The 60,948-nt window shown below is 36.2% G+C and overlaps 1 protein-coding gene, 1 long non-coding RNA gene and 1 pseudogene across 2 annotated transcripts; 2 read left to right on the forward strand and 1 right to left on the reverse strand.

The window, feature by feature from the left end:
* Nucleotides 1-35,885: 35,885 nt before the first annotated feature.
* Nucleotides 35,886-44,590, reverse strand: LOC131662143 (putative disease resistance protein At4g19050). Its single transcript, XM_058931842.1, has 11 exons — nt 44,494-44,590; nt 41,188-44,223; nt 40,383-40,880; nt 38,189-38,912; nt 37,724-37,851; nt 37,556-37,630; nt 37,387-37,473; nt 37,176-37,307; nt 36,922-37,039; nt 36,694-36,831; nt 35,886-36,614 (listed from the first exon to the last, which is right to left on the reverse strand). Exons 2-11 carry the CDS (start codon nt 44,221-44,223, stop codon nt 35,923-35,925), a joined length of 5,628 nt encoding a protein of 1,875 aa, XP_058787825.1. The 5' UTR covers nt 44,494-44,590; the 3' UTR covers nt 35,886-35,922.
* Nucleotides 44,591-45,620: 1,030 nt separating this feature from the next.
* On the forward strand, nt 45,621-54,269 carry LOC131658503 (uncharacterized; annotated as a pseudogene).
* Nucleotides 46,924-49,600, forward strand: LOC131656308 (uncharacterized). Its single transcript, XR_009300057.1, has 5 exons — nt 46,924-47,245; nt 48,632-48,736; nt 48,816-48,936; nt 49,185-49,277; nt 49,358-49,600. It is a non-coding gene; the product is annotated as an uncharacterized LOC131656308 (long non-coding RNA).
* Nucleotides 54,270-60,948: the final 6,679 nt, after the last annotated feature.

The raw sequence follows: 60,948 nt of genomic DNA on the forward strand, positions 1-60,948 counted from the left end.
TGCTGTGTAAAGTCAAATAAATAAACAGCTGATTGTTTTAAAACGTCAGATAGGCAAAGACTTGACTTAAACATAAAATTTCTCTCTTCTCCTCGTTTAAAAATATGCGAGTCTTTTCAATTGGCTACTGATTTAAAAAAAGGTTAAATGAATTATTATTGGTGGTTGATTAGTTTTTTTTTTCAATAAGCAATTGATTAAAGGAAGTGCACTAGGGGTGCAACCCTTATAAAAAATGATCCTAAAAAACGGATCAAAGGCCAACTAAGGGAGCCTTATACCAATCATAAAAACCGCAAATAGCTGAATCTTGGCTTGCATACAACCACCTCCAAGAAGAAAAAATTACATTGTTATAAACCCACTCAAAACTATAATCCTTATTTTCAAACACCATAGTGTTTCTCATACACCAAAGACTCTAGGTAGTTGCTATCCAAACTGATAAAAGCTTATCTTTGATGCTAGTTCTCTTAACCTTTAGAAGAATGGAACCAAAATCCTTGAACTCAGCTAAGGATAACCACGAAACTGCTCCCAGCCACTCAAAAACTTTGCGCCAGATTAAGGATGCCACCGAACAATCGAAAAATAAATGATTAATCGACTCCGTATGGTCATCGCAAAACAAACAGGCTGGCGAAGGAAGGTTATTTACACCCCTGCGAGTCAGCTGCTCTTTCACCGGAAGTTTCCCTGTTAGGAGTCTCCAAGAAAAAACCTGCAAGCGGATAGGAATTTTCAGAGACCACACTGCTTTTAGCCAACTTATGATGTTAGGAGGCCAGGCTGATTCTTTCGCGACCTCCACTTGCTGAGAGACCAAAGACACCGTAAAAACACCGCTGACATTCAAATTCCAAACGAACTCGTCTTCAAACTCAGTGACCAACTCAACCTGCTGCAGCAAGGACTGCAAGTCCCTCCACTGGTGTTGCACAGTGACCCTGCCGTGAGAAGCCGCTGACAAGTCCTCCTCAGCTACCGGCTGAACCGAAACCAGACCCTGCAGTAAATCTGAAAAAACATAAAACAGCAATTGATTGTTCCAATGGTGATCTTCTCCCTTAGCTTGGAAAAATTCAGCAACCGAGGATAGTTTGTTGGTTGATACATCATACAAATTTGGAAAAGAGGCCCGAATTGTTTGATTTCCCAACCAATTACTATCCCAAAAAAGAGTGTTTATGCCATTTCTCACCCTACTATGAACAAAACTAGTGAAGCCTTCCTCCAAACCTCCTATGCTCACATTGTTAGACATAACATCTCTCCACCATAAAGAATCGATATTTGAAAGAATATCTCCGGATTTCGCTTGCACCTTGAGTTTTGATTTAATGTATCTTAGATCAATGAATCGCCTCCAAATAGCTTCCTTCTCCGTAAGAATGCGCCATTTCCATTTGAGAAGAAGCGCTTTGTTCATGTCGCTCACATCCCTAATCCCTAAACCTCCTTTATCCTTAGGCTTGCACACAATCTCCCATCTAACCCAATGTATGCTCCTTTTATTTGCGTCACCACTCCACAAAAAGTTACTTTGTATCTCTCTTATATCTTGAATGATTTTCCTCGGAGCTTTAAAAAAGGATAAGGAGAAAGTTGGAATAGCGTTAAGAACCGAGTTAATAAGAGTTAACCTTCCCCCGATAGATATGTTCCTCCCTTTCCAAGAAGATAATCTCTTCTTGATGTTGAGAATTAGATCCTTCCAAGTCTTTTTTCTTTTAGGATTGGCCCCCACCAAGATGCCAAGGAATTTGAATGGGAAAACTCCTTTCTTGCAAGATAGAAACGAAGTTTCCGAGTGCATAATCCAATCGCTCACATTGACTCCTAAGACATTGCTTTTATTGAAGTTGATTTTTAGCCCCGACACGAGTCCAAAAGCTCTCAAAATCACTTTCCAACTCCAAAGGTTATCACAAGATGGCTCCCCTAGAATGATCGTATCGTCCGCGAATTGAAGAATGTCAACTACTTCATCCTCCGCTACTCCGAATCTAAAAGGATTAAAATCCCCCACTTCCATCGATTTTTTAACAATAGAAGTTAAACCTTCCATTACCATAACGAAAAGGAAAGGCGACAACGGATCTCCTTGACGTAAACCTCTTTGAGCCGAAAATTCTTTAGTTGCGCTTCCGTTAACCAAAATGGATGAATGGCACGAGAACACACAAGCTTCCATCCAAGACATCCATTTCTTGCCAAAACCCGTCCTCTTCAAAATGAACCTAAGGTAGTTCCATGATACGGAGTCGTAGGCTTTCTCAAAGTCGACCTTAAGCATCATACAACTACTCTTCTTTCTCTTCGACCAATCTACTATCTCATTGACCAAGAGCACTCCGTCCATCATGTTTCTATTTGGAACGAACGCGGTTTGATTAGGAGAAATCAAATTGCCAATCACTCCTTTTAATCTATTTGCCAAAAGCTTGGCCAAAATCTTGTAAATACTCCCAACCAAACAAATGGGACGGTATTCATAAAGCTCCTGAGGATTTTTGTTCTTCGGAATCAAAGTTAGGAAAGAAGACGTGATGGCTTTCACGAGCTTCCCTTTGGAATGAAAATCATTGCACAAATCCATCAAATCTCCTTTAACAAGTAACCAAAACTTCTTGAAAAACTCTAGCGAGAAACCATCCGGTCTCGGGCTTTTGTTTCCGTCACACGACCAAATAGCCTCCTTAACTTCGTCTTCCGAAAACAGCCTTTCAACCTCCAAAGAATCATGTGGCAGCAGCGATCTAAAAGAAGTACCGGAGAACTCCGGCCTACAAAAGACGTCCTCCGAGAAAAAAGCACTAAAGTGATCAAAAACAAAACCCTTTATCTCAGAAACGTCTTCTATACTCCCTCTGTTGGTTCTAATAGTGCACAAGTTGTTTCTCCTCCTTCTCTCCCTTATGGAATTGTGAAAGAAACGAGTATTTCTGTCTCCTTCGGATAGCCAAAGTTGTCTCGATTTGATACGGAGAAGTCTTTCTTTTTTGTTAAGAATAAACCAAAAATCCGCCAAAGATTTAGATCTTTTAGCCACCTCCTCTTCCGGTGCTTTACCTGCAAAATGAACAAACACGTTATCTAAGAAATTCATTTCCTCCCCGGCCTTCTTTATGTTGAGATCAATCCACCCGTACACCTCCTTGTTCCACCAAACAAGTCTTTTCTTTAAAATTCTCATCTTATCCACCAAGCAAAAATCACCTCTCCCTTTTATGTCCATGTTGTTCCACTCCTTTATAACAAAAGAATTAATATCCACATTTTCAAACCAAGAGTTGTTGAATCTAAAGGGTTTTGGGCCCCAATTTTGTCTATTGTGTTTCAACCAAATCAAAGCGTGATACGAAACGTCTCTAATTCCAATGAATTGGCCTTCCACCTTCCAATCATCGATAAAATCTTCCGAAAGAAGGAATCTATCAATTCGGCTCATTGCTTGACCATTACTATTGAACCAAGTAAATTTTCCTCCAATAGTTGGAAGATCCACCAAGTCCATACCTTCTATGAAAGCGTTAAAAACCGACATCTCCCTTTTACAACTCCTACCAGATTTACCAACTCTTTCTTCCAAAGAAGAGATAGAGTTGAAGTCACCTCCAATACACCAAGCTCCCTTGTCATTTTTCAACTTGAACTCTATCAACCTCTTCCAAGATTCCATCCTCCGATTAATATCACATGAAGCGTAAACGTTGACAAAGTAAATCAACTTTCCGTTCTTTTCAACACAAGGCCTAGGTAGCCTTGACCTTTAAAGCTAAAAACCAGATTGAAAAAATCCTTCTTCCACATAGTCAACAAACCACCTGATGCCCCATCCGCTTTCGAATAGGACCAATCCACCAAAGAGTCTCCCCACAGCTCGCAAACTAATCCTCTGTCCATACAACCCAGTTTAGTCTCCTGAATAAAACTAATATCTGCCTCCCCTTTTTTGATGAAATTGCCCACTCTTTTTCTTTTGGCACTATTGCCCCCTCCTCTCATGTTTAATGAAAAAACAATCATTTAACAACCATACTGTTTTTCCCCATTGACTACATCTCCTCTTTTTTCTCTCTTGACTCTAACTCCCCTAACTTGCTAACAGGATCAAAGTCTGAAGCCACGTTTGAAATACCCAACCTAATCATAGAATTCCATATACCTGTTGAAGCTTTATTCATAACACCAGTCACTATCCTTGAGTTGCAGTTTCTAATATCAGTGTTATTCAGAGACTCACTAGATAGAGATAATGGCCTAGGAAGAAAATTGGTTTTAGAGAAAGAATTAGAACCTGGGATGGAACCTCTAAGTGAGGATCGAAGCTCCTGCCTAGCTGGTTCGAATACCTCCGCCGGATAAACAAAATCTTCCACCACCGCTCCAAGATTGAGGACCTCTCTCATCTTTTTATGGACCTGTCTAGAGTTCTTCTCTTTACCCATCTTCTCCACGACCCCTGTCTCCAAAGAATTCTCACAAGTGAGATAGAATCAACAAGGGGCTTCTTCATGTTGTTGCGTTCCGACGAAACTTTTATTGGACTATGAAACCCGCAACACTGAGCTTCTAAGGTATTAGATGCTGGACCGATAACCTCTAAAAAGGTAGTTTTAGAGAATTGTTTAGAAAGAAGGTAGTTTTAGAGAATTGTTTAGAAAGAAGGCTATGTCATTGATTTCTTAGATGATGATTTACAAAGTACCAATTGCCTATTTATAGGCTCAAGTCTCCAAATTTTCAATGGTGGTGAATGATTCTACACTACTTTAGTTCTTTCCAGATGTTTCATGATAGATTAGTATCATGATAGTTATAGGTTCTTCTATAATTTCCATACACTTATAGTTTTAGGTTCTTCTGCCATTTTCATACACATTATAGTTCTAGACACTTCTACCACTTTCATACACATTATATTTAAAAAATATTCTAGAAATTTGTAGCAATTTCAACAATTATCAATGTTATACCAGAAGAAAATAGTCCAAGAAAGTTCAACATAATTTACTTTATATTTTTCTTAAAGAAAAGGAATAAAAAGGTAATAACAAGGGTGTTTCAATTAGATTGACAACCAAAAATATCACCTATGAAGAATTAGGATGAAGTTTATCAATAAAAATGGATTAAGAAAGATGCAAATGAATTTTGAGGATTAGACCGAAATACAATGTAAAAGAACCTTCTGCCTCATATAAAAACCTTATCAAGTAAAACCCAATTGAATAAAACCTTGACGAATGGAACAAGAGTGCAGAGATAAGACAATGATTTAAACGAAAATAACCAAATTAATAAAAGAAGAGATAACCCATTTGACTTTCTTTTCCCACTCAACCCAGAGTTGACGGTTATCTTTCCTCTTTTCCCACTCAACCCAGAGTTGACGATCACCTTTTATCCTTTCCTACTCAACCCAGAGTTGACGGTTACCATTTGCCTTTTCCCACTCAACCCAGAGTTGACGGTCATCTTTTGTCTTCCCCACTCAACCTAGAGTTGACGGTTATCTTTTCTTTTTCCCACTCAACCCAGAGTTGACGGTTATCTCTTCTTTTTTTCCCACTCAACCCAGAGTTGACAGTTATCTTTTCTCATTTCCCACTTAACCCAGAGTTGACGGTTATCTCTTGTCTTTTTCCACTCAACCCATAGTTGACGGTTATCTCGTCTGTTCTCACTCAACCCAGAGTTGACGGTCACCTTTTATCCCTTCCCACTCAACCCAGAGTTGACGGTTATCTTTTCTTTTTCCCACTCAACCCAGAGTTGACGTCGTCTCTTGGCTTTCCCTCAACCCAGAGTTGACGGTTATTTCTAATTGTTCATCCCTCTTTCTCTTAACCCAGAGTTGATGTCTATCTCTTGTTTTCAACCCAGAGTTGATTTTTTTTCCTTCTTTCTCAACCTAGAGTTGATGCCTATATCTTGTCCCACTAATACTGATTTCCCTTTCCGTTCTCAACCCAGAGTTGATGTTCACTTCTTATCCAGCCCCGAGTTGACTTCCCTTTGTTCTTCGACCCAGAGTCGACCCATTTTTCTTTTTCAACCCGGAGTTGATATGTATTTCATTTCCTAGAGTTACTTTGATCAATCCAGAATTGATACAATCTTTCCCAGTGAAGTTAACACCATTTCTTCCCTAGTGGAACCTATCTCATCTCTCTTCAGGCAAATTTCCAGGTTCTCTTGGTATTTAATCTTCTTCTACCTTGAATGATCGAAAGGCTAACACCAATCTCTCCCTCAGGTTTAAGATGATTAAATAGGGGCAGCTGTTGCACCCCAAAATTTGCCCATCTAATTTTATTTCTAACTGGCTTATTGCTTCCATATTCATGCATTCGTTAGACCATTAACATTCATATATTCACTAATCAATAATCTGGCTGAGGATCGAGGGCCTTGAAATATTAGGGTTTTAAGTGTTCTTTACCTGAGTTTATTGAGTTTAATCAATCAGGAGTGAAATTAAGGTCTCATGCCCAAGTTCCATCATCGAGAGAATTGTCTTAAGGGATTATTTATGCTATCAGATCAAAGTATTGACTAAGGTATAATTCATAGAACCTTTGTGATTAAGGGTTCACTGAAGAAGCAAACGGATTAGAAAATCTTTCAGAGATAATCAAAGTGAATTAAAGTTCAAGGCATTCGCGTGTTGTCAAGAGTTGATTGAGGGGTTCACTCTATATTGCAATGTGAGGAGATATGTGGGAAATTAAGTTGGAGCATGAAAGGAAAGTCCGAATTCTTATCTTGATCATATTGTATAAACTATAAGTCGTCACATGATACTTAAAGTTTGGTTCAAAGATTACAAATAAAAAGCTTCAACAAGCATCCACTATATCATCCAAATTCCCTAAAATCCATTACAAATATCATCACACTTCCATTCCAATATTCATCACAAAATCCAAATACTTCACAAAATCCATTCATTACAAATTTCCAAACTTCATTACAAAAAAATTCTTATATCACATTTATTACAAATCCCTAAATAACTAAACCAAATCGATGCAAAAACAATCTCCATGCTTCCACCTTTACATCAACATCTACCATGTTGCCCTGTTGCTTCTAATCCTAAACCGTTTCTCTTCATTTCTTCATCTTCAAGCCATTTCCACTTCTTCTTCTTGTATAATCTCATCAACATGTCATGCCACTTCTTTGTTTTAGATGTCATAGCTTCTTGCTTCAAACCTTCACAAAAAACCATGCCCTGCATTCATACATACATCTATACAGCTCAATAAAACAGTCCCTGCAGGTAGTAGATGAGTTAATATCACATAATATATTAAGCCGATACCATACTTCAATTCAAATCAAAACAGTCCCTGCAATATACTCCAAACAGCATATCAATACAACATCCCTAAACCACATACAAGTCAGCCCTGAGGCAGCCAATTGACATTCTAACCATCCATCCACAAAATCACTTTCAGCACATATCCATACCATTTTCAAACAGCCAGACCTACATCCAAAACAAAATAAAAATAATTATAACTCTACACATCCAAACAGCTCACTTTCAACCTATTGCTAACAGGTCCTAACCTCTAACTGATTCTGAAACCATATAACTAACTCTAACATAAAACTAACAGCATAACTGTTATAACAATCATTTCCTAACTTCCCTAACATTCATAACTAACTTTTGTAACCCCTTTCTAACAACCTAGGCAATCTCCTAACAGCATAACAGTTTGTAACTAACTTCTCAACAGATTCCTAACAGAATTCTAAGTGAATCATAACAGAAAAATTGAGAAGAGTAACTAACCTGGAAACTCTATATAACTGGACTTTCACCCAGCTTCAAGGCTCTCCACGATTCTTCCAATTTCTCAGCTTCTTCACCATTTTCAATTACCATCAACAGAACCCCAATTCACCTTCTTCAATCTTCATCTACACACCATCTTCTCCTCCACGATTCTTCCAATTTCTCAGCTTCTTCACCATTTTCAATTACCTTCAACAGAACCCCAATTCACCTTCTTCAATCTTCATCTACACACCATCTTCTCCTCCACGATTCTTCCAATTTCTCAGCTTCTTCACCATTTTCAATTACCTTCAACAGAACCCCAATTCACCTTCTTCAATCTTCATCTACACACCATCTTCTCCTCCACCATTCTTCATCATCTACAAGCATCAATCCACACTTATTCTGCAAGAACAGAAACCAGACTAATCTTCATCACCAATTCAACGACTCCATCTCCATCGGATCTTCATCTTCTTCACTATAACACCAGCGCAGCAAGAACAACATCTTCACGGATTCTTCGTAATCTTCCAATCTCGCAACAACAACACAAAAAAGGAAAAATCTCAGAAAGTGAACAAGAAGGAGAAGAAAAAGATTTGTTGCAGAAATTAAAGGAATTGAAGGCTAGTACCTGAACTTCGGAGTTACGTTCTATCCTCATCTCCAAATCCGAGTGTAATACGGTGAACTGACTTTTTATTAATCGGAATGTCGCGGTAAGCAAGAGTCGCCACCGACTTTTATTTTATCCAAACAATATTCGGAAAGGCAAAAAGAAACAGAAAAAAACCTTTTAAGAAATCTAAGTTCGGGGGGTAATTTATGCAAAGGGAAGGTGTAAGGCACCCTTTGCATCCATGGTTTTCCATGGGCTCTTAATTGCTTTGCTTGCTCGTTTGTTTAGAAAAAGTAGATGAAAGAGATAGGGACTTTAGCTCGCAAATGAGCGTTGCCCTTTTGAAAAATTATGAGAAAGAATATAATAAAAAGGTTTGAGCATTGCAAGGCAATTAGGGGCAATTACCTTAAACTCAGATGATAGGTCTCTTTTTGCCTTTCAGAATGAAAGGGTCTATCCTTGCCATAAGAGGGCAGGAAGCCTTTCGTTTGGAGGTTGAAGGGTCATCGAAGCATCCTTTGCCATAAGACTGTCCCATGCCATAGAAGGGCAGGTAGTCTAAGGTAAGGATCAGAATAAGCCTTTTCGTAGGCAGCCAGAAGATACCTCAGCCTTTTTCCGTAGGCAACATCCGAGGGTCGAGGTCATTTGTGTATCGAAGGCAGCATCATTAGGGTCGTGACCTTTTTATCTAGGCAACATGGCTGAGGTATCCTCGAATTCGAGGGACGAGGCTTATTCTGCAAAACACAAAGGCAACAGGCAACAGGCAACAGGCAGCAAGGCAACAGAGAGGTTACCCCAAAAGGGTGCGTGTGTGCAACAATCATGTGATTATGTTCAGAAAATTATCTTATAATTAATTATCTACGTTGATTTAAGGCTTGCACTCCCTAAGATTACTAACCACGCAGTATATAAAGCAATAAAGGGAAGGGGGAAAATGAAACCAGCGGAGGAGAGGGGATTTGTAACCAGCGGATCCCTTAATAGGGTTTGATACAAGTAATAATAATAATAAAAAAGAAGAAAAGATTTAGGGTTACCAATGACGTAGCTTTGGCATTTGACAAACCCTGAAAGAAAGAAAAAATGGCAAACAAAAGAGGGTGAGTGCATTATCGGTTCGGGGACAATTAGGGTTAACTTTAATAAAATAAAAGATAAATAAATTAATAATGAATAATAAATAATACTTAGCTTTGATTTGGATTTGATCTGATATGGTTAATAGGGCGCCTTTAAGGTTAACCCTGAAAAGAGACAAGGCAGAAGAAGATGAAGGCGGAACAAACCCTAATTCTAGAAATAAATCAAGTAGAATCTAAGTTAAATTAAACAGAGTACTTAACTTTGGCTTTTGAATCAGGCGCGTATTCGGAGGGCATTTGAAAAAGCAATCCTGAAAAAGGCACAGAAGAAGAAGATTTTTAGTGTATGGCAAACCCTAATTAGGATTCAAATCGAGTATAATGGTAAATCGATTTAAATAATTATTGGTCTGGCGACCTAATTAATTAAATCGGGACAAAAGATTGAATCGAGTGTAAGAAATGATTTTTAGGAATTTTTGGAATGGAAATAAAATATATATGAATTTTTAAAGAATTTTAGATGAATACAACCAATTTTAATGAATAATATAAATAAAATAAATAAATAAGATAAACATATAAAATATGATTTTTATTATTTATGAGAAGAAAAAGAAATTTAATAAAAATTTTTGTAAAAAGAAAATCTAAAGAACGAATTGTATATAGATGTATAATTAAATAAAAAACAAGCTTATGTAATAATAAATAAAAAAATTTGAAAGAAACTTAGCTGATGCTTGAGTGTGGGCAGGCATGTGATCCATGGTATGCACCCTCCAGTCTTGTGCGTGAGATCTATGATGATGGCCATCCCATGGTTGTAATCCTGAGTGCCCATGGTAATGACGCCAAGTCTGATGCACAGGATCTTCAATTGCATTTTATTGAAAAAAAATATGACAAAGCCCAGGGATCGAACCCTGAACCTATAGATTACCAAACGAATACCTCGCCACCCAACCAAACGTCATTAGCTGCTTATTGAATGCGCATCATAAAATATATAAGGAAAAAAACAAACATTGGTTAAACACGCGCGCGAGATTCAAATTCTCCAATGATGCGCTGACACGCCATCATCTCTTACCTCAGGACCTGCAAATTCTGGATAGCATCAGCTACGAATTAGCTACGATTAAATTCGTAGCCAACAACCTACAAACCGTCAAAATCTTCATGCACGCATAAAAATTAAAACCGATACCATATTCCAGTCCGTCTTGTCCATGCGAAGTCACTGATACCTATATTTCTTCCTAATTCGGTCTAAATCAAAGAACCCTAATTCAAGATCCAAAACCCTAATAATGGCAGAACACTAATCTTGTACCAAAAACTCAATTAAATTATCCAGGAACATCATACAGGTTATCATGATCATGAATATATAAACCAAAAACGATTATGATGCATGTATGATCGAAATCGAAATAAAAAAAAAAGGCAAACCGTAGGGGTTTTGTGAGCGCGTTCACGGATGTTTTGAGACTGAGTAGAGATCGATACACGTTCAGCAATTCTCCAGGAATGTGTCTATGCCTTCTGAATTCTTTGAATCGATCCCTAAGTACAAAAACGAATTTGAGTTTTTCTCTTCAATTTGGAGGCACTCGGTTAGGGTTCTGGTGCTGCCAAAAACGTCCCCTAGGAGTCTGGAATGATTATGTATATATAGTAGAAGGTTTTAGGTTAGTTATCTTTGAAGAAGATCTAGTCAAATCTTTGATTCCAATCTTGAAATTTGATTGAGAAAAATCTTGTTAGAACTTCTAATTTTGGCCAAATCAATGCTTTCTCTTGCCAATCTTCTCTTTGCACGAAATTATATCAAATATATGTTAATTAAGGGATTGATATTGATTGGAAATCATAGTGAATCAAATCTCCTTATATTTTCCATTATTTATTTGATTTAAATCATCCTTTAAATGAAAATAAATCAAATAAAAATCAAATGTCCATGATAAATTCGTGGCATTCAGATTTGAGACTCTTGGGTGCTTGGGAAACAAGTTTGGACCATAAAAAGTTGGGCCTCATTGCAAAAATATTCAAGTTCTTTCACATTTTTCCCTCCAAAATAGCTCAACTTTGACAAGGCCTATTTCTCTCAATTTTTGAGGTATGGAAGTGTTCTAGGACTTTTTAGAAACCTTAGGGAGTCCTCTAACCAGTGTCTTTGGTCTCATATCAAAATTATTTTCCATTCTCATTTTATGACCTTTTGAAAAACATGTCTTTTTGTTGACTTTTGAAAAGGACCTGTAATGTATGAGGCCATAATTCTTAAACCATTGACCTGTGAGCTTTGATTCTTGGATCATTGGATAGAGGAATGAATTCTCTTCAAAATGAGCTTTGGTGGGAATTTTTCTGATGAAATATGAATATTTGGTGAATTTTCAAAGTTTGGTTGACTTTTTCAGTTCATGCCCAAAATAGTAACTCTTGACTTTTGACTTCTCTGATCTTTCCTTGCATCATCATGATCAACCCTTGATCAAAGATGATTTTAGGGTTATGAGAATGTTGTTGACCAAATATCTTGAGTTTTGACTGTATAATGACTGTTTTGCCCTTGGGAGTCGACTGTTGACCTAATCAGGATTTGAGGGACTAAATTTGCTCTGTTTGACTTGAAACTTTATATGGAGATACTTTGGGATGTTAGTGACCCTATGGAACCACCTTGAGCCATTGATTCAATGATTTTCCTCTGAATTATTCAACCCTAGTTTAGAACTTCTGTGTGGGAGACTGTGTTTTGGAGCTTTGTCTTTTGATTTGGTTTTGTGTATGAAAAATAGCATGGGCAAATTTTGGGGTATGACAGCTGCCCCTGTTCAATTATCTTAAACCTGAAGATGTAGAGTGGTTTGCGCGCCAGTCGGTATCTGAAGGTGGAAGATGATTGAACATAAGAATACCAAGAAATTTGCCCTATTTGAAGTAGGGACTTTTGTCGGAGATGGGCTTGTGGATGCCATCTGGTAGTTGAATTTTGAGAAGATGTTGTTTGCGCGTTGACCGTGTCATTACCGTTCGTGGTAGATGAATTAGATCCTTGGGAATTGATCGTGTCAGTATCGTTCGTGATACTTGAATTAGATCTTGGAAAGATGATCGTGTCTTCATCGTTCGTGATGATAGAATTAGATCTGAGGAGATAATTGTGTCTTCATCGTCCGTGATGATAGAATTAGATTCTCTTGTCGTGTCAGCAGCGTTCGTAGTGACTGAATTAGACTGGGAAGGCCAGTGATCGTGTCCACACCGTTCGTGATGATAGACTTAGACCTCTGAAATTTGATCGTGTCAGTACCGTTCGTAGTATCTGAATTAGATCTTCTGTCGTGTCAGTACCGTTCGTAGTAGCTGAATTAGATCTTCTGTCGTGTCAGTACCGTTCGTAGTAGCTGAATTAGACTGAGAAGGTCAGTGACCGTGTCTACACCGTTCGTGATGATAGAATTAGATCTCTGAGAGTTGACCGTGTCAGTACCATTCGTAGTAGCTGAATTAGATCTTGGAAATGATCGTGTCAGTACCGTTCGTGGTGACCGAATTAGATCTTGGAAATGATCGTGTCATTACCGTTCGTGGTAGATGAATTAGATCTTGGAAATGATCGTGTCAGTACCGTTCGTGGTGACCGAATTAGATCTTGGAAAGTTGGAGTTTTCGTTCGTTTGTTTGTACCTGTATTCTGCAAAAGGTAAAGTTAAATTTATGCAATGTCATGATGCATGGGTTATGTAATGAATCCCTCAAAATAAATGAGAGCTTTTGCATGTTATGTATGAGTTCATTATGAGGTAATGTATGCAATGTATGAACATGTTTATGACATATGATATGTGAATATGATTTATGTAGATCTTTATGTCCTTGTAATTGTACTGTCTGATCTTGTCTTGAAAATGCTCAGCTGGAAATTTATGATTTCTGCTTGGAGATGATCAATGACTTGATGTTCCCTGATTGGTGATAAAGATATTGATAAATCGTGTTGGAGGAGAGCGACAGTGTTGAAGATGTAAACTCTGTTTGAAGATATCTTCTTAATGATTACTCTGTGAGGATATGATCTTGTGAACCCGGCTTTGTGGGGAGACATGGGTGAAAGTTGCCCCCAGTATTATAGTAACTACTACTTGATTTAGGACACGTCACTTAAAATGTCAAACTGGACTTGTATAGATTTGCCCCCAGTTAGCAGGAACTTTGGAAAGATTCGCCTTGCGAGGCCTTTATAAGATGTGCACTTTAGGAGACATGCCCCTAGTAATCATATGCCCAATATGATGTCCTATGTTGGTTGAGAAGTAGCTTCAGATTTTCTTGGATGCGTGCCCCTGATTATTTTGGCATCCTTGAGAGGTTCTCGGAATCTTGACTTGATTGCCCCAGATTGTTTGGACAAATAGTTTGAAACCCACTTGAGGTGTATGCCTTTGATTGTTTGGCTTTTGAGAGATTCTTATAATCTTGACTGGATTGCCCCAGATTGGTTGAGCAAAGCATGCCATGCCCCTTGTATACGTAGGATACATTGCTTCTCGGCGTAATCTTGTCTGTCGGGATAACTTTCAGTCATTAGTTGTACCCTGTGCAAGTTCTTTCTGATGCTAACATTTGAAATTATGTAGCAGAATATGTTTAATAATGAATTCATGAGATGCAATGCATACGTTTGTCTTGAGTTTTTGAAAAACGTTAAAACAGGAGATGTAAAGGCGTGATATTTGTAAAAACATGATATTTGTAACAATGTGATGTTTGTAAAAACGTGATATCAACTCGGCATTTGTGGTAAACCTTAAGGAGTCAGGATACCTTTGTCGTGACAGTATGCTTTCGAACTAACCATGCTTCAGTTAGGACTTTCAAGGGTTGTAACGTGGCTTGGTTCACGGTTTAAGAAACAAAGGATAAAGGCTCAAAATTTGTTTATACCCACCCTTCTTCGTGATGATCTTCAGTCCTAAACTCAGTTAATTCAACTTATGCATTCAGGTTCCAAAAGACTTTTGGATTTGCACCTTTGATAATGATGATGGTTCATAAGCAGAGAGAACTTTTTGAGATGGCAGTCACTTCTTCCTTGTGGTAGTCGCAACTTTGAGTTGTTCAAGAATTTATTGACTTCTTTTTTTCATCTTTTTGATATCCCTAACTTTTGCCTGAACTGTCTCTTTGGAGCTTACAGTCAGCGGGACGCCTTGATTTTTGCCTAAGTCTTCTTTTTGATTTTTTGACTTAGCAGACTTCTCTTTGTATATATGTTTTTCATCATTTTTGTTTTTGAAAGATATTGACTGCCTTGCTTAATGATTGATGAACCATCGTTGGATTTTGATTGACATCTCCAACACTTCTTTGATGTGTACGGATGAACGCTTGTGATTGAAACCTTTGTTGAAAGGTGTACAGAGTGATTCCCTTAAAATAGAATGCACAGCCAAAATAACTGAGAACTACCCTGCCCCAGGTTAAAAATGCGGGTGTTTCGTACAAAAAGAAACTTCTACTCCTTAGGCTCAAAGGGGTTGACGAGGGATTACCATCCTTATATCTCCACTGTTTAGGAGTTGAAACAATGCCTGTACATCGTCAGCATAGTCCGTTCAAAAGCATATTGTATGAGGTTGCGGTATCATTTTCGTCATCCTCCCTCAAAAGGTATACAACTTTAGCAGGAGTTGAGTATCACAAAAACATATGCAGAATAAAGACATAATTTAAAATGAGTGATAACGAAATAATTTATTCAAGACAAATATACGCAATGCACTGATGATGATTATTAAAACAAATAATGTCTATCATAATCTGAATGTTTAAACAAACAGAATAGAAATTGCAAATGAAAGTAAATCTAATGATCTAAAGTTCATCCACTATGACATTAATCATTCTTGTCGTGATTGTGCCTGGGAGCAGGGATCACTATAGGAGTCTGGGGATGAGGGAATTCAATTTCACCAGCATCGATCATGTCTTGAATCTTGTTCTTCAATGGCCAACAATCATTTGTATCATGTCCAGGGCTATTGGAGTGGTATGCGCACCTCGCATTGGGCTTATAGCTAGGAGCGGAAGTGTTGGGCTTTACAGGAGGACCCCTCACGGTGATCAAGTTTGCTTTCAACAAATGTTGTAATGCCTGAGCCAGTGACATGTTGATCTTCGTGAACTGACGCCTAGGTGCTCCTGACTTGCATCTTTGTTGTGGAACTGGTGTAGAGATCAGAATTGTCCCTACAGATTGGTTGGGTTCATTGTGACCTTTTCGATTGTTCCCAGCATTAGCCACATGAGATTCCTCGGGTGAATTGAAATCAATCATCTTATCATCAATGAGGTCTTGGATTTTATTCTTCAGTAGCCAACAATCGTTAGTGTCATGTCCGATGCTGTCGGAGTGGTAAGCACATCTTGCATTAGGATTATACTGATGAGACGAAATATTAGGATTCCGAGGAGGATCCCTCAAAGTCATTAGCCCTTTCCTCAGCATCTGTTGCAACGCTTCAGCCAAAGTCATGTTGATCTTTGTGAATTGTCTTTTAGGCGCGTTATGCTTATGTTGTGGTTGTGATGCTGATGTGGAGGTCAGAGCTTCCCCAACTTGTTGTTTACACATGGTATTAGCCATGTGAGGCCCCCCAGTTGAATTGAAGTCAATGATCTTGTTGTCAATTAAGTCTTGGATCTTATGCTTCAATGGTCCACAATCCTCTGTGTCATGGCCAGGGCTATTCGAATGATAAGCACATCTCGCATGGTACTTATACCCAGGAGCAGGATTTGTAGGGATTGAATATGAAGGTAATAAGGTTATCAAGTTCTGGTTGAGCAGTTGTTGCAGAACTTGAGACATCGGCATGTGCAACGGAGTGAATGATCGCTTAGGTTTGGATTTCCATTTATCTTGCACACCTTGCTCCCTTTGTTGGTCCTTCTCCTTCTCGGACAGAAGTGCCTTTAATTCTTCTTGCCCCTTGGCTAAGTGAAAGATTATTTTCTGGAACTGGTTATTCTGAGCCTGAAGATTTTTGACAGATTGTTCGAGATCCATCTTTCTTGCTGAAATAAACAGCGGAAAGATGAGGCATTTGTTTTTGTGAAACCTGTGATGCGATGTTTATGAATGGTATGATTATGCATATGCAATGTTTTCAAGGACCTTAAAATTTAAATTCACTTTAAACAAGAAAGAAAGAACAAGCTTTGTTAATAATAATAATAATAATTAAGTTGTACTTTAGTTTATGGTTCTTTGCCATTTTGGCTTACAAAAGTAAATATGTAAACAACTAGGAATAATAATAACAATAAACTAGAATTTCTTCAGGCTTCCCATGGACGCTTCCTCTTTGATCCGATGAAGTTGTTGACGTTCTGTTCTGCTTGAAGTAGCCTTGTGAGTTCTAACACTTGTTTCTCTTTGGCGCGGAATTGAGCCTCAAAAGTATCCCTTTCTTCTTTCAATTGAACCCATGACTTTTGTAGTTCTTCTAGATCAGTGGGCATGTCTGGATGGAGAACAACCAAAGGAACCTTTTCTTCACATTCAGGTTCAACAATCACAGGTCTAACATAAGGATATGGCATGACAAAACGTTGAGCGCGAGTGCGCACCCATCTAAGATAAGGTTCCGAGGGAAGGGAGTTCTTTTGCCCCCAACTTTTGCTATCCACTCTGTACACCTTGTTCCAAGCGCGTATGAACTCTTGGCGTTGATTACGAACATCTTCTTCATAGTTGAAAACAACCCCTTCAATGAGCAAGTGATGAGGACCATCCCTTCGAGCGTAACCAAATTGTCGTAGAGCTAATGAAGGATTGTAGGTGATTCCTCCTCTAATGCCAAGGAGAGGCACATTAGGGAATTTCCCACAATGATCGATGATAGTGACGTACTCTTGAGACATAACGTGCCAACGGATATCTGAGTGAGAAAGTGACATGATTCTTCGAGACCATTGCATCTTTTGATCGTTTCTGACTACTGAGCGTGGAAGGTGCGAAATAAACCACCTAGCCAGCAAGGGTGTGCAACACATAAGAGTCCCTCGCTTCTTCATGATACGAGAGTGAAGGGAATGTAGAATATCTCCAAGTAGTGTAGGCACGGGGTTGTGAGTCAGAAAAATCTTGATTGCGTGCACATCAATAAATTGATCAGGATTAGGAAACAAAACCAAACTATATATTAATAAAGCCAAAACATCTTCAAAAGCATGGTAGCTCATGGCCTTCAGAAATTGTCGAGCTTTTCCAAATAAGAATTTGGCTGAGAGACCTTCTACTCCATTCTTGGTGTCCCAGTTGGAGGCGATGTCTGATCTCTTTAGGTGAAGTGCAGCAGCAATAGTCTCGAGTTTCGGAGTGCTTTCCAATCCAGTAAAGGGCAGATGCTTAGATATAGGTACACCAAGTAAGTTTGAGAACTCCTCCAAAGTAGGTACCAACTGATAATCCGGAAAAGTGAAGCAATGATGTTCGGGATCAAAGAATTGGCATAAGACTCTCATCATATCTTCTTCAAATTGAGAGGTGACCAGTCGAAGAAGATAACCATGTCTTTCAGCAAACTTAGAGTCTCCAGGGACTTCCAAGGCGAGCTCCTTAAGTTCAGAAGGTATCCCTACAAAGTTGAGTCGTACATAATCTCTGGTAGAAAAAGCCATGTCCTACAAAACAGTGTAAATATAAATTTCTCGGTCCTTGAAATTTGTTAGTGGATATGATATGTCATGATGTTATGATGTTATGATGCCAAGTAATTAACAAACACAAACAAGTCACACAATTGCCTTAAGGGTAGGCTTGCATGAAATTCATAGGTATATACCCTTCTTCCTTTCGTTTAGTTGGTTCAACCTGTCCTAAAAAGTAACCAGGTTCTATGGTGCTCATATCCCTGATCTTTCTCGTGGGCATTGTCTCAACATAGCACTCAATCGGCCAGCCAAAAGCATCCCTTGAGTCCAATCTCAATGAGTGTAGCATCGAGTATCAACCGGCTTCAGTCAGGAATCCGAAGCCAGCCATCTCGCTACTTCTTATAAGCCAAAGTCAAGTTTGACTAAGGTTCTAAGGGCGAATTAGTGCTCATGACACCACGCGGTAGCCAAATGTCTCCTCGATCAAATTCAAGGGCCATCAGGACAAACCAAAGTGTCACACTAACGGTGGCCACCAGTTCAACCATAACGATACATGTCGTACAGTCTCCCTGATCTCATGCCACATACCTAAGGTACTCAGATCCGGGTTAGGATCTTTCACACAACAGAATACCCAAAACAGCCCTGCAAAAGTAAAGCAAGCAAAACAAACAATAGAAAACATTTAAGTGAATCCTAAACCTTTAAGGTAACCCCTCTTAATCGAAATTTCCCCAGCAGAGTCGCCAGTTCTGTAATACGGTGAACTGACTTTTTATTAATCGGAATGTCGCGGTAAGCAAGAGTCGCCACCGACTTTTATTTTATCCAAACAATATTCGGAAAGGCAAAAAGAAACAGAAAAAAACCTTTTAAGAAATCTAAGTTCGGGGGGTAATTTATGCAAAGGGAAGGTGTAAGGCACCCTTTGCATCCATGGTTTTCCATGGGCTCTTAATTGCTTTGCTTGCTCGTTTGTTTAGAAAAAGTAGATGAAAGAGATAGGGACTTTAGCTCGCAAATGAGCGTTGCCCTTTTGAAAAATTATGAGAAAGAATATAATAAAAAGGTTTGAGCATTGCAAGGCAATTAGGGGCAATTACCTTAAACTCAGATGATAGGTCTCTTTTTGCCTTTCAGAATGAAAGGGTCTATCCTTGCCATAAGAGGGCAGGAAGCCTTTCGTTTGGAGGTTGAAGGGTCATCGAAGCATCCTTTGCCATAAGACTGTCCCATGCCATAGAAGGGCAGGTAGTCTAAGGTAAGGATCAGAATAAGCCTTTTCGTAGGCAGCCAGAAGATACCTCAGCCTTTTTCCGTAGGCAACATCCGAGGGTCGAGGTCATTTGTGTATCGAAGGCAGCATCATTAGGGTCGTGACCTTTTTATCTAGGCAACATGGCTGAGGTATCCTCGAATTCGAGGGACGAGGCTTATTCTGCAAAACACAAAGGCAACAGGCAACAGGCAACAGGCAGCAAGGCAACAGAGAGGTTACCCCAAAAGGGTGCGTGTGTGCAACAATCATGTGATTATGTTCAGAAAATTATCTTATAATTAATTATCTACGTTGATTTAAGGCTTGCACTCCCTAAGATTACTAACCACGCAGTATATAAAGCAATAAAGGGAAGGGGGAAAATGAAACCAGCGGAGGAGAGGGGATTTGTAACCAGCGGATCCCTTAATAGGGTTTGATACAAGTAATAATAATAATAAAAAAGAAGAAAAGATTTAGGGTTACCAATGACGTAGCTTTGGCATTTGACAAACCCTGAAAGAAAGAAAAAATGGCAAACAAAAGAGGGTGAGTGCATTATCGGTTCGGGGACAATTAGGGTTAACTTTAATAAAATAAAAGATAAATAAATTAATAATGAATAATAAATAATACTTAGCTTTGATTTGGATTTGATCTGATATGGTTAATAGGGCGCCTTTAAGGTTAACCCTGAAAAGAGACAAGGCAGAAGAAGATGAAGGCGGAACAAACCCTAATTCTAGAAATAAATCAAGTAGAATCTAAGTTAAATTAAACAGAGTACTTAACTTTGGCTTTTGAATCAGGCGCGTATTCGGAGGGCATTTGAAAAAGCAATCCTGAAAAAGGCACAGAAGAAGAAGATTTTTAGTGTATGGCAAACCCTAATTAGGATTCAAATCGAGTATAATGGTAAATCGATTTAAATAATTATTGGTCTGGCGACCTAATTAATTAAATCGGGACAAAAGATTGAATCGAGTGTAAGAAATGATTTTTAGGAATTTTTGGAATGGAAATAAAATATATATGAATTTTTAAAGAATTTTAGATGAATACAACCAATTTTAATGAATAATATAAATAAAATAAATAAATAAGATAAACATATAAAATATGATTTTTATTATTTATGAGAAGAAAAAGAAATTTAATAAAAATTTTTGTAAAAAGAAAATCTAAAGAACGAATTGTATATAGATGTATAATTAAATAAAAAACAAGCTTATGTAATAATAAATAAAAAAATTTGAAAGAAACTTAGCTGATGCTTGAGTGTGGGCAGGCATGTGATCCATGGTATGCACCCTCCAGTCTTGTGCGTGAGATCTATGATGATGGCCATCCCATGGTTGTAATCCTGAGTGCCCATGGTAATGACGCCAAGTCTGATGCACAGGATCTTCAATTGCATTTTATTGAAAAAAAATATGACAAAGCCCAGGGATCGAACCCTGAACCTATAGATTACCAAACGAATGCCTCGCCACCCAACCAAACGTCATTTGCTGCTTATTGAATGCGCATCATAAAATATATAAGGAAAAAAACAAACATTGGTTAAACACGCGCGCGAGATTCAAATTCTCCAATGATGCGCTGACACGCCATCATCTCTTACCTCAGGACCTGCAAATTCTGGATAGCATCAGCTACGAATTAGCTACGATTAAATTCGTAGCCAACAACCTACAAACCGTCAAAATCTTCATGCACGCATAAAAATTAAAACCGATACCATATTCCAGTCCGTCTTGTCCATGCGAAGTCACTGATACCTATATTTCTTCCTAATTCGGTCTAAATCAAAGAACCCTAATTCAAGATCCAAAACCCTAATAATGGCAGAACACTAATCTTGTACCAAAAACTCAATTAAATTATCCAGGAACATCATACAGGTTATCATGATCATGAATATATAAACCAAAAACGATTATGATGCATGTATGATCGAAATCGAAATAAAAAAAAAAAGGCAAACCGTAGGGGTTTTGTGAGCGCGTTCACGGATGTTTTGAGACTGAGTAGAGATCGATACACGTTCAGCAATTCTCCAGGAATGTGTCTATGCCTTCTGAATTCTTTGAATCGATCCCTAAGTACAAAAACGAATTTGAGTTTTTCTCTTCAATTTGGAGGCACTCGGTTAGGGTTCTGGTGCTGCCAAAAACGTCCCCTAGGAGTCTGGAATGATTATGTATATATAGTAGAAGGTTTTAGGTTAGTTATCTTTGAAGAAGATCTAGTCAAATCTTTGATTCCAATCTTGAAATTTGATTGAGAAAAATCTTGTTAGAACTTCTAATTTTGGCCAAATCAATGCTTTCTCTTGCCAATCTTCTCTTTGCACGAAATTATATCAAATATATGTTAATTAAGGGATTGATATTGATTGGAAATCATAGTGAATCAAATCTCCTTATATTTTCCATTATTTATTTGATTTAAATCATCCTTTAAATGAAAATAAATCAAATAAAAATCAAATGTCCATGATAAATTCGTGGCATTCAGATTTGAGACTCTTGGGTGCTTGGGAAACAAGTTTGGACCATAAAAAGTTGGGCCTCATTGCAAAAATATTCAAGTTCTTTCACATTTTTCCCTCCAAAATAGCTCAACTTTGACAAGGCCTATTTCTCTCAATTTTTGAGGTATGGAAGTGTTCTAGGACTTTTTAGAAACCTTAGGGAGTCCTCTAACCAGTGTCTTTGGTCTCATATCAAAATTATTTTCCATTCTCATTTTATGACCTTTTGAAAAACATGTCTTTTTGTTGACTTTTGAAAAGGACCTGTAATGTATGAGGCCATAATTCTTAAACCATTGACCTGTGAGCTTTGATTCTTGGATCATTGGATAGAGGAATGAATTCTCTTCAAAATGAGCTTTGGTGGGAATTTTTCTGATGAAATATGAATATTTGGTGAATTTTCAAAGTTTGGTTGACTTTTTCAGTTCATGCCCAAAATAGTAACTCTTGACTTTTGACTTCTCTGATCTTTCCTTGCATCATCATGATCAACCCTTGATCAAAGATGATTTTAGGGTTATGAGAATGTTGTTGACCAAATATCTTGAGTTTTGACTGTATAATGACTGTTTTGCCCTTGGGAGTCGACTGTTGACCTAATCAGGATTTGAGGGACTAAATTTGCTCTGTTTGACTTGAAACTTTATATGGAGATACTTTGGGATGTTAGTGACCCTATGGAACCACCTTGAGCCATTGATTCAATGATTTTCCTCTGAATTATTCAACCCTAGTTTAGAACTTCTGTGTGGGAGACTGTGTTTTGGAGCTTTGTCTTTTGATTTGGTTTTGTGTATGAAAAATAGCATGGGCAAATTTTGTGGTATGACACCGAGAATCGCCGGAGTCCGCCTCCAAGAGGTAAGCCTGAATCCTTTTGCTCCCGACGTCAATCGCACTCATTGTTGTTGATTTGTGCTTGTTAATGCTCGTATGAATCCGGATTTGCTTGAAACCTAGCGTATTAGGCGAGACTTTACCTTGATTTCTCCTCATGAACATTTAGGGTTTACTTTCCCCTTTTCTACCTGAGAGAGACTAGGCAGTTGATTGAGGAGTTTGAAGAGAGATTATGATTGAAAAAGGGGTAGGTGTGGTTATCCGTTTCGATTGGACGGCGGTGCAACGACGAGATTTTGATCGGAGGTGAAAGAGAGTGTCAACGCCGTTCGCGAGGGAGAGTTGAGTCTGAGAGGAGAAGTTGGAGAGTCATAAAATGAATCCTAATTATCCCCTTTTTCTTTTATTATTAATTGAGATTAATATGAATTAATTGAGTTTTAGAGGTTTAAAATGCATGATTAGCGTTAATCAGATTTGGTAAATAGAGATTAAATCATTTTGTTAAAAACATAAGATAACAAAATCTGCATATGATGAGTCTGTTGGATCATCACAATTGGGCCACGAATTGCTTAATCCACCCCCTGAGGCCCATCGTTACAATTTCTGTTAGGAAAATCACAACAAAAACAATAAGTCTTTGGGCCTCTTCTGGCTGGGCCTTGCGCCCTACTATTTCCAGAACCAACTTTATTTCAGATTTCACCCCCCCTGTATATCTTTTTTTAACTATTTAATTTTTGGTTTAATTAGTTTTGTTACCAATTTCTTTTATTCAATAAAAACACTTTTTAGATTTTGTCATACTTTTTTTGACATATAAAAGTGTTCACGAAAATATTAGTTTAGGCTAATTCTTTTTTTAGTTAATTAGAATTCAATTCCCTCATATAAAAAATCATAGAAAATAATAGTCCTTTAATTCACTTTTGGTGCCATATTTTGAATCATTTGTTTCCATGTTTGTTGCTATATTTCAAGTCATTCTTTTATTCAATTTTAATACTAATTTTGTATCATGCTTGCTTGTGATTTTTACTTGTAACTTCACTTGTATGTTCCCATAGATTTAGGACCTATAATCTTCATGACTTTTAGGTTAGTCTTCCCTTTTAAACACTTAGGCTAGTTATTCATTTTAGGCTAGTTTTCTCCCCTTTTTCTTTTCAACTTTAAAACATTAATAAAGGACGACGGGAATCATGCTAATGCCTTTTTTTAGTGTGGAAGAAATGATTGGGGCGTAGGCCCCGATGTATGTTCTTTCCCACTTAGCGGAAGAGAAATGATTGAGGCGTAGGCCTCGGTGTATTTCTTAACCGTTATTTAGAGAAACGATTGTGGCGTAGGCCTCGATGTGCATTCTCTAAATATCCAAAAATTGTATTTCATTTAGAGAAACGATTGTGGCGTAGGCCTCGATGTGCATTCTCTAATTATTCAAAAACTGTATTTCATTTAGAGAAACGATTGTGGCGTAGGCCTCGATGTGCATTCTCTAAATATTCAAAAAAACTCTTTTTTTTTATGGCATGATTCAAGTCACAAATTAATTTCCCTTAAAAGACACCCAACCAAAAACATTTCAAAATATCTAATAAAGGCTCTGACCTAAACAAAGTAAGGAAGTGATGCGAAGCCTTGTAGTGGGTTTTCGTCCATCATGGAATTACACCTAAAAGACACAAACCAATTTTCTCTCTTTTCTCTCTTGCCTTCGAGGCATTCTTTCTCTTGCCTTCAGGGCATTCTTTCTCCTAATCGGACACGTTATTTCCGCTCCATTCCCAGCTTAAGACTCCAGAGGTCGAGCAGCGGAGTGCGAATGCAACTGTTCATCTAAAAAACACAAAAACAAACAAAAACTAAAGAGCCGAACTACGGCGCTCTGATTCCTGAAAAGGATACGTAGGCATTGGGTCGCGGGGCCTAAGCGAGCACAATTATTTATAAACCTTATTTTCCCCGTGTTTCTTTTCTTTCATTTGCATGCATTACCTTAGTAATTAAGCTTTAGATTTATACACCCTTAGAATAGAACAAACATAAGTGGATCCTGTGGAGTACCACAGACGTGAGGGGTGCTAGTACCTTCCCCTCGCGTAACCGACTCCTTACCCGATCTTTGGTCGCAAGACCTTTTCTTATCCTATCCTTATTCCAGGTTTTCTGATATTCCTTTCCCTCTTTGGGATAAATATATTGGTGGCGACTCTGTTTATCATCATTTCGCGAGCGCGCATCAGCTGGCGACTCTGCTGGGGAACTAGCTTAGTCAATCCTAGCTTGTGTTTGCTTTCTTTTCTTTGGGTGTTCATTTATTGATTTATTGCTTTATTGCTTTACTGCTTTATTGCTTTATTGCTTTATTTCTTTATGCCTTGCATATCATGACTATTTATTGCTCGCATATCATGTTTATTTTCTCGCATTCTGGACTATATTATGGGTCCCCGTGGGGGCCACATATTTTCTCTGTTTGCAGGTTGGGTGGGTTATTTCTATGAGGTAAAAGGCCCAATACCCAGGCCAGAGTTGACACATAGGATACCTAGGATAGAGTGGATAGTCATGACGCCAATGAGATGTCAGGTCTTGTCTAGTGCGATCATGAGACCCACGCCCAGTCGAGGTTCAAATAGGGTATCATCGTTGGCATGTAGATGCAACAATGGTGGTATCTCAGGAGAACTGATAACGCTGGTTTCCATATTGACCTACCCTGACCTAGACTACACCCGTGAGTGGGGAGAGAATCATATCCTTTACAGATACAGGTACATGTTCTGTTGGTGACTATTGGTTCTCCTGGTATTTAAAAAAGGCGTCAAACCTTTGATCCTGGGACATTTGACTTAGCAGAAGTTCTACATCAGTTATCTATCAGAAGCAACGTCGAACCTCTGAATCTGGAGGATTCGACCTCATTTGACTTATACAGAAGTTCTAAATCAATTATCTATCAGAAGCAACGTCGAACCTCTGAATCTGGAGGATTCAACCTCATTTGACTTATACAGAAGTTCTAAATCAGTTATCTATCAGAATCAACGTCAAACCTCTGAATCTGGAGTATTCGACCATCTTTGACTTATGCACAAGCTATTTATCCAGAAAGCAACGTCGAACCTCTAAATCTGGAGGATTCGACCATATCTTATGACCATGAGAAGCTGTTATCTGAGAAGCTTTGATCCTTGATCCTGATTTATGTTGCATTTGCATCTTCATTAACATTTTTGCATTCATGCATGTGCATCCATGGTTACCAAGACTCTTACTACTCTTCCTCTCCATCAGATCAGTCAAGACGATTCCTCCACACCGATATCTGACAAGAGCTCACAGAAGAAGAATCATGGAGAACTATGAACAAGATCAAGCTGCCATGAGGGAAGAGATGGATCAAATGAAAGGCAAGGTTGATGCTATTTTGGAAGCCCTCCAAGCTTTGAGAAATGAAAGGGTGCCTGTTGTGCAAGAGATTCCTGTTGTTGCTAATCAACTTGCTGCTAGTCAACCTGAAGGCATTTAACATGTTGTCATTCCACCTTCTACTAATCCACCTGAGTTCCAACCAAGGACTAATGCTACCCTTGGAATGCCATTTAGCTTCATGACTGCTGATACTCTTGGAGCTTCAAACCAAGGAGGACCTATGCCCGTAACTTCTGGAGTGCCAACTATGACTGGGCCTGTTTTCCCGTTTCCTACTCCGCCTCCTCATACAGAGATTCCTTATCCCGCTTTTTGTGGTCCTCAGTCTGCTAATCCAGAAATGCACCCAATACCAACTGTTGAAAGAGCTCAACCCGTTGGGAGATCTGCTGAGAGGTATCAAATTCTTGAGGAGAGGATTCGAGCTATTGAAGGTTTTAGTGCCTATGGAATGGACGCCGAAGAGATGTGCCTAGTTCCTAATCTGGTTGTTCCGCCCAAGTTCAAGACTCCCGACTTTCAGAAGTACAAGGGTTTAAGCTGTCCAAAGAGCCATATCATCATGTATTGTCGTAAGATGGCTTCTCACATCCACAATGACTCATTGCTCATCCATTGCTTTCAAGATAGCTTGTCTGGGGCATCTTTGAACTGGTATATGAATCTGGAGCGTAATAGAATCCGATCTTGGAAGGATTTGTCTGATGCCTTTCTCAAGCAATATCAATACAACATCGACATGGCACCGACTAGGTTGCAACTACAGAATCAAGTGCAAAGGACCAATGAGACATTCAAAGAATATGCCCAAAGGTGGAGAGAAATGGCTGCTCAAGTTAATCCACCACTTTCTGAATCTGAATTGGTTGATATGTTCATGAACACTCTTCAGGGGCACTACTATGAAAGGATGGTGGGTAGTGTTTCTTCTGGCTTCTCCGATCTGGTCAGGATTGGTGAAAGAATTGAGAATGGCTTGAAGATTGGTAAGATCCAGAATCCCGCTAATGCTACTGCTGCTAATCAATATGGGTACAAGAAGCCTCAGGGTAATTTCACCAAGAAGAAAGAAGGAGAAACTAGTGTTGTTTCTGCTCAGAACCAAGCTCCTTGTTATCAAGTGATCGCCACCTCTCCTCAAGCTTATGTAGCACCTGTTGGCCAACAACCTTGGGTCCCTTATCAGCAATATGTCCAACAACAACAAGGTTTCCAACAACAAGGCTATCAATAGAGACAAGGTCAACAGAGACAGAATAAGCCAAAGACAGTGTATGATCGTATACCAATGTCTTATAGCCAACTTCTCGCTACCTTGCTCGACCTCAAACTGGTTCAATTAGCAGAAGCTAGGCCTCCTCCTGATCCCCTCCCTCCAAATTACAAGATTAATGCTAAGTGTGAATTCCACTCAGGAGGATCTGGTCACACTACTGAAGAGTGCAGAATTCTAAAAGACAAAGTTCAAGACCTGCTTGACGCAAAAGAGATTACATTTACACCTGTGGCACCTAATGTGATCAACAATCCCATGCCACCTCACAATGGAGCTTCCACCAGTGGACCATGAAGACTTTATGCTTGTCAGAGAACATTTCATTTGCATTAGAATAAGGCCAAGCTTGCCATTGTATAGATTTCTCTAGTATTTTCAATTGTATTACTTTTGTTGTTATCAAGTACGATTCATTGTAAGAAACTCGTTCTGTTTGAATAAATAAAAATAATGTAATATACATGTTTTTCTCAAATCATTTCATTTTTGTCATTATATTCATTGGTATTCAACTCATTTGACTAAAGCAACCAAAAAAAGGAGAATGATGAAAATCAAAAACACATGAACTACTAACTGTATGCTTTTGGAACAAAGATCCTGCTGACGATGTACAGGCATTGTTTCAATTCCTAAACACCGGAGTTATAAGGGAGTGAAACCTTCGGCAACCCCTTTGAGCCTAAGGAGTAGTAGTTTCTTTTCAAAAATACAAAACCCTCAATCTTAACCAGGGGCAGGGTAGTCTTCAGTTAGTGCGACCGAGCGCTCAACTTTCAGGTATTCCATCAGAGGATCAATCATATTCCATCTTTCACAACAAAAGAGGAAGAGCACAATCCACAATGGATGTCTCTCATTCACTAAGAAGAAGGCAGTCACAACCTTTTCTTCAATTCAATCACAAAAGTCATACAACTTGTTCCCGAACGAGACAAAAAAGAATGAAAGAAAGTTATGAATCAAAAAAGAAAAACAATAGCCCGCTAAGTCAAAAAAAAAAGCTTTGAAGCAATTGACTTAGGCAAAAATTAGGGCATATCCCACTGGACAACAAAAACCAAAATCAAAAGAAACTTTTTGTCCAGGCAAAAGTTAGGGAAAGCAAAAGGCAAAAGCAAAAGAAAAATCCTCTGAGGGACAAGTTGTTATGATCATCTACGAAAGCACCAAAGGGTGACATCCACCTTCATCAAAGCCATAAAGGATCCTCATCCATCACAATCCTTCCTGAAAGGTGAACACTCGTGTCGAACTAGCTGAACATAGGACTGGAGAACATCACGAAGAAGGGGTGGGTTAAGTAGAACTTGAGCCTTTATCTTTTTTTTCTTAAACCTTGAACCCGGCCATGTTACAACCCTCGAAAGTCCTAATTGTAGCAGGGTTCGTTCCAAAAGCATACAAACTGTAAAATCATGTCAAAACTGACTCCTAATGTTGCTTGTCACTTGTGTTGGTATCAATATAGCATTTTGACAAATAAAAACTTTTCTCTTGAGATTAACATGTGCATTGCATTTCTCATCATCCTTTTCATAACAAGATTGTCTCTAATATGGAGGTAAGTACTTGATACCAAGGAAAGTTCAACATTGAAATTCCATCGAGTAATCTTACAAAGGCAAAGGTTGGTCATCCACTAAGCATATATTTGAAGAATCCATTTGGTGGAAGAGTTCCTTTCAATCTGGGGCATTCATTCCATGATCAACACTGGGGCAAACCATTTCATATCTCCATGATTCAAGCATATCAAATTTCTATCTCAAGGGATCTTATAAGCTGGGGCAAGCTAGTAACAATTCATCTCTTCATATTCAAGCAAGTGTCAGATATCACGATGGGTGTCGAGGAGTCAAGCCAAACACCTCACCTTCACAAGTTCTATCCTTCAAGCAATAACCTTTCCACAAGGGTACACTCCATTCATTCCTTATATCTTGGAAACAATCATTACACTCATAATCATACAATCATCATGCATATCATCGCATCCTCATTATCATTTTCCCACATGCTCCAATCATCATAAAGTTGGGGCATCCACCCTATATTGAATCAAGCGGAGTTTCAGAACTCCATCCAATCTATTCCTTACACAAAGCAGAAACCATGATCAATCAGTACACTGCATATAGAATTCATTGCATTGCATCCCCAGAAGTGCATACAATAAATCAAACATTGCATGTGAAGCATAAGCCAAGTTACTCATCAGATGAGGCCCTTTACAAGCATTCAAATTGATATTCCACTGGATCACTCAGAGTTACCATTGTGGTGTCATCTCCCAAAGTCAATCATGTTCATCTTTCTTCAACCCAGAGTTGATGTTTTTGTGTTCAACCCAGAGTTGACTTTCCTTTCATCTTTTAACCCCGAGTTAGTTATCTCTTCCCACTCAACCCAGAGTTGACGGTTATCCCTTTTTCAACCTAGAGTTGATATCTGGGTGTTCAACCCAGCGTTGATTTTCCTTTCATCTTTTAACCCCGAGTTAATTATCTTTTCCCTCTCACCCAGAGTTGACGGATATTGCTCATTATTTGTTCTCCTTTCCCATTCAACCCAGAGTTGATGGTTATCCCTTTTCCAACCCAGAGTTGATGTTTTTGTGTTCAACCCAGAGTTGACTTTCCTCTCATATTTTAACCCTGAGTTAATTATATCTTCCCACTCAACCCAGAGTTGACGGTTATCCCTTTTTCAACCCAGAGTTGACCTTTCCTTTATTTCTTTCTCACTCAACCCAGAGTTGACGGTTATCTCTTCTTATTCCCCACTCAACCCAGAGTTGATAGTTATCTTTTGTCTTCCCCACTGAACCCAGAGTTGACGGTTATCTTTTCTCCTTTCCCTCTCACCCAGAGTTGACGGATTTTTCTTTATCTTTTGTCATTTCCCACTCAACCCAGAGTTGACGGTTATCTTTTGTCTCTTTCCCACTCAACCCAGAGTTGACAGTTATTCCCATTTGACTTTCTTTTCCCACTCAACCCAGAGTTGACGGTTATCTTTCCTCTTTTCCCACTCAACCCAGAGTTGACGATCACCTTTTATCCTTTCCCACTCAACCCAGAGTTGACGGTTACCATTTGCCTTTTCCCACTCAACCCAGAGTTGACGGTCATCTTTTGTCTTCCCCACTCAACCTAGAGTTGACGGTTATCTTTTCTTTTTCTCACTCAACCCAGAGTTGACGGTTATCTCTTCTTTCTTTCCCACTCAACCCAGAGTTGACAGTTATCTTTTCTCATTTCCCACTTAACCCAGAGTTGACGGTTATCTCTTGTCTTTTTCCACTCAACCCATAGTTGACGGTTATCTCGTCTGTTCTCACTCAACCCAGAGTTGACGGTCACCTTTTATCCCTTCCCACTCAACCCAGTGTTGACGGTTATCTTTTCTTTTTCCCACTCAACCCAGAGTTGACGTCGTCTCTTGGCTTTCCCTCAACCCAGAGTTGACGGTTATTTCTAATTGTTCATCCCTCTTTCTCTTAACCCAGAGTTGATGTCTATCTCTTGTTTTCAACCCAGAGTTGATTTTCTTTCCTTCTTTCTCAACCCAGAGTTGATGCCTATATCTTGTCCCACTAATACTGATTTCCCTTTCCGTTCTCAACCCAGAGTTGATGTTCACTTCTTATCCAGCCCCGAGTTGACTTCCCTTTGTTCTTCGACCCAGAGTCGACCCATTTTTCTTTTTCAACCCGGAGTTGATATGTATTTCATTTCCCAGAGTTACTTTGAGCAATCCAGAATTGATACAATCTTTCCCAGTGAAGTTAACACCATTTCTTCCCCAGTGGATCCTATCTCATCTCTCTTCAGGCAAATTTCCAGGTTCTCTTGGTATTTAATCTTCTTCTACCTTGAATGATCGAAAGGCTAACACCAATCTCTCCCTCAGGTTTAAGATGATTAAATAGGGGCAGCTGTTGCACCCCAAAATTTGCCCATCTAATTTTATTTCTAACTGGCTTATTGCTTCTATATTCATGCATTCGTTAGACCATTAACATTCATATATTCACTAATCAATAATCTGGCTGAGGATCGAGGGCCTTGAAATATTAGGGTTTTAAGTGTTCTTTACCTGAGTTTATTGAGTTTAATCAATCAGGAGTGAAATTAAGGTCTCATGCCCAAGTTCCATCATCGAGAGAATTGTCTTAAGGGATTATTTATGCTATCAGATCAAAGTATTGACTAAGGTATAATTCATAGAACCTTTGTGATTAAGGGTTCACTGAAGAAGCAAACGGATTAGAAAATCTTTCAGAGATAATCAAAGTGAATTAAAGTTCAAGGCATTCGCGTGTTGTCAAGAGTTGATTGAGGGGTTCACTCTATATTGCAATGTGAGGAGATATGTGGGAAATTAAGTTGGAGCATGAAAGGAAAGTCCGAATTCTTATCTTGATCATATTGTATAAACTATAAGTCGTCACATGATACTTAAAGTTTGGTTCAAAGATTACAAATAAAAATCTTCAACAAGCATCCACTATATCATCCAAATTCCCTAAAATCCATTACAAATATCATCACACTTCCATTCCAATATTCATCACAAAATCCAAATACTTCACAAAATCCATTCATTACAAATTTCCAAACTTCATTACAAAAAAATTCTTATATCACATTTATTACAAATCCCTAAATAACTAAACCAAATCGATGCAAAAACAATCTCCATGCTTCCACCTTTACATCAACATCTACCATGTTGCCCTGTTGCTTCTAATCCTAAACCGTTTCTCTTCATTTCTTCATCTTCAAGCCATTTCCACTTCTTCTTCTTGTATAATCTCATCAACATGTCATGCCACTTCTTTGTTTTAGATGTCATAGCTTCTTGCTTCAAACCTTCACAAAAAACCATGCCCTGCATTCATACATACATCTATACAGCTCAATAAAACAGTCCCTGCAGGTAGTAGATGAGTTAATATCACATAATATATTAAGCCAATACCATACTTCAATTCAAATCAAAACAGTCCCTGCAATATACTCCAAACAGCATATCAATACAACATCCCTAAACCACATACAAGTCAGCCCTGAGGCAGCCAATTGACATTCTAACCATCCATCCACAAAATCACTTTCAGCACATATCCATACCATTTTCAAACAGCCAGACCTACATCCAAAACAAAATAAAAATAATTATAACTCTACACATCCAAACAGCTCACTTTCAACCTATTGCTAACAGGTCCTAACCTCTAACTGATTCTGAAACCATATAACTAACTCTAACATAAAACTAACAGCATAACTGTTATAACAATCATTTCCTAACTTCCCTAACATTCATAACTAACTTTTGTAACCCCTTTCTAACAACCTAGGCAATCTCCTAACAGCATAACAGTTTGTAACTAACTTCTCAACAGATTCCTAACAGAATTCTAAGTGAATCATAACAGAAAAATTGAGAAGAGTAACTAACCTGGAAACTCTATATAACTGGACTTTCACCCAGCTTCAAGGCTCTCCACGATTCTTCCAATTTCTCAGCTTCTTCACCATTTTCAATTACCATCAACAGAACCCCAATTCACCTTCTTCAATCTTCATCTACACACCATCTTCTCCTCCACGATTCTTCCAATTTCTCAGCTTCTTCACCATTTTCAATTACCTTCAACAGAACCCCAATTCACCTTCTTCAATCTTCATCTACACACCATCTTCTCCTCCACGATTCTTCCAATTTCTCAGCTTCTTCACCATTTTCAATTACCTTCAACAGAACCCCAATTCACCTTCTTCAATCTTCATCTACACACCATCTTCTCCTCCACGATTCTTCCAATTTCTCAGCTTCTTCACCATTTTCAATTACCTTCAACAGAACCCCAATTCACCTTCTTCAATCTTCATCTACACACCATCTTCTCCTCCACGATTCTTCCAATTTCTCAGCTTCTTCACCATTTTCAATTACCTTCAACAGAACCCCAATTCACCTTCTTCAATCTTCATCTACACACCATCTTCTCCTCCACCATTCTTCATCATCTACAAGCATCAATCCACACTTATTCTGCAAGAACAGAAACCAGACTAATCTTCATCACCAATTCAACGACTCCATCTCCATCGGATCTTCATCTTCTTCACTATAACACCAGCGCAGCAAGAACAACATCTTCACGGATTCTTCGTAATCTTCCAATCTCGCAACAACAACACAAAAAAGGAAAAATCTCAGAAAGTGAACAAGAAGGAGAAGAAAAAGATTTGTTGCAGAAATTAAAGGAATTGAAGGCTAGTACCTGAACTTCGGAGTTACGTTCTATCCTCATCTCCAAATCCGAGAATCGCCGGAGTCCGCCTCCAAGAGGTAAGCCTGAATCCTTTTGCTCCCGACGTCAATCGCACTCATTGTTGTTGATTTGTGCTTGTTAATGCTCGTATGAATCCGGATTTGCTTGAAACCTAGCGTATTAGGCGAGACTTTACCTTGATTTCTCCTCATGAACATTTAGGGTTTACTTTCCCCTTTTCTACCTGAGAGAGACTAGGCAGTTGATTGAGGAGTTTGAAGAGAGATTATGATTGAAAAAGGGGTAGGTGTGGTTATCCGTTTCGATTGGACGGCGGTGCAACGACGAGATTTTGATCGGAGGTGAAAGAGAGTGTCAACGCCGTTCGCGAGGGAGAGTTGAGTCTGAGAGGAGAAGTTGGAGAGTCATAAAATGAATCCTAATTATCCCCTTTTTCTTTTATTATTAATTGAGATTAATATGAATTAATTGAGTTTTAGAGGTTTAAAATGCATGATTAGCGTTAATCAGATTTGGTAAATAGAGATTAAATCATTTTGTTAAAAACATAAGATAACAAAATCTGCATATGATGAGTCTGTTGGATCATCACAATTGGGCCACGAATTGCTTAATCCACCCCCTGAGGCCCATCGTTACAATTTCTGTTAGGAAAATCACAACAAAAACAATAAGTCTTTGGGCCTCTTCTGGCTGGGCCTTGCGCCCTACTATTTCCAGAACCAACTTTATTTCAGATTTCACCCCCCCTGTATATCTTTTTTTAACTATTTAATTTTTGGTTTAATTAGTTTTGTTACCAATTTCTTTTATTCAATAAAAACACTTTTTAGATTTTGTCATACTTTTTTTGACATATAAAAGTGTTCACGAAAATATTAGTTTAGGCTAATTCTTTTTTTAGTTAATTAGAATTCAATTCCCTCATATAAAAAATCATAGAAAATAATAGTCCTTTAATTCACTTTTGGTGCCATATTTTGAATCATTTGTTTCCATGTTTGTTGCTATATTTCAAGTCATTCTTTTATTCAATTTTAATACTAATTTTGTATCATGCTTGCTTGTGATTTTTACTTGTAACTTCACTTGTATGTTCCCATAGATTTAGGACCTATAATCTTCATGACTTTTAGGTTAGTCTTCCCTTTTAAACACTTAGGCTAGTTATTCATTTTAGGCTAGTTTTCTCCCCTTTTTCTTTTCAACTTTAAAACATTAATAAAGGACGACGGGAATCATGCTAATGCCTTTTTTTAGTGTGGAAGAAATGATTGGGGCGTAGGCCCCGATGTATGTTCTTTCCCACTTAGCGGAAGAGAAATGATTGAGGCGTAGGCCTCGGTGTATTTCTTAACCGTTATTTAGAGAAACGATTGTGGCGTAGGCCTCGATGTGCATTCTCTAAATATCCAAAAATTGTATTTCATTTAGAGAAACGATTGTGGCGTAGGCCTCGATGTGCATTCTCTAATTATTCAAAAACTGTATTTCATTTAGAGAAACGATTGTGGCGTAGGCCTCGATGTGCATTCTCTAAATATTCAAAAAAACTCTTTTTTTTATGGCATGATTCAAGTCACAAATTAATTTCCCTTAAAAGACACCCAACCAAAAACATTTCAAAATATCTAATAAAGGCTCTGACCTAAACAAAGTAAGGAAGTGATGCGAAGCCTTGTAGTGGGTTTTCGTCCATCATGGAATTACACCTAAAAGACACAAACCAATTTTCTCTCTTTTCTCTCTTGCCTCCGAGGCATTCTTTCTCTTGCCTTCAGGGCATTCTTTCTCCTAATCGGACACGTTATTTCCGCTCCATTCCCAGCTTAAGACTCCAGAGGTCGAGCAGCGGAGTGCGAATGTAACTGTTCATCTAAAAAACACAAAAACAAACAAAAACTAAAGAGCCGAACTACGGTGCTCTGATTCCTGAAAAGGATACGTAGGCATTGGGTCGCGGGGCCTAAGCGAGCACAATTATTTATAAACCTTATTTTCCCCGTGTTTCTTTTCTTTCATTTGCATGCATTCCCTTAGTAATTAAGCTTTAGATTTATACACCCTTAGAATAGAACAAACATAAGTGGATCCTGTGGAGTACCACAGACGTGAGGGGTGCTAGTACCTTCCCCTCGCGTAACCGACTCCTTACCCGATCTTTGGTCGCAAGACCTTTTCTTATCCTATCCTTATTCCAGGTTTTCTGATATTCCTTTCCCTCTTTGGGATAAATATATTGGTGGCGACTCTGTTTATCATCATTTCGCGAGCGCGCATCAATACTCTCCAAAACAGCTTCAGAGGAAGCCAATTGATGCTTCAGATCCTTCACATGCTCAGTTAAGATGTGTTTCGAGTCCAACAACTTTTGCAGTGCAGCTTGAGAGACTTGTAAACCTGGAAACAAAACACGCTTTTCGACAAAATCCAACCATTCCTTATCAAAAGGAAATCTGCGTGCGTCTTGCAATAAGTCAACAAATTCTGAGTGACTTGAGCCTAACACATCCAACACACTATGTGTTTGCAGAAATTTCAATAGCTCAGCTAGAAAGTTGTAGGCACAACCCTTATATCTATTACTAAGTGAAGTGTCCCTTAAAAAAACAGAAGGATGCTTCACAAGGAAATCAGTCAACAAAGACAAGTTCTCATGATGCAAATGTTTCTTCAAGACTAGTTGCTCAAGTTCCTCCGGGACAAGCAAAGTAGAACTAAAATCTTCTACGATTTCAGAAGAGACTCCTAAAAGTGTAAGAAAGAATAATTATGCATATTTGAGCACAACAAAATTAATTAAAAACAAAATGAAGCAATAAAATACCTTGAGAAGGTGTTGAAGGAAACTGAGATGCAAAAGGAGAGAGCTTAGATTTTGATACTATTATTTCGTTATTATTAGGAAATTGTTCCTCAATAAGTGAACTTACTTTCATCAAAGCATGATCATCATTTAGAGAGACTGAACAAAATGAGGAAAATAAGAGAGTTCAAAATCAAAAAGGGTGATAAGGTAACATAAGAAAAGAAAATTGATCCAAAAAGTATTCACCTTGATTATTAGTCTGAGATGTTTCCCGTGAGTCTCCAAGATCAACATCTTCAAGGGTAAGAGGCCCAGTTGTTGAATGTGAAAAAGAAGGTAAGTCTATTTGGCCAGGATCATGTTCCTATACATATTAAGGAGTTGAAAACAAAAGAATTAGACGTTTTAGGCCTGAACAAATTACTGAGAACAAATATATAAATCAAAAACTTATGATATATAAATTTTAAAGCTTGGCTCCTTTTATACAATAAACTCACTTGTGGAGATGTTTTATGCTCAGAAGTAACTAATGGACCGGATGACGAACGGAGTGATTTTGAATGAATTAAGGATGTTACTGTCTTAGCATTAATTGATGTAGTTCCTTCATCAACTAGTATCTCAGTACCCTGCTTAAATTAAAAAAATAATGTTTAAATTTTTTGCGAAAAAGAGTGAAAAAAAATATAAGCAACATAGGGGAAATACCTTTTGCTTAGGAGCAACAGGTGACTCATTCTTTGTTTCTAAAATTGTATGAGATTCTCCAAGTGATTGTTGTTGGTTCATCAACTCCTATAATACAAGCATAATGTTAAGTTATCTTGAGCTATTTTTAACATCCATTACTAACTAAGTAAGACCAGCAAGTTATTACTTCAGAATTGGATGGCAATATTGCTACAGACGGTATCTCTAAATTAGGAACTTCTTCAACAAAATCATCCCTTATCTGCAAAGAAAGAAAGAAAAAACATGTTCTATTCAAATGTGTTGTTGATTGTATTAACTTATCATAAGCTTGAATCAATATATTGGTATTCACCTGTGGATATGTCAACTCGTATTCTGATGTTGCTTCATCGTCAATCTTAGAGGGAAAAATTTCCCTCTCTTTGTTGCTTTCGTACTCATTTCTTAATCGATGAAACAGATTATCAAGATATCCATACTCTAGCAAAATATTATCTATTATTAGATAAATGACACTTTAGAAGCTTCAATTTAAAAAAAATAAAATTATATACTGATATTTGGTTATATATATTCACCAAAATCAAAATCTGAGTTTATTCACCGAATTCAAAATCTGACCTACACACAAAAATTGTTTATAGCATATTTTATCATAAGTTCTTTAAGAACATAAGGTCTACAAAAATAGAAAACAAAATAACATAAATTTGTCAAACCCAAGGTTTGTTATGACCAACTATGCTAAACCAATTAACCTTTGGCAAATCAAATGTTTGAATTTATGATTTTGCAAAAAATTAAAAATAGTGTGTACCTGATATGAAGTCGGAATTGGAAAAAATATCAAAGAAGCCAGGTATTGATGTTGAAGTCAGAGAGAGTTCATGACAATCTTTTACCAAACGATATTGTACTGTTTGAAAAAGAATTCCTTGTGTCTGGAAGAAGCTTGGTAGGTTCACAATTGTTACAAATTTCAAATTTGGAGTATGAACTTTCTCAATTCTCTCACCTTCACAAGTTTTAAATATTTCCTCTAGCTCATCTGCTTCTCTTATGATTAGAACCTGTAACTCAGGAAACTCTTTACATATGGAGTTTGGAAACACATATTTCAACTTATTGCACTTTTCTATAATAAGCACTTTTAACTTTGGGAAGCATGTCCTTGAGGACCAAGAATTTGACACATTTTGATTTTCCAAATCATCTTCAATGATATGCTTTAACTCCCCACATTCATTTATTAATAGATAAATCAGTTGTGGTAGATATTTTAAGATAGAATTAGAAAAAATCATTTCTAATTTTTCACATCGCACTATTTCTACCTTTGTTAAATTCAGGAGGGAAAAAGAATTTTTGAAACCCAAAAAAGGACACAACATGACATAAACATCCTCCAGGTTAATGTGTTTCAAATCTAAGTTCATTCGTTGTTCTTTTACTTCATTAAGACAAACCATACTTTCTATATTGGACTTTTTTATCACAAGTCTTTCCAAAGTCAGCAAATTTTCCATGCTCCCACTTAGTTCCTGCAATACACAAGTATAATTCTTTTTAGGTTATTAGTTTTTTTTTTAGTAGTAATAGTTACTTCTTATGCAAAAGTTATTTTTAATTAATTAGTATTTAATGTAAAATTTAATTGAAGAACAATTTAAAACAAAAACTATTATAGATATTCAAAATGTTAATAAGTGAGGTCATGTCCAGTTCCCGTCTCCATCTAAAATTTCCCCCATTTTTCGTCTCTGTTCTTGGCAACATAGAATTCTAATAATATATTTGTAACTATTTGTAGTAGAATTTAATTAAAATATACTAATACTGTAAAAATATTTTATATTATTAATTAATTATAAATTTTGATATTTTGAAATGTTTAATTTTATTTTTAATTTCTTGAAAGTATTACGTTTGATTGATTATGAAATATTGATGGTGTAAAAATTTTTAATTAATTACTTTAAACAAATTATTGCATGTACTGTAATTAATATTTTGAAATATATCAAATTTAGTTTCTACAATTTCAATTGTTTATTTACTTTTAAAATATTATAAAACATTTTAAATTTATGTGAAATAGTAAAATATAATTTATATTTAAACATTAAATTAGTACAACCTTTATTCTTAAATATAAGATCCATTGGAAAAAATTACAAAAATCAACATTTTGGATATTGTATAAATGTAGTTGGCAATTTGTATAGTTTTATAACTTTAATAATATATACTTATATAAAATTTATATGGTATAGAAAAATTTAACACAATTAAAAATTAACTGATAAAAAATATATAAATGATACACTTTAAATTTTGAAATAAGATTAATACCATTAATTCAAATCACAGACAGTGATATTATTTTTTAGTTTTACATATATCTGAAATAATAATAATTTAAGTTGACTTCATTTATAAAATAATTTTTATTTATTGAAAAAATATTTTTTAATATGACCTCCGGTTTAAATTTTTTATTATTTTTTAATTTTGTCCATTTTAAAACAATAATAATTACTTACTTTTTATTTTAAAAATTAAATATGTTTTATTTACTAGAAGGAAAACAGGGATGATATTATCAAAACAAATTAACATAACAAAATCCATTAAATTAAAAAAAATAACCAATATTAAAAGGACAAAAAATCTGTAAAACTTTTCTAATAAGGAAAGTCAGAATGATTAATATTTTGTAAACTTGTTTAATAAATTAACATACTAAATAAAATATATTAATAAAAAAATAAAATAAATGCATTAATATTCTAACAGTAAAAATAATTTGTGATAAGAAATGGCAAATAAATACTTAATTTGATAGAGAGAAAGTAGTAATTAGTAAAATATTTAAGTAAATTGATATGGCAAAATAAAAGTATATTAATTAATAAAATATAATTTAGTATTACATAAATAAATCCTCTAAAAACAAATCATTTGAAATATATAAATAAATAAAAAAACTCATAATATTAAAAGAGAGGTACCTTCATATGTGCAACTTTCATGCAGTTATCGAGTACAAGTTCTTCCAAAGATGAACATGTTATGTGATATTGTTTGGGACATATGGCGACTAAACTTGGTAGATTGGAAAGATAGAAATACTCCAATGTAGAAAGATGAAGATGAATCTCTGTGTGGTTTTGAAGATCATCAATGCAGTGTCCAAAAATGTATTCTAATTGTATGCAATCTTCGATGGAAATCCTTTTCAAATTTGGAAAGACGACGTTGCACAAATTATTGCCATCAGCTTTGTCATGATCTCCAGTATCTATTATTATGTGCTTCAATTCATCACAGTTCCTGATTATCAAAGTTTCCAACAACATTTTTGGAGCAACAGATAGGATAAATACTGATTTTATCTTCTTCAACTGAGTCAACTCAATCTCTTTAACATTGCACAAAAACATTGACTGTCTTGAAAGACATTGAACACGCTCCCATGTATTTATGTCTAGGCAATATGAATTTGATTCCTAAAATGTAATCCAAATAAAAAATAACTTAAATTATCTCATGATGCTACTATATAAAGTTCAAGAAAATGCAAACACATCATTTTTCTGTTTTTTATTTTTATTTTTAAATTGTAATGTTTTCTCTCATATAATAGGATGGGCAAATATTATATATAATAAACTTTGACACTATAAATAAATATCTAACATTCTCTCCACTCATAATTATATGTCTCTACATAACGGAGTATTTAATAAAATGGACATGTGGTTTCATATAAAAAAGTGCATGAAACAACATATAAAAAGGAGGTGAGAGGGTTACCATTAATTTGTTTTGCGACTCATTCTTATCAACCAATGAGATTTTAGTACTTGTGGTACTCCTGAATTTCTTCCCACAACAATACATATCAGTCAATGAAAAGAAGTTGCATTTGATATGATCTGATTGTGTTGGTGGCATGGATGATGACCTCTTAATGGACAAAGACTTGGTAGGACTACATTCTGGAAATATGTCAATTAAATTGGGTACACACTGAAGCTCCATAAATTTTAGGGAACCAAGCTTGACATCTTGACCAAATATGTATTTCACCTTATCACAACTTCTCAGTATCATGGATTCTAGTGCCGGAAGATCATCAACAGAGACAAACGGAAGTATTATTTCAAATTTTGGACACTTCTCGATTTTAAGAAATTTCAGTTTCAGAAACATTTGGTCCCGACTTTTGCTATCATCATCAACTATTATGTATTCAAGATGCTCACAGTCTGTTATATCCAGCAACTCTAGGTTACAAGCAGTTGATAGTTCAAATATTGAGATCAACATTGGGCATCCCACCAATGATACTTCTTTTAGATTGCATAAGTTTAAGTTGCACTTAAATAAGCTTCGAATGTGTTTGCAATCATTGACAAATAGCTTCTCTAAACTCTTAAAACAGTTAAGGGAAAGAGGACCATTGTACAATTCTTCCAAATTTTCCATATTTTTCAAAGTTAGTACAACCAACTTGGAGAAGACATCGGATACTGGAGAATAAGTATGCCTAATGTCAATGAGGCACTTAAATTGTGAAATGCAACTTAAAGAAAGCTCAACCAGATCATTCATACCATGTTCCAATGGAATAATCTCAGGAATGATATTTCTCCATTCTCCCTGGATTCTTTTCAGCTTGAGACTATCGGCTTCTTGCATACAGTACTTGAGTGTTGTCTCAGATAGGAAAGTATCATCCCTGTATTCAGTAGACACATACTTTGACCATGAATCATCATTAAAAGCATAAAAATGATATACATGAAACCTTTGCAGTTTGGGGAAATTTATTTCTCGGCAAAACTCATTAAAACTCTGTATGAAATACAACTCTTCAAGTGATGAGCATTTTCCAATCACTTCAAATGGATTATTCCTTAAAATCTGACACCGTTCCAATTTCAACAATCTTAATTTCTCTAGTTTTGTAATTCCATGTGGCAATTCATTAATCACACAGCCAACCAAATCAAGTGTTTCGAGACTTCGCAAATTTTCCAAGATAGAAATGTCCCACAAAAAAAAATATTCAAGGATAATAGATCGAATATTCTTCAACGATTGCATTGATTGAGGTAATGATAGAGTTCCAAAAAAATTATAACCAGTGATTTGAAAAAATCGAAGTCCATTAATATTTTCAAAAAATGTATCTGGTACTTCGATTCCCATTAAAGTATGAGAATTTTCACTCTGATACATGATGACAATCAGAACCTCAAGCTTGGAATCATCAAGCTTCATGGAAAACACATCCTTTGCCTTTCCTTCACATAACAAATATTTAATATTTTTCTTCCTTTCCACCATTGCCTTTTGATTTGTATTATACACTTGTACAGTTTGAATCTCTTCGTTCGCTATCCACTGAGCTGCATCGCGAACCAAATCATGCATTTTCACCAAGACATGCTTTTTCACTCCCCAATGATCAACTTTCAACAATAAACAAGAATCTACGAGTTTATTTTTGTATATAACTACTTGACTTCGAGCATTTTCATAGCTGACATAATCTTCTCCAAAAAGGCCTCCTCCGATGGCAAGTCTAGCTAAGCTTTCAATATGAATAACTTCGTCTTCTCGAAATAAAGAACACAAAAGGAATAAATGCTTCTCCTTTTCATCCTTCATATTATCATAACTAAACTTCAAACATTTATAAATTTCAACACGTTCATCTTCAACACCGGGCATGGACATGTGCTTTTGCAAGGAATATAAGGTCATATCCCACTCATCCTGACGTTGTTCACATTTCAAACTACTGGCAATAACAGCAATGGCAATAGGCAACCTTTTGCATTCATTTGAGATTTTACGACCCTTGTCGAGCAAGTTTTTATTGGAAGTTTCATTTAGATCGGCATACCTTTTGAACATGATCCATGCATCTTCTTCAGATAAGAGATCTAGTTGGATTGTCTTATTGCATACAAATTTTTTGCACACTCGCACATCACGCGTGGTTATAACAATTCTACACCCTTTGCGATTGTCACTGTATGGAATCCCTATTTCATCAAAATTGATATAGCCCCACACATCATCCAGTATTAGAAGAATTTTGTCACCATTGGTTAATCTGCTCCATAATTTTTTGGGTCGATCTGATCCATTACAGTTATCCAAATTCAATCCCAAGGATCCAGCAATATCATCTTGAATCTTTTTGATATCAGGAGAAGATGACACGGTTGTAACAACGCTATAAGTAAAATGGGATGATTGCTTAACAAGTTCCTTAGCCACTTCCTTGATCAATGTAGTTTTTCCCGTGCCTCCCATTCCTTGCAGTCCAATTATGTAATTGTTGTCATCTTTGAGTTCATTCAAAAGCTCTATGTATTTTGATTCTCTACTTTTAAAATACACATAGTTTTGAGATGAATGGAGTTCAACACCGGGAAGAATAGCAGGGAGTCCAATTTGAAGTGTCTTTCCATCTTCTATCAATTTTTTAATATACTCCTTCTCATTTGCCAGTACTTTTCCTCTTTTATATCTTGAAAAACAATGAGGACAAAGTTTGAAAAAACATTTTTGTTCTGCTTTGGTGTCTTCTTCAATGAGCCTATCAGCTTCTTTTTCCCAAAAACGAGCAATGTCAGTAACATCTTCCCCATTTCTGACTGCCACATCAATGCGTTGCTTGATAGTTGTTCTTACTGGTTCCAACCTAGTTTTTTCTTCTTCAAAATCCTTAGCAATGCACGTGAAGCAACAAATATACCTTAATTCTGCTGCTGTTCTATTTATTAATTTCTCCACATATGACTTTGCCAGTTCCGTCAAACAATCCGACATCTATGTAAATTTCAATATATCAAAGTTAGGCATATATGTATGTGTGTATCATATTTGAACATATATTTGAGAAAGTTCAAATAAAGATTCCATCCAATACTTAAGTTTAAGATCCTCTAAAAAGATTTTTAAATACCAAATTTATCTTTGAAAATGATGAATGTTATGAATAATTGATCATGTAGAAAAGTGGAGTGATGATAGAAAATATAAAAAATTGAAAATCTAAGAAAAACAAAAAAGTAAAACATTCATGAGATTGTTTTCTACCTCAATCAATGTTTTAATTCTGAACAATCTTTTCCTTTCTCTGCATCAAGTAGCATCTAGGGAGGAAAGGAGCAGTAATCACTGCAATTCTTGTCCTACAACAAACCAAAATTTTATAAATTGTTAATGTAAATAATATTCTCCTGTTAGTGTTTATTACTACTTATAGAAAGCTTTTGGCTTATCCACACAACACCGTTCGCTTTCTCGAACCAATCATATAAAAAGAAAACTCTAAGTTGAATTATAAACTCTTAAGAAAATACTCTAAAACTTGTTTACCTTATTTCCTTCACTTTCAGCAAATGCTCAACTCAAGTAGCTAGTATAAACAACATTCCTCATCTTTGTCAAATTTGCAGCAGCTAGCATTAAAGAGAATAAGGTATAGTGTTCTCTTTAGTTCTGCATCAAACAAAAGGAGCAGAAATTATGTATTAGAAAAAAATATTTTTTCTAACTTTGTTACTTTCTCAAAAAATCATACAAAAATATAAAACTTTATGTTGAATTTTAAACTCCTTAACAATCTAAAACTTGGTTACCTCATTTTCTGCACTTTCCGTGAATGTTCAACTCAAATAGCTAGTATGATGTTAGAAATTGATAATTTTATAACATATCAACTACTTTACTTGTTGTTACTTTGCTTGTTGTTGTTACTTTACTTTACCTGTTGTGTTACTTTACTTGTTGTTGCTACTATAACGATTAGATTCTTGTGTGTTAAGCTAGTAAAACTAGACCAAAATTAGTGATTTCTACTATTTAGAGTATATTTCTTTTGAATTTTATCTCCACTCCAACAAGCAAGCTTATTGCTTGGCTCTATATATTTTGTAATAGTTTTCAGCTCTATGTAATTCAACACATAACTTTTCTCTCCAACAAAAACTTTATTATTTTGTACTTTCTATTCTTCAATTCTACACCACTTTACTATCTCTTCTATTTTTCTTACATGATATCTAGAGCTTCATTGATCTTAACGGGTCTGTGAGGAAATAAAACCAACTAGTAAAAATTTACAAAAAAGCCTTTAAACACCATAAATGGCTTCCAATAGTAGTTCTTTACCTCCACCTCTTAAGTTTGTAGGAGAAAACTATCATTTGTGGACTGCCAAAATGAAATCTTATTTGAGAGTTCAAAGTTTATGAGATGTTGTGGAAAATGGAAGCAACCCACAACCTCTTTCAAATAACCTAACAGTAGCTTAAATAAAAAATCAAAATGAGGAAGTGGTGAAAGAAGGAAGAGTACTAGCCATAATACATGCAGCACTAAATGATGATATATTTATCAAGATCTTGAATCTTGAGACTGCAAAAGAATCTTGGGGCAAGCTGAAGGAGGAGTTTCAATGTTGCGAAAGAACAAAGAAGATGCAAGTGTTGAACTTGAGAAGAGATTTTGAAGCACTAAAACTGAAAGAAACCGAAACTGTTAGAGAATTTTCTGATAGAATTTTGAAAGTTGTTTCACAAATCAGATTACTCGGAGAGGAACTCAATGATCAAAGAGTAGTGGAAAAAAAATGTATGTGTCTTTAAGAGAGATTGGAAGCAAAAATATCCTCTCTCGAAGAAACTAAAGACTTTTCTCAAATCACACTTGCAGAGCTTTTTAATGCTTTGCATGCTACTGAGCAGAGAAGATCTTTAAAGATGGAAGAAAATGTTGAAGGTGCTTTTGTGGCTAGCATCAAAGGCAAAAACCAAAGCTACAAAGGTTTTGGGAAAAAGTCTTTTGGTGAGAAGAAAGGAAAAGGAAAAAGGGAGGAATTCAGCAACAAAGGAGAGAGTTGGAAAAAGAAGTTTCCAATTTATCAACATTGCAAAAAAGAAACTCATTTAGAGAAGTATTGTTGGTGCAGGCCAGGAGTTAAATGTAGAGCATGCAATCAACTTGGTAATGTGGAGAAGATTTGCAAAAACAAAGCAAACAAGCAGGTTGTTGAACACCACCAACAAGAGGATCAATTATTCATGGCTTCTTGCTATTGAGTCAATAGTAGCAAAGAAACATGGCTAATACATAGTGGGTTCACCAATCACATGACTCATAATGTTGGTATTTTTAAGGAACTTGATAAGTCCTTCTACTCTAAAGTTACTATAGGCAATGGAGAACATGTTGATGTCAAAGGAAAAGGTCACTACTAAAAATATGACATTTGAGAAAAGGTTTTTACATCAGGTATAAAAATATATGATGTAAAAAATATTTGTCAAAAGATTTTACATCAGACATTTATTTCCAATGATATGAAAAATATTTGATTTAGGGAAAAATAAAAACACGGTGGCAGTTTTGTAAATAAAAGGATTTTTTTATAAAAGACCATTATATCGGTCCAATTTTCCAACCGATGTAAAAAAACATATAACGTGGCCGTTATATCGGACTTCGAGCCCAACCAAAGTAAAAAAATAGACATTTTTCCACAAAACCCTAATATTCTTTACCATACTCATTGCACGAGCAACTCATCTCCATCCCCATCTGCGGCGACTTCATCTCCGTCCCCATCTGCGGCCACTTCATCTCCGTCCATAATTTTCTATTTCTGATTTTTTTCCTGTTATCTCTCTCTCGGTTTCATCATTATTCACTCAAATCAGAAGAAAAAAGCAAGCACAAAATCCTTAACCCAACAGGAACCCTAACCCCCATTTCATCATTACAGTTACAGGAATCGGAAAACAAAAATCAAATGCAACAAAATCAAGATAAAGATTGAAGAACACAGGTATGCTTGCTGATTCCACTTTTGTGCGATTCTGGTATGCGCGTTTGGGTCGCTGTGATTTTGTATAGTTACTCTGCGCGAAGTTTTTCGTGAGTGAATCGTGGAGAGATTGTGCGATTATGAGCGGTTTGGGTGTTTGACCGGATTTATACTTTTTTATTGTTAGGAGTCTAAATCCAGAACCTACGTAGGATTAGTAAGGGTATGTGGGTCGAAACTAGCATGATGGAACCTCATATCAGTGCATAGCTTCACGAGCTGGTTGTGCAGTATGTTTGCAATAACCTTTATGGTTTATACCTGGAGTCTGTGCTGTTTTACTTGAAATATTTTCCTTATAAGTTGCAAAAGATATAGGATACATGATTCATTGGCAAAGTTTTTTATATAAGATAGCAGGAAGTCATTGTATTTGGATTTGGTATTCCTTAGATCTGGTATCCCTTAGAGAGCAATTGTTCAAGTGTCTGTTGCAAACTGGAAGGTTTAAGTGCATAACTACTTCACTTGATTATGCAGGAAATTTTTATTAAAGAAGTGTACATATTACTTCTTGTATGAAATCAATGCTATGCTAAGCGAAACCCTGTTGTTTTGCCTAGTAATTTGCGCATTTCATTTATAATAATAGTTTAGCACAAGTTAATCCCCCCTTTTTTTTTATAAATCTTAATTTTATTGTGAAATTGAACTTGATTAGTTAGATTCTGGCTAATTGGCAGCCAAATATTACATGTACTTGAAGTTAAATGAATGTTTTCACTTCATTCATGTTCATTCGGCGGTTTGCTTTAAATCATTTTGGATGTGGTAGAACAACACATTAATGTCTGTGCCTTATTTACTAAGTGTCAATTCAAAATTATATAAACCCTCACAATTTTCATGTTCCATACAAACCCATCAAAGTTAGAATGTCATACAAATAATAACACTTTTTGCAATGGCTACTTCTTTAGTAATTTGTTTTTGTGTAATAATAAGCTTAGTTGTTCCTGTTTCTGTTCAACAACCATAAGCTTTCATCATTTTCAGAGATTCTCATGTTGACAGTGGTAACAATGACTTTCTGGCCATCACGGCCTAATCAGTACGATCGAGTTTACCACTATTAATAAAAATTAGCTAATTCTATTTATGTTCTATATACGTTTAAGTCAATTATTAATCTGTTTTGACTAATCATACTTATTTTGTTTATACTATATATATATATATATATATATATATATATATATATATATATATATATATATATATATATATATATATATATATATATATATATATATATATATATATATATATATATATATATATATATATATATGGCTCATGTGACATGTTTATGACATATTTAATGTGTAACTATTTTATAAATTATAGGTTTGGAGTTTGGCTTAGAACCTACACTTCCATATTTGAGTCCGCTACCAGTTGGAGAGAAGTTTCTAATTGGTGCAAATTTTGCATTATACTGGATTTCAGTTTGTAAGTGTCACATTAAACTATACTTCTAAAAAAAGTGTACCATAACATTAAACTCTTATTAATTAAGATTGTTTTGCAGTTGCATATAATTAGAATCTACAAATAGCTTAAGCTATTTCAAGTGTATTACAAAAGAGTAAGTGCTTCAGAAGGAGCAAGAAACTTAGTCAACATGGCACTTGTACTAATCACTCTCGGCGGTAATGTTTTTGTCAACAATTATTATTTAGTCCTTTATTTAGCAAGATCTCGTCAATTTTCTCTCCCAGATTATGTTAGATATCTCATTTTCGAGTACCGCAATTTTCTCTCCCATATTATGTTAGATATCTCATTTTCGAGAATCAATTTTTTTTAGTTTTTTTTTGGAATTTATTCGTTTCTTTTATACAATGATAGCTCAACATAGCTTACTCTATTTTGTTTTCTGGTGATTTTTGTTCTACAGGGAACTAAGTTCATAATAATAGACAAAAATATTGAGAGCAAGAGTGAAATGACTTACCTACAGCGAGGAGGTTATCACCGGTTTATTATTGAGGTATGCGTTTTTTATTACTGCTTTCGTTTCTGGAAATTAGTCACGAATTGTTGTTAATTAGTGTTACTATTTATTCTCAGCAAATGTAATTTTGGTGTTGTCTTCAAAAGCTTCAACTCATCTTCCCGTGGATTCATTTGGTATTTCAAGTGCGCTAAAGGACTTAAATGGTTGGATATTTGTTGTTTTGTTATTTTGTAGTAGTCCACCGTGTGTAAACTTTCTTATAATTTTGTACACTTGTGTATCCTAGATTAATACTTTTGTAAATTTTGAAATATATATATATATATATATATATATATATATATATATATATATATATATATATATATATATATATATAACTATTTGGTGCAATGAAATTATATTCTTCATTAGTTAGAAAAATATGAAAATAGTGACCTAAATGTGGTCTGTGTGCTGTGGGAAAAATGTGAAAAATAGCGACCTAACATTGGTCTTTGTGGTATTTGAAACTTATATGGAAAATTATGTAAAAAAAATTATAGGTTAAAATAGGAAAAACAACTATTATACGCTTAAAAAAATAAAACATATTACATCGGGCAAAACGGAAAACCGATGTAAAAACTTATCTATTACATCGGGCAAAAGGGAAAACCGATGTAAAAAGTATCTATTACATCGGGCAGACAGGATAACCGATGTAAAATGTGGCGTATATATTTTCTTATAAAAAATTACATTATTTTTCACATCAAACATCCGAATTCAACCGACGTGGTATGTTAATTTTTCACATCGGGCCTTGGCCCGATGTAAAATGTCTCTGACTTATTACATCGCCTGGCTTTACATCGGGCCCAGACCCGATGTAAAAAGTACTTTTCGCCCGATGTAAAAAGTACTTTCTACACTAGTGGGTGTTGTAACTGTTGAAACTCCATCGAATATCAAATACATTTTAGATGTTTTATTTGTACCTGAAATAAATCAAAGTCTTCTAAGTGTGGGACAACTGATGGAAAAGAACTATTCATTGCATTTTAAAGACATGAGATGCATTATTCTAGATCCTTCTTGATCCAAGTTAATGACAGTTGAAATAAGAGGTAAAAGTTTTCCAGTATAATGGAAGCATACAACCATGCATGCATTTTCAAGTACTGTTCGTGATTCCTCCTTGTGGCATAAAAGGTTGGGTCACTTTAGTTACTCAACCTTAAAACAAATGAGTTCTCATGATTTGGTTGAAAATTTACCACTCATTGATGATGTTGTTGGCATGTGTGATGTATGTCAATTTGGTAAACAAAATGTATTATGATTCCCTGTTGCGTCAACATGGAGGGCTTCTAAAAAGTTATAGCTCATACACACTGATGTGTATGGTCCGATGCCAATGACATCTCTAAATTCGAAAACAAGTATTTTCTGCTATTTATTAATGATTTTACAAGGATGAGTGGGGTATTTTTTATAAGACATAAGTCATTTGTGTTTGCTGCATTTCACAGTTTAAAACTTATGGTTGAAAAAGAGGGTGATTGTCAAATTAAAAAGCTCAAATCTGTTAATGGTACTGAGTATACAGCAGCAGAATTTAAAAATTTTTGTGAGAAAGATGGAATCCAACATGAATTTACTATTCCTTACACTCCTCAACAAAATGGAGTGAGTGAAAGGAAGAACAGGACATTCATGGAGATGGCTCGATGTCTGCTTTTTGAGAAAGATATTCCTAAAACCTTTTGAGGTGAGGCTGTCAACACCTCAGTGTACTTGCTGAATTTATTTCCTACCAAAGCATGGTATAAAAGAAAGTCGTATGTTCAACATTTAAAGATGTTTGGGTGTGTCTGCTACGTCCAAGTTCCAAAATGTGAAAAGAGATAAATTGGAAACAAAGTCTGTGATCGGTATATTTTTTGGGTACAAAGCGTATCGAATTTATAATTTGGAGACCAAAAAATTCTGGTTAGCAGAGATGTGAAATTTGATGAGTTCTCTAAATGGAATTGGAAGAAAAGTCAAGCTGAAGGTTGAAATAAGATATTATCTACCGAAGATAGTTTGGAGGATCAAAATTCAGAAGATGAAGGAGAAAATTATGATAGTGATGTTGATTTTCCAACCCGAGGTACTAGAACCTTGGATGATATTTATGCCACTGGCAATATAGCTACATTAGAGGCTACCTGATATGTTGAAGCTGCTAATACAGAGGGACGAAAAGCTACCATGCAGGAGGAGATGAAGATGATAGAGAAAAATAAAACATGGAATCTTGTAGACAAACAAAAAAATCAAAAGATTATTGGTGTTAAGTGGGTTTATAGAACCAAACTCAATCATGATGGTTCTATAAATAAGCTTAAGGCCAGATTGGTGGTAAAAGGTTATTTTCAACAACACGGTGTTGATTTTTCAAACACTTTCGCACCTGTTGCAAGACATGAAACAATTAGGTTGTTGGTTGCCTTAGCAGCAAAATTGGGATGGAAAATTTATCATTTGATGTTTAATCAGCTTTTTAAAATGAATTGCTTGATGAAGACATTTATGTTGACCAACCTGAAGGTTTTATGGTTGCAGGAAGTGAAAATAAAGTTTACAAGCTTCACAAAGCCCTCTATGGCTTAAAACAAGCACCAAGAGCATGGTATAGCCGAATTAATGGCTATTTTTTTGCAAAAAGGTTTTAAAAGAAGTGAAAATGAGGCTACTTTGTATGTGAAGTGGTCAAAGAATGAACTGCAACTAATACTGTCATTGTATGTTGATGATCTATTGGTTATAGGGAATGAATCCAATTCCCTAAGTCAATTCAAGCAAGATATGGAGAATGAATCTGAGATGAGTTGGGTGAAATGAAATATTTTCTTAGAATGGAGATCTTTCAGTCAAGTGTTGTATGAAACTTCTTTAAAACTTCCAAAGCATATTTCTTGGTACTCCACTCCAACAAGCAAGCTTATTGCTTGACTCAATATATTTTGTAATAGTTTTTAGCTTTATGTAATTCAACACATAACCTTTTTCTCCCACAAAAACTTTATTATTTTTTATTATTTTGTGCTTTCTATTCTTCTCTTCTACACCACTTTATCATATCTTTTATTTTTCTTACATATGAAAATTGTTTAAAAAATTTCGCCAATCTACAGTAGCTAGCAACAAGAGAATACGGCATTAAGGTGTAGGGGTTACTGTACTTCAAGTTCTGCAGCATACAAAGGGAGCTAAGAATATATAAAAAGCTTTCCTTTTTTTTTCTCCTTATTTTGGTTTCTCACTACAACAATGTATTTTGTACCCACACAAGAAAAAATAAGGAACAGTAGTAGTTGAATTATTAAGAACATTTAGAGCTAGCTACTTATGATAGAGTTAGAGCTCCATTTATTGATGGGTTCCACTTTAACATGTGTACTCATTTCCAACATTCATGGTTGGTCAAATTTGGTACGAGGAAGTTTATTTCTTTTTGCATTATGGTTCCGTTGCACTTTTACATGCAACTTGCTAGAAGTATCATGTTACTACTATTATAATATTACATTAATTGCCAAGCCTTTTTACACATAAAAAAGTGTCAAACCTATTAATATTAAATTTTTTTTTCAGATCCATATCTTCTTTTTATATTTTACATCTCTGTTTTTTCATCGTAAAGAGAAGACTTAAGGTTTTAATTTTAAAAGTTGTAGCCTAAATAAAAAATACATAAAGTATTAAAAAAAAGTTATCCGATGGAAATATTATTCAAGGAAATAATATATTTTGGAAGGTGTGACTTCTAAATTATGGGACAAGGCGATGGATTTTGGAGTAGTAGGAGGTGAGGATGTTAATTACCATGTGGAAGCTATTAAACTTTTGAAGAGACGAGACCAAGATTCAAGTAGCAAGAAGGGAGTTCATCAAACTATTTTATGATGAATATTCTTTCTTATAATATTGGAGGGTGTGGTAGTCTAATAAAAAAAAGCGCCTTGCACTTTTGATTAGAAAGGAGGACTTTGATGTGTGTATTTTGCAAGAAAATTAATTTGAAAAGGTAGATGAAAAGCTTGTAGCTTCTTTGTGGGGGAATAATGATGTTGAGTGGTCTTTTAAAGGAGCTTATGAAAAATTGGGGGATATGCTTATTATGTGAAAAAAAGGTTTGTTTGGTCTTTTTTTAGTTTTTTGGATAAATGTTTTGTCGGGATAAAAGTAAGGTGGAAAGAGGAGGCCTACTTCTTGGTGAATGTTTACTCTTGTGAGTGGGGATTGAAAAGGGAGCTTTGGAAGGAGCTTTTGGGAAAGTAAACCAAAAGTTCTAGGTAGGAAATGGTGTATTGAGGTGAATTTAATACGGTTAAAAAGGTTAAAGAAAAAAGAGGGTGGCTATGAATGTTCATGGGCGTGAGTTAAAGGAGTTTTATGATTTTATTGAAAAGTTGGAGTTGACTGATCTTCCTTTAAATAGGAGGAAATTAACGTGGTTTAATCTTAGTGGCAAGGTGATGAGTAGATTGGATAGATTTTTGGTATCGGAGGATTTGATTGTTAATTAGGAGATTGATGGACAGATGGTGGGAAAGAGAGATTTTTTCGATCATTGTCCTATTTGGATCAAAGGGAGCTACTCCAATTGGGGTCCCAAACCTTTCAAGTTCTTAAATTGTTGGATTCAACATATAGGCTTCTTTCCTTTAATGAAGAATGTTTGGAGTTCTTGTGATGTTTCTGGGAATGATATTTTCTCTTTTAAGAAAAAAACTCAAGTTTCTTAAAGGAAGGTTGAGAGTTTGGAACAAAGAGATATTTGGCTTAGTAAATTTGGAGGTGGAACGAGCTATTGATGAGCTTAATGCTTTAGATTTAGATGTATCCAATAAGATGCCTTTCTATGGAAGGAGTGTTCGTTATCAGAGTTACTCCAATGGGCAGAAATTTGTGTTTGCTGGAGTAGGTGGAAGAGGGGTTTATCGAAGACTTAATCGGGGAGGGTCAAATTTGGTGGAGAAATATGTATCATGAAATTAAGAAATGGGATGAATCTATGGTAGATGACAGCAGGGTGATGTGGATTCGTATTTACGATGGATTTTGGTCTGAATTTTTGGTGGACACCATAGAACAGTTTTCTGCTTTAGGGGATATTGAAGTTTCTAACTTAAAGGGCCTGAAAGATGAAAACAAAGTTAACCATGAAGATGTTCCGAAATTTGATAGAAAACTTTTATCTGAATCTTTAAGTGATAATTCAGGGGCTAAGAGGAATGTTTTGTTATCTCATAATTGTTTGGATATGAGTTTCTCACTAGGACCTTTCGATATGGCTTTAGGCAAGATAAATGATAAGGAAGTTTATCAGGAAAAGGAGCACACTGGTGAGGACGGTTCATGGAAGGATATAGTGAGAAAGTTAGTTATTGATAATTCTGGGTTTTCAGGGATAGTCGAGGGCGATTCTGGGGTAAGGCAACAGCTTTTTCTTTCTGATACTCAGGATCAAACAGAGGTCTCCTGCACTTTAGCAATTGGGGGTATCCAGAAAGTTAAAAAACATAAAGTTTAAAAAATTAACGGAGATGGGGGTATGTTACAAAAAGGGAAAAAGGAAAGGGGCAGGGGCGAAATCTATTAAATCTAAAATGGTGCAGGGGGTAGAAAAGAGTTCAGGGGCTGTTATAACACAAGTATGGAAGGTGGTAGCTTAAACAGTGGCAGTGCTGCTGTTTGTTATGGTGATCATAGTGAAGAGACGACGATATGCAGAAATAATAGAAGGAAATGGGAATTGTTTGACTGTAACTTTGGAGACAAACTTTGGTTGGCAATCAAGGCCTTGGGAGTGGTGGCAGTGGAGGGGCAGAGCATTGAAGGTGGTAGGATCAACAACTTGGTGTATGAAGGAGACAAAATTGATAGAATGAGGGAGTTAAAAAAAGTGTTGAAATGATCATAGGTTCTATGAATGTTATAGGGGGAGCTAATATAATTAAGAGGAGAAGAATTAGCAATTTAATTAAGAAGGGGAAATTAATTTCTCCAAAAGTAACATCCTTGGTGTGAAAGTAGGGGATTGGTTCTTCAACTCGGCAACGGCATTCCTTACTTGCAAGAAAGGTGGGATTCCTTTCAAATTTTTAGGAACTATGGTGGGGGAGAGTCCTAGAAAGAAGAAAGTATGGTTGGAGGTGGTAAACAAAATAAGGGGTAGACTTCCATGTTGGAAGGGAAGGAACATATCTATGGGAGGAAGAGTTACTCTTATAAATGCGGTTTTAAATGCAATTCCAAAGTTTACTTTATCTTTTTACAAATCTCCTTTAAAGGTTATAAAAGAGATAAGAAGGCTTCAAAGTGACTTTTTATGGAGTGGGAAAGTTGGATAGAAATGTATTCATTTGGTAAAGTGGGAGAAGGTTTGTAAACCAATAGAGAAGGGTGATTTAGGAGTGAGGGATATAGGGGAGGTGAACAAGGCTCTTCTTTTAAAGTGGAAGTGGAGAATTTTGAAGGAGGATAAAGCCATTTGGAGTAGATTTCTACTGTTGAGGTACCATTGTCCTAAATTAAAGATGCAAGTTCCTAGAGGAGAAATGAAAAGAAGGGATGATTCTATTTGGTTGAGGGATATCGTTAATAACGATTTGATAGATGATTTTGTAGTGAGCGGTTTTACCAGTTGTTTCAAATGTTGTTGCAAAAACCGTAAGAATATTATTTTTTGGCATAGTTTATGGTTGGGTGATCAAACTCTTCGTGAGCTATTTCCGGAATTGTTTGATATATCAACCATTAAAAACTGTGCAGTTGCAGATGTGTTGGTTTGGACTAATAGAGAGCATGAGTGGGAGTTGGAGCAGCAGTTCAGCCGCGGTCTTGACACACAACCAGTAGCAGCAGCTGTGGTGGTGTCCCCCAGCTGGATTCGGTTGCAAGCTGAGTTGGAAAAGGTGAGTTTAATTGAAAATGAGACCGATTGCTTATGTGTCGAGAGCAAATACGAAAAATGAGTTTTCGGTAGCTAGCATTTCCAATATTGTTAATGTTTCTAAATCCTTTTCTTGGGCACCAAATTTAATTTATTTGCTAAAGGTTATGTTGGATATTAGAATTCCTCATAAGTTGAAATTTTTTGCTTGGAGATTTTTCATTGAAAGATTGCCATCCAAAGATCTTTTGATGAAAAGAGGAGTTTCTAGTTTGGATAATTTGGATTGTGTTTTTTGCGACAATCATTCGGAGAATTTCTCTCATCTGTTTTTTAATTATAGCGTGGTGAAAGAGATTTACAAAAATTTGTATTGTTGGGTGGGTGATATGGATGAGCTCAATGGGGAAGAATTCTTGAATTTTGGTTTAATTCAAGAAAAAGTGAAGAATGCTAATCATAGGGTGAAGTTCAACATTATTTGGATAGCCATAATTTGGAGTATTTGGTTTATGAGGAATGCAATTATTTTTTAGGGGTCTTCTTTTTGCTATGATGTGGTTTGCTCCAATATCATTTTTCTATCTTGGAGATGGTTGTCTTATGGATACACTAAGTTTAGATCTAATTACTATGATTGGTTTAAACTTCTGTTATCTTGTACAAACACTTTTTAGTGTCTTTGTGTAAGGGTTGCATCCCTAGTGCGATTTTTATATTCAATCAATTGCTTATTAAAAAAAATAAGAAGGGGAAAGCATATATTTTTATGGTGCAAGAGACTAAAATTTCCAACATGAAAGAGGAAATAGCAAAGAGCTTCTAGAGTTCAATCGACATAGATTTCTCTTATTCAAATTCAATGGGAAGGGCGGGGGTATTTTGATTTTGTGGAAGGTCGACAAGATGGAGGTTTTGAATAGCTTTAAAGGGGAGGGATTTTTGGGGATTAAAGTTTGTTAGAAGAAAGTTATTTATTATGTTGTGAATATATATTCGTCGTGTGACTTTAGCATGAAGAAGACTTTGTTGAGGGATTTGTTACTTTTGAAGGAACCCTTCATGGATGGAGATTGTATTTTAGGTGGAGACTTCAATGCTATTAAAAATAGTAGAGAAAGGAAAGGGAGGGTGGATATGATAAATCACAATGAAGCGGATCTTTTTGCGGAATACATTAACAAGAGTTCTTTGGTTGATGTCCCGTGTAAAGGAAAAATATTTACTTGGTATCGTGGAGATGGAAAATCAATGAATAGAATTGATTGGTTTCTTCTTTCGAATAATGTTATTAATCGATGGGGAGTCGTTGGTCAATGTATTGGCTCTAGGGATATTTTGGATCATTTCCCGATTTGGCTAGTGGCAGATAATTCAAATTGGGGTCCCAAACATTTCAAGTTTAACAATGAGTGGTTCTCTTTTGATTCTTTCATTCCTTTTGTGGAAAAAATAATGGAATAATTTGAAGGTGGAAAGAAGGGGAGATTTTATCTTGAAAGAAAAACTTAAACTTCTAAAAGGCACGGTTAGATGGTGGAATTTGGAAGTGTTTGGGAAGATTGATTTGGAGTTGGAGGAGGGGGTTCTAGATATAAGAAAGGAAGCTACTAGTCAATTTTGAAGGTGTTTGAAGATTAAAGAGATCATGCTTCTTCGAAAATCTAGATTAGGATGGATTAAAGAGGGAGACTCAAATAGTTGTTTTTTTCATAAGGTGATGAAACAACAAAGAAGACATAATCATATAGGACTCATTTGTACGATGGGTGGCTTGGTGGACTCAGTGGAAGGGGTGAGGGAGGAGGTGTGGAATCAATTTAGGAATAAATTTGTGGAACCGGAAGAGTTACGTCCTTTGTTGGAGGGAGTGGACTTTAAAACTCTAAGTGAGGAGGAAGAGATGGACCTTGAGAAATATTTTCTTGAAGGAGAGATAAAAGAGGCGATTTATGGTTGTGGGGGAGAGAGAAGTCCGGGCCCGGATGGGTATTCTTTTCTTTTCATTAAGAAATGTTGGTATTTCCTTAGATATGATTTCATTAGTTTCTTCAATTATTTCTTTAATGTTAATGCTCTTTCCAAGGCTATTACTTCTTCCTTCTTAGCATTGATTCTCAAGTCACAAAATACGATAACCTTGGATGACTATAGGCCTATTTGCTAGATGGATGTATGTACAAAGCGGTGGCTAAGCCTTTGGCGGGTAGATTGAAAAGAGTGTTGCATTCTTTAATTTCTCCTTGTCAAAGCGCGTTCGTTCCAGGAACGTAATCATTGGATGAGGTGTTAGTTGCCAATGAGGTAGTGGATGATGTGAGGAAAAAGGTACAAGTTGCTCTCTTTTTAAAGTTGATTTTGAAAAGGCTTACGATAAAGTGAGTTGGATTTTTTTGAGGTACATGTTAAGGAGGATGGGCTTCGGAACCAAATGGCGGTGGTGGTTGGAGTTATTGATTTTTAATTGAAATATGTCGGTTATTGTAAATGGTAGTCCAACCAAAGAGTTTGGAGTTTCTAGAGGTCTAAGACAAGGAGACCCGTTATCACCTTTTCTTTATGTGATAGTGGCGGAAGGTCTAACGGGGCTAGTGAGGAAATCTATCGAAGTTGGGGAGTTTGGGAGACTTGCTTTTAATGGGTCTTTGTTGGGCGAATATTCTTCAATTTGCAGATGACACTTTAATAGTGGGTGAAGGTTCTTGGAAACAAGGGCTATAAAAGTGGTGCTTCGGGCGTTTGAACTTGTATCGGGTCTTGGTATTAATTACAATAACAGCAAATTGATTGGAATTAACACTTTAATAATTTTTTGGAGGCCGCTTCTTATTTTCTTTCTTGCAAGGTGGAAGAGAGAAATTTCTATTTTCTTGGCATTCCTGTAGGCTTCAATCCAAGGAAGGAATTGACATGGATCCCTCTTTTATCAAAGATGAAGAATCGTTTGGAAGGGTGGACTAATCGATTTCTTAACTTGGGAGGTAGGATCAGGCTTTTGAAGTCTATTTTGAGCTCCTCAGCAATCTTCACTATGTCTTATTATAAAATACCGGCGAAAGTGGTGAAAAAGATTACGAGGATTCAAAGTAAATTTTTGTGTAGGGGTGGAGGGGGGGTGGAGCATAGAAGGAAGATCCATTTGGTGTGTTGGAAGGATGTCAAATTACCATTTGAGAAAAGGGGATTGGAGGTGAAAAACATTGCTAAGTTCAATTTAGCCCTTCTAAACAAATGGAGATGGCGGATTTTGTAAGGTAAAAATTCTCTTTGGTTTTATATTTTAAAAGCTCATTATGGAGATTCATCGTCACAAGTTTTTGGTGGTGGTGATGTAAATCTTTCTTCTTCTCTTTCATTTTGGTGGAGAGATATTTTAAAAATAGGAAAGGATTCTTTTCTTGATCCTATAGTGGATTGTTGTAATTAAGTGGTGCCTAACAGTTTTAATACCCCTTTTTGGGAATCAAGATGGTTCGAAGGTATTGTTTTAAAGGAGGAATATCCGGATTTATTTTCGGCATCTAGCTTGAGAGGGTGTCGGTGGCGGTAATGGGGGGTTGGAAAGAGGGTTTGTGGCAATGGGGTGATTTTGGTATTAGACCGGTGTTTTTGGAAATTCTGGAATTTTTGGTTAGCTATAACTCTTTTCGGATGCGCTTGGAAGGATTTAGTAGGCACGTGGAAGGAAAATTTAAGGTAGAATGGAATTTTTCTTCCGATGATGATTTTTCGGTTTCTTCGTGTTACGATTTTTATGGTAGATCGCTAATTCCTTTGGTCCGCATAACAAATGTGATGGTGCTTTTGGGCTTTTGTGGAAAATGGATGTGCCTTATAAAATTAAGGCTTTTGGTTGGAGGCTTTTTCGCAATAGACTTCTAACTAAGAATCTCTTGGTAAATAGAGGTATTTTCTTCTCTTATGAAAATTTAACTTGTACATTTTGTGGGATTGATTTGGAAAATCGAGATCATTCCTTTTTTAATTGTTTGGTGGTTAGGAAGATATGGAGTGAGATTGATTGTTGGGTAGGTAAATTGGATAGGATGGCAGAAGAGTGTTTATTTCATTTTATGGATTAACACTCCTTTTTTCGATTTCATAAGGTTAAAGATACTAAGTTAGGAGTAGTTTGACTTGCCACTTCTTGGGCGATTTAGTTAGTGAGGAATGAATTTTTGTTTTCGGTATGAGGCTTGGAGCTTGAACAATACCGTTTGGAACATTAAGCTTTTGGTTTGAAAGTGGTTTAATTGTGGGAAAATTACACACTCCAATTATTCTTTCTACGAGTTTAGTAAGGATCCTTTTTTATTTCTCTCGTAACTCTAATTGGTGTGTAATCTTTCTTTTTTGCCGGGTTATCCCGCTCTTTGTATAATCGAGTTGAAGAACCCTTAGTTCTCCTTTTTAATATAGTTCCTTGATTATTCAAAAAAAATAATTAAAGATAAGGAGAGTATGCTTAGCCAAAAGTCTAGGCCAAGATGGTTAGTGGAAAGGGACTCTAATTCTAAATTCTTTGATAAATCAATGAAAAAAGAATAGTTCGTTAGGTCTCAAAGTGGGAGATGGTTGGGTGGAAAAAGTGGAGGAGGTGAAATTTGAAGTTTTTAATCATTTTCAAAAATGGTTTCATGAAGCTTGTTATAGAAAACCTTCTTTAGAGGGAATCTCTTTTCCTAGTTTGAATAGTGTTGATTGTGCTTTGTTAGAAGAGCCTTTCTCTCTTGAAGATATTAAAGCGGTCATTTGGGATAGTGATGGGATAAAAAT

This window comes from Vicia villosa, linkage group LG3, assembly GCF_029867415.1.
Source record: "Vicia villosa cultivar HV-30 ecotype Madison, WI linkage group LG3, Vvil1.0, whole genome shotgun sequence".
In the NCBI taxonomy this organism is placed as follows: domain Eukaryota; kingdom Viridiplantae; phylum Streptophyta; class Magnoliopsida; order Fabales; family Fabaceae; genus Vicia; species Vicia villosa.

What these genes read in the sequence shown, in the direction of transcription:
- LOC131662143 (XM_058931842.1), bottom strand. Translation starts at nt 44,223, where the DNA reads ATGTCGGATTGTTTGACGGAACTGGCAAAGTCATATGTGGAGAAATTA. An exon ending in TGAAAGTTGCACATATGAAG is followed by an intron (nt 38,913 to 40,382) that starts GTACCTCTCTTT and finishes TGTGTATTGCAG; the next exon opens with GAACTAAGTGGGAGCATGGA. An exon ending in TATTGCCATCCAATTCTGAA is followed by an intron (nt 37,474 to 37,555) that starts GTAATAACTTGC and finishes CTTGTATTATAG; the next exon opens with GAGTTGATGAACCAACAACA.